The sequence below is a fragment of the Euphorbia lathyris genome, chromosome 2 (genome assembly GCF_963576675.1).
Source record: "Euphorbia lathyris chromosome 2, ddEupLath1.1, whole genome shotgun sequence".
Lineage (NCBI taxonomy): Eukaryota > Viridiplantae > Streptophyta > Magnoliopsida > Malpighiales > Euphorbiaceae > Euphorbia > Euphorbia lathyris.
In genome coordinates, this window is record NC_088911.1 from 90,375,202 (window position 1) to 90,447,290 (window position 72,089).

Genomic DNA, 72,089 nt, shown 5'->3' on the forward strand with positions numbered 1-72,089 from the left:
TATTATTTCTTTTATATTTTATTTAAAATTCCCAACAATTGCTATTAGAGCTTCATTGATCTTTAAGAGATCTATGTGTATTTGAAAGAAAACTCAATCATGACTTTCAGAAAATGAACAAGTGGTTGAGAGAGCTTTCTTTGACAAAATTTCAAAAAGAAATTTGAAAATTCCTCAGTGTGGTCATTGTGAGAAGCATGGTCACGAAGCAAAAGATTGTTGACACAAAGAGAAGTCTCTGTATTTCAAATGCAAAAAGTTTGGGCACATTCAAAGTAATTGCAGAAATAATAAAACAGAAGAAAATGTCAATTTAACATATGTTGTTGATGAAGAATTAACATTTTAATGTTGGAGAGAAGTGCTCCAATAATTGAATGTGGGTGAGAAGTAGCTGAGAAGCCATTTGCCGGGAGAAGTGCTCCGATTACAAGATGATAATGGGAAGTACATCATATGTAAAAAAAAAAACTTTGAATCAGGAGGGAATGTTGAGATTTTGATTTTTTGATTCAAAGTTGTTTTTTTTACTAAGTGTAGTTTACTGGTTCTTTATATTGTTAGCGGGACAGTAATGGCTAACAAATAGGATTTTATTGTTTCTTTTAAAATCTCTTTTCCCTTGTTGCGTTATGATAACTTGTGAAAAACTTTCAACCGGAGCTCTTCCCTGTGAGGCGCTGTTGGGTTCGACCGGGGACACTTAGATGTTAGTTCAGTAATAATTCTAAAAATAAACTATAAGCGTAAAAGTAGGGAATCAGTAAGTGTACATTGAATACCTCGGAGTGGGGGTACTTATACTAGATTCTATAATCATCGAAGTGGTAAATAGACAATCCTTCATTTAATGCCCTTTTAATATATTAATGATATATTCTTTATGTTTGGCCGTTAATGCCTTATGGAACCATTTAATACTATTGATTATAGCGGTTTCTTGGGAAACGACTCAATGGCTCTAAGGGCGAATCTATCTTGGAAGGCGTGTCTATCCCAGTCTGGCAGACGTAGGTCCTTTATAGCGTATGGACTCTACGAGGCGTATCCACATGGCAAAGTCTTTTATGGTGTATGACTTTTCACATACGCCACTGCCTTGACTTTGGGAGATCTTATCTTGCGGCAGTGCTTTGTACCAATTGATCTTTCTATATTTATGAATTCTTATGGATTTGCCCTAAGGATAATATCTGGATGTTATCAAATGGAGATGTAGATGAACATTCATACCATTACTCATCTTAATTTCTATTAATTATGATCAATTCTCCATTAAACCAACTTTCGAGAAAAACATAGAAAGACACATGTCCAAAGAAAGCGAGTTATGATTAAAACAGAGGCAAGCCGAAGGACGAAGGTGCCACTTCACTTCTCCCACATATATTAAACCATGTAAGAGTTCAGAAAAGAATGGGGGACATACGATATTATACAAAATGATTCAAACACGTAGCACCTTCTCACCTTTAGAATCTACCACCACATGTCCGAACTTGGACCTTTGGATCTACTAAAGAAGCTTCCATAGGATGTCTCTTTCCTAAAAAGGAGCCCCCATGAAACTAGATCAAAGACTCCATACCATGGAGGACTTCTCCTAGAGCGGGACTCCTAATAGGAGAAAAATCCTAAAAGATAAAGGATTCCTAAAAGACAAGGGATCCGTCCTAACCCCTATATATAAACAGGTATAACCACATCCTATGGTACGTTAACTTTACAACTCACACTTAGTCCTTACTCTTCAACCCTTTCGAAACACCTCATGACTTGGACATCAAAGTGGGTTCACCGACTCTGGTCCCCTCTGGCATTGGGTTCTGTTTTACAGGTTCATCTAGGAAGATTCGTTAAGACGTTCCGACCATTTGTTCAGAGTTTGTAAACGCGGTTATCAACGAGTAATGAAACTTGGAGCTAAAATTGGCACAATTTCACAAACATTAAGGTGTCCAATTCCGTTATCCAATGCTATAATTGCATAGTTTCACAAACGTGAAAACTAAAATAGTATCATTTTATACTATTTAACTAAATTAACACTTTTTCAAAAATTTTAAAATTATTTTAATACCTTATCCTATAAAATAAATAAATATATATATATATATATATAAAACTATTAGACATATATATGATGACCAATAAATTATAGACCAACAAAATATTACCTAAGGCAAAGGATAATGGAGATGCTGATAGACTACTATTCGAAATGACATTAATATTGAAACTATCTAACAGTTAGATTGGACTGATTTGATAAGCAAAGACACGTATGGAAAGCCATGTGGTGGTGATACGATGTTATGGAAAAGAACACATAAATTAGCTTAAACACAGGGTTGTGTCGGCACACTTTACATACTCTTTTACTCCTAATTGAAATCCACATTCGCAAGTGAAAACACACAACACATGTTATCATTAAATTCTTTCAACGTGAATTAGAATCTTTTCCTTATTTAATTAATGTTTGAATCATAATCTGAGCTTTTTAATTATTACTAATCCATTGTTGTTTTTAGGTTCAAGTGAACAACACTATATTATCATTTCTTTGGAACCCATCGGAATCCAATACTATATACTCATCTGTGATTAACTCATCTCCAATATTGTAACCAAAAAACTCGCTCCAAATATTAAATTGTAACATACTCAAATTTCTAAATTTATTTTATAGAGATATATAGAATTATTTCATTTCATGGAAAATTACATTCTACAAATTTTATTAAAAGAATCATGCTCTTTTTAGCTTTGATGTGGCATTAGTGGAACTAAATGAGTAAATAGTTATCATATACATTACGCCAAAACCCTCTTCAGACGACGGTTTTCTCGCGAGATATAAATTTGTCACAGGGCTCGCTGTCGTCTATTGCACCTTCAGACAACGGACATGTTCTGTCATGTTTCATCATCACACACAGGGGCAGAGCCAGGGGGTAGGGGAGGGTCTCCCGACCCTCCGACCCTCCAGAACACCCTTGACGAATAGTGGTTTAGTCCCGAGCAACCCCCAAAATAGTTAAAATTAGTACTTATAATGTAAAATGTGATTATATGATAAAAAAACTAAGTTTGCATAATTGGTTGTAGTGTTAATTAAAGGAATTTTTACATTCAATTGGTCCTATGTTCGAACCTCACTCTCTTCACTTTTTATCTCATTTTAATTTTTTCCTTTAAGGGTAAAATTGCACCATTTTATACGTTAGGGGTAAAATTGTTCTTAGGTGTAAACATTAGAGTATTTTTGCACCTTATCCTTACTTTATATTGAATCTCAGTTGTTTTGTACCTTAATGTTTCCAATTATGATCAAATTTACCCTTATATTATCAAAAAATTGAAAATTTTGATTTGACTACTATGAATCAAAGCCTTAAGTCGTTATTAAGACAAAAAAAATTTCATGCAATGGAGCCCCTCCGGACCTTGAGCTCTGACTCCGCCACTGATCACACATGACATTAGCCTATTTTCTTACTGTCATCTTACCCTTGTTACGATGCAACTTATTTATTACTGTCGTCACCTTTAATGTCATCACATGACATTCTAATAATTAAAACCGTCAGGTTAACATGTGAGAAATTGACATATTGAATTTGAGATGACAGTTCGTATAATAATTTCTACCGTTATAGCCTGTTTAGATGGCATAGGTCTTAATCAATCATGTCAAATGATTTTTTTTCAGATGACAGATACGTTTATTTAATGTCTTTTTATTGTTGTTTAAATGACATTTTTAAAAATTAAAATGTCACTTTTTGCCTTCTTCGTTTGAATTTATGGTTTTTACCTGAGTACTGAAACATACTAAAATATGAACATGAAATTCTGTATATCAATGGTTTTAATTTTATTGGAGACCAATACTCATAATATGTTTACATTTGTGCACATACATTTCTGAATTAAAACACACAAAAAAAATAACCAATATCTTGAATAACGTCAATCCATATCTTGAAGTAATAATTAGGCCTATAATCCCAAAGGTCTTAGTATCTGCAAAAGCCAAAGCAGGTCATTAATATTACACACAACCCTAAACTCAGTAATTATAGACCCTTCCCCTTTCACGGTCTTTCACTTACCCACCACAATCATATCACTATAAATATATGCATCATACGCGTTCAGAATCCATGCCTTCAACAACCCAGAAAACTTACGCTGTAACAATGGATCCCCTTGTTGAAACTCCACAAGAAATAATTGCTGACTTGGAAAAATTGTACATGGAGAACCCAGAGTGGCTTCTGGCCATTGATGGTACGTATGTCAATCCATAGTTGTTCTGTAACTCTTCCTGGTTTCTTCTGTGTATTTCTAATGATTCTTCTTGGACGATAACGTACAGATCCTCTCAATGGTAACTTCTTCACATGGTCGATCAGAATGAAAGACCTCCAATACACCCCATATGAAAGGGGTGTATTTGAAATCAGAATCAGCTACCCTCCGGATTTCCCAAACAGTCTTGCAAGAGTAATATTAACTCAGATCAGTAAGATATAATCACATACATGACATATAAACATACACTAAGAAATGTCTCCTCTTATTCTCAGTTTCGCTTCAGGAATAGGATATATCATCCTAACGTGGCTCCCCAGGGGTTGATTTATCTTCCCCGTATCCTTAATACCCATCACTTATCCACTGCCACGGTATAATGCAACCATTTATCTATTCCATTTGATAAACACACAACATCATATTTTTGATCTAATTATTCTATGCATTTCGTAGTGTCTGTGGCACCTATATGATCTACTTCTATAGCCCCACATTGAGGAGCCATATCCTGGGCAAGAAGCAGTTGCTGAGCAATACCGAACAGGGAAGAGTATGAGAGGCTCGCCCGGATATGGACTGAGGAGTATGCAAAGTGGATATGAGGGTGTCCAAATCTCCTAAACTATCTTGGCTGAGAGAAAGGAGAATCGAAAGGCAATGTGAGCTCCAAATGTGGTTCTCATTCCAATTCCAAATTTCCTTTCTCTAGTCAAAATAGTTAAGGAGCTTTGGACCTTCAATTACAACCGAAATGCAACACTCATCCCCCCCTTTTGTAATATAACGTAGAGCTTTGCTATTCAGTTTGTATGTATATGCAAGTAGACTAAACTGACCATTTTACAATGTTCATTCCACTTGGGTTGTACTCGTTGTACAATGAACTTGGTAATGAGGTTTATGATGCTGTCACCACAAGGGACTCTGTTTGTGCTGAATGCATCATAAACCTATCACCATGTTGAATGTTGTTGTTACGATATCCAGCCGAGTGAAAAGGAACATAGTAAGAGTATGGCCAATGCACATACATAACCCTTTACGTAGAGCTTGCTATTCAGTTCGTATGTATATATATATTCTATCTAATCAAAATATATCTTATCATTTGCAAGCCATATCAGTACATGCAATTAGCCTACATTTACCCTTTAATAAATGCTTCATACATGCTCAATGACCCTTTTACAATGTTCCTTTAATACTTGATGCATGATCAAGGTATATTGTAAACGAATTGTATTCAGAATCCTTACTTATTAGCATAACTCATGTTCAAATAAAAAGGAGTCAGTTGAGTTCATAATATTTTCAGCTTTAAGAGTATGCCTAACATGCTATAACAAGTAGACAACTTATTCAAGTAGACATATGTATATTCAAGTGAACATGCTATAACAAGTAGATAACTTATTCGTGCATGTCTATTCCTTACTTATTCAAGACAACTTATTCCTTACTTATCAGCATAACTCATGTTCAAATAAAAAGGAGTCAGTTGAGTTCATAACATTTTCAGCTTTAAGAGTATGCCTAACATGCTATACCAAATAGACAACTTATTCAAGTAGACATATGTATATTTAAGTGAACATGTTATAACAAGTAGACAACTTATTCGTACATGTCTATTCCTTATTCAAGACAACTTATTCCTTACTTATTAGCATAACTCATGTTTAAATAAAAAGGAGTCAGTTGAGTTCATAACATTTTCAGCTTTAAGATTATGCCTAACATGCTATAACAAGTAGACATATGTATATTCAAGTGAACATGCTATAGCAAGTAGACAACTTATTCGTGCATGTCTATTCCTTACTTATTCAAGACAACTTATTCCTTACTTATCAGCATAGCTCATGTTCAAATAAAAAGGAGTATGGTGATGAAGTGTATGATATGACTATGCTTCACAAACCATATGTTGTAGGCATGAACATTATTTCACTCAATGAACATTCATAGCATAAGAGTATGGCCAATCGTAACAACATCATACATGTAACTAATCAGCTACATGCCCAAATGAACATTCGTACACATACTCAATCAGTCTAGCTTCCTAAACAGAACATCAAACATAAATATGTTTCATACACATACACATACACATACTCAATCTCATAGGTGTAAGAGTATTGCCAATCATAATGAACATTCAAAGCTTTAGAGTATGCCTAATTAGTCACATGTTTAATGATCATTCATACATAAACTCTATAAGTCCTAGCTTCCTAAACAGTTATATCTAACCAGTCAGGTCATACCAATCATTTCATCATCACCCACAACATCATACATATATGTAATCGTTCAGTTCAAACCCACATAACAATATATACTAAATCAGGCTAGTTTCCTAAATCAATGAGTTATAGGTTCCTAAACAGTACATCAAACATACTCAATCACTTCTAAAGGCATGACCAATCAGTTCAAACCAACATAACATTAATATATATATTCATTAAGTTAAAGAAATCTTCCCATATGCTAAAGGCATGAACCGATTGACAATCTCTTCAGTCAACCTTCCCATGTACTGAAGCATTCTTACTATCCCTGCAAATATTATGTTCAAATAAAACACTACAACAAATCATCACTTGTATCACGAATCATGCCACGGGAATTCAAAATTCGTGGCATATTTTCATTTTGCCACGGAAACAATAAATCCCACTACAAGCTCATGTTCACATGGTATATTTATACCACATGTAAAATTTTTTCGTGGCAAACATGTACTTATGCTACAAATTTCGCCACGAAAAAAATATAGTCGTAGCATAATTATTTTTATTAAACTACATTTAAAATTTATTAATAATTACCAAACACATAAATTTTTTTTAAAAAATTAATAAAATCTCTCTCATGAATTGATATGAATTATTTTAGCTCCAAACAATTCCCTCCAAATCTAATATAGCCCTAATAAATAATACTAAAAGAAATTAAAAATAGAAAGCCCCAAATTTACCATCCTCCCATCCTTGATAATCAAGTCCCATCGTCTTCCTCCACCCTCAAACTCACCATTCACCCCCTTAAATCCAAGTCGTTATCGTTGTCACGCAGCGCTCTCCAGTATAGTTCCCATCTCTCTGTTCTCATTCCTCTCAATTAGCAATGCTCGTCAGATAATGTTAAGGTAATGTTGCAAACCCTAGTCCGCCAATTTCGTTTTACTGAACCTTTTGGTATTTTCTTGTTGTTCTTTTTGCGACTTCTCTTTATCGATGAATATCTACCCTTCTAGTTGTTATTTGTCGAGTTTAAACCCTCTACCAATTTATTCAGTTGCAGGTGAGATCCTCTGCCTTTGGAAGTGTTCCCGATTAATCATCATAGTTGGGTGTCTGTTGCAGATTGTTCTTATTCAAGGTAATTAATTTTCAGTTCAAATTTGATGGCTAAAGTTTGATGAATTAATGATTTAACTTTGTTAGACACATTCCTTTTCACTTTTTTCTTTGCTATGCGGGCGATTAGTTTGCGGTACTTCCTCTCCTGGTTGGTTGCTCGGTGAATATTTGGTGCAGCAGTAGAGAAGCAAACAATAATATATGTTGAAATTTTTAGTCACATAGCTTAGATTTTGGATTTTCTAGCAATATTTGTTCTGAATTAATCTTACTCATGCTCAATAACGAGAATTTTTTAGACAGTATCCAAACGGTGCTTTGGTATTCCGTTCTTGTATTCTAGTATGTTCTTACGTTTTCTTGTTAGTATTTCTAGCAGTTGGGTTTAAGCAGTACTAGTATCAACTTTTTTTTCCTTACTTTTTTGAACTTGGAAAATGATTAGGTTCCATTCATTGTTTAACAAAATTCATTGAAATATGAGGCTAACTTGTAGGAGTATGTTTCTGCCGTTTCAACATTGCTAATGTTGATAAAGTCCCCTTTATGTTGCTTGTTTCCTTTGCAGAACACATGGTATAGTTAATTGATTGATTTTCAAGTATTACAGGACACTAAATTGATTAGACTTTGAACATCAGCACATATATTACTCAACTTTTTAATATATTGGTCCTCTATTAATAACTAACTAGCCACATTTTGCAGATATATAGTATCAACTAGTAATTCTACTTGAAAGTCAATCTCCTTACCCCCTCACTCCTTCAAGAGTTCGTTTTCATATTTGACTCTCTTAAATCCAGTATTTTATCTGTATATGGAATTGCAGATAATGCTATGTGCAGCTATGAATTTTTTTCGAGGAAAAAATGATACTACTATAGGAGAGGTGTGCTCTCTATTTCTACATCGTGAAATGAATTATAACTTGGGTTATTTTCTAAATGGTAGTTGCTCTTGTTATGTGGGTGCAGCTGAATAAATGGTACATAGACATGCAAATCAACAATGATACCTTCAGGTGGGATTTTGGAAGTTTTGAGCATGTGTAGAGTCCTAAATGACCAGGTAAATAGGGTTTTCTGCTTATGTTTAACAGTTTGGATGCAAAAGTCTTCCTCTATCAAATTAAGTATACAACAACAACAACAACAACAAAGCCTTAGTCCCGAAATGATTCGGGGTCGGCTAACATGAACCATCATATAAAACCGTGAAAATCAAGTCGTGTCAGCGACACAGATTCGCTCCCTCCACTCCGTCCTATCCACTACCATATTTTCCTCAATTCCCAATAAACTCATATCACTTTCAAACTCATATCAAATTAAGTATCATCATAAAAAAATACTAAACGCATAATTTGAATTGCAGGGGCTTTTGAAACTCGGTCGATCTCGTGATGATAAAATGAGACAACTGACACTAAATCTCAATGCAGCAAATATCAATTTTGCATTGCAGGTATATATAGTAGTATATTGAAAACAATGTATTGTTGTAGTTGCATTATTTTCCTTAGTTTTTTTTTTTGCTCTGATCACTTGGTTGAATGCTGAATTATATCAGGGGTTCCGTTTCTTTCGGAATTGAAGGCGAGAAAGTTTTCCAAGTTGTTTAGCTCGTCTCAGCAGAACTATTGCAATTCCAATTATCAAATTTGTAAAGTAATTTATACACATAATTATTAAAAAAAATTGTATGATGTATGATAACATTTTTCCTCTGTTCTTCCAGGGTTTCGTGGTTTGGGTTGACACTTCACTTTCAAACTTGTCCATTGATGGCTTAATTCCTAGAATCTTGCTGAACTTGATGACTAGCTTGCATATTGAATCCTCTGTCCAGGGTAGTTGAAAATGCTGCTGTATATGGAGTACCATCACTTGAAAATGCTGCTGTTGAGGAAAAGTTCTAGATTTATAATCTAATTCTTGGTTGTGATCAACATCACAATTTTATTATGGTTGAATCCACTTAGTGCCATAATTGTTTTATTATTCTTTATATGCTTGTGAAAATGTAAATGTTATAGATTATAATTGTAAATAAATTTGGAGATATATGTGTGATGTATGCTTTACTGCTACAAACTTGTATTATGAGAACTTTTACTCTATTTTTTCATTATTCCATTTTGACATTATCCTTTATTTGTATTAATGTTTGTTCTTACGGATTTGAATATAATATAGGTCCTCCAATTCAAAACTTCAAATAATAATAATAATAGCAATTCAAATATTAAATAAAAACAAATTATCAAAATTTTATCAAATTTGTTACAATTATGTTTGCGACTAGGTAAGATTTATAGCCACAAATGTTCTATTTTTGCCACGGTTATGCTCGTGAAAAAGTGAGGTCAATGGCCACGGGCCACTATTTTTTGCCACGAGTATTTTACTCTTGCCACATCTTTACTCATGGCAAAGAGATATGGTTAGCCACGGATTTTTTCGTGGCAGAAAAATGAATTTACGCCACAACCATTATTTTTCCGTGGCAACTATCTAGCCACGCTCACTTGCGCCACGGGAGCATATACATTGAATTTTCGTGGCTAAATAGTATAGCCACTGAAAATATTACACTTGTGCCATGACTTTAACTGTGGCGCAAGTGATGATTTGTTGTAGTGAAAAGGAATCAAATGAGTTCATACCATCTTCAGCATCAGGCACTATATTGCCCTAGGTTAAAAAAGGTAAAGACCCAAGCTTTTCAGCAGTGAATCTGAATACAATAAAATCAGTGTAGCTAAGCGAGAGATCTAAACCTTTCAATGATAGGTCTGAAAATCACTAGATCCTTATTCAAGCTGCTGAAATCGACATACACAAAAGTAAATCGGATGAGGAAAAGATAGAGTAAGGAACAATGAAACTCTAATACATCTAGGAACGAAGAAAATATGGCTTACCAATACCGTGTTTCGAGCTCACTCCCAGTGATTGCATGTTGAAATCAACCATGGAGATAGAGAGGGATGAGAGGAATGAAGCTTGCGTAACCTAAACTGGGGTTTAGGATTAGAGAGAAGGTTTATATATCAGTTGAAATTTCAGTCAAACGTTAGAGCGCTTAAAATTTGGTATATGGCCGCATAAGTGAAATTTCATTTGCCGCTTTTTTGTTTTCGGCATACAATGACATTCATTTATTAGAGGTGTCATCTGTTGAGCGCATCAAATTTAACAAAAACGCGCGTTTTTTTATGACAGTAGTGTATAATCGTAATGTCATATGAGAATCGAGCGCGTTTTTTATTACGCATTCAGATGACATAATGTTAAAATACTGTCACGAAAAATATTCAGACGACACGAAAACAAATGTCTGTCATGTACATTGTGTCATGTGAAAGGGAAAATGGCATAGTGATATCTCTTTGAAACATCATTTGAGAGAAATAATTGACAAAGAACTTCATCCTTCTTTCTTTGGCTTCCTTTTCGCTTTATCAAACACCATAGATGAAGTTTCGATCAACTAATCGAAGTAATTTTGACGTATTCTTTATCCTTATGAAGAGACGAAGAAGGTGATAACTTTTGATTCATATTTGTTAAATTTCGGTTGAGATATGTATTGATTGGAGGGGTTTTATATAGGGTGTTGCTATTTACCGTCCCCTTTTTGCTTTTACCACCCCCTACATACCATTTTTGCCCTTCTCACTTTTTTTTCCAAAAAAACTTGAAATCCTCTCTCTCTCTCTCTTCCGAGCAAATCAGAAATTTAAAGGAAAATGGAAACGATTTCGAAGACGAGGTAACAATCTATCCTTAAACTACTGTCCATAGAATTCTCACTCTATGGAGACATTCGTCTCCCTTCACGAAGGATGTATGCCCAACTCTCCTAATCTCTAGGGTGGATCGCTTAAGCCAGTACCGACTTCTGACCCAGGGGGTGGCGGAGATCCATACGCCAGAGTAGTCCCTGTCCCCTATAGTATTCCTTATACCGACTCCGCCTCTTATATCAGCATACGTCGATATGCCCTGTTCGCCTACTCATGCCAAAGCCTTGTCATAGCTTGCCAATGCTTAGGGTTGAGTTTGCCTATGGCTAAATTCCCCCCTTAGACGGGTCCTAGACCCGCCTGCCTGTGTGCAGGAGTTTCAGACCTGATTTCTAGTTGTTTTTCCGCCGTTTAACATACATTTGCTACAAATATTCATGAATTTCATTTATTTTTCAGGAGCCAGATGGTTTGGATTGGCGACAAGACTGATTAAAGTACATATTTCACGATGAGTACATTTTTTCAGACAAGTATGGAAGCAATTCATTAGGCTAAAGGCATCGCAATTAAAAATTGTTTCGAGATTGTTATTTCTTCGCATAAACACGGAGAAAAACAAAAGTTTTTGAGATGTGGCGAACGGTATAGGAATTGTGAATCCTTTACAAGAGGATTTAAGTAGGACCCTTATTCCTCGTAATATTACGTCAATAATTGTGATGAAAATCCGGATGTGGAAACTAATTGAATGCAAAAGTATTGACTTATTATGAAATAATGAAAATATGTTACTACACCATTTTATTTTCCAAGAATAATAGTGTAATGAAATTTGCATGATTTGATTCTGTTAGTAAGATTGAAATGGAAGTTTCTGGTCCAAAATAATTCAAAGTGTAAGACTTTGCACAAAAAATGACAAAGTTCCAACGAGATGAAATTAAATAAAGCAATATAGGATTGGACCATTTTGTATATAATGGTAGCCCAGGTACGTACCTAACTCATTTATTATTTAATACCAACCTAACATTTGACTTCTAACTTTAACAAAATTCCATGGCGGGGCATCCTGTTTTAAAATATTAATATGATAGTAATTAACGTGGGAATTTGTCAAATCAGATATATTTTTTTGAATTAATTGATCATCACAATTTTTCTATCAAAATTCTGAAAGGTTATGTATAAGTAAAACCGGCATTGGCAATCAGGGGTGGAAAGGGGGGGTTGGGGCTCAAGCCCCGGCCCGCCGCCCGAGAATTAAGAATTTTTTTTTAGCAATGGTGTCTGTCTGGTAATATTTTGGAAAGAATTGTATTGACTCTATATAGTATTATTTCAATGTTTAAATGTAGATGAGATGGTTAATGATGCTTATTTTTATTTGAGAGGTCTCGTGTTCGACTCCCTTCAACCTCATTTACTTTTAAAAAGTTTTTATTTATTTTAATTTTATTTTTCAATAATTATAAAAACTTACTTTTTTATTGATATGTTTGAACCCCCGGGTCTAGGGGTGTTAATGAGCTAGGGTGGCTCGCGAACTATTCGAGCTCGGCTCGGTCAAAGCTCGACCCGACAGGGCTCGACTCGAGCTCGCGACCGGCTCGAGACATTAACGAGCCAATACCAAGCTTAGAGAGGTTCGGCTCGAAAGCTCGCGAGCTGGCTCGAATATTTTTTTTTTTGGTAGGAAAAAGAACGAAAGAAAAAACAAACAAACAAGAAATTAACCCGGGATCAGCATCGGGAAGCTAACCCCCATCACATCTTCCAAAAGGATCGAGGACAGAAAAGCCGGCGGAGAAAAGTAAGTTGTGACTCCCCCATTTCCTTCATGACCAGCAGCCGCCAGCCGATCCGCCACCCTGTTTTGCTCCCTAAATATATGGCAGAAAGAGATAGAACCAAAGGAGTGGCATAGCCTCATGATATCTCTAATCAAATTCTTGCTATTCAAACCAATAGCTTTATTACTAGAGATTAACCTGATAGCTTCCTGATTATCAGATTCAACAACCAAATTAATAATCCCCAAACTCTTAGCCAGGTTGAGGCCAGAGTAAATAGCCCACAACTCAGCCATAAAGGAGGATCCTATGCCCAGATTATGCGAGAAACCCAAAATCCAAGCACCCCCATCATCTCTCAAGACTCCACCTGCAGCAATTCTACCACTAGCAAGACAAGAGCCATCAATATTAAGCTTCATCATACCTTCTCTAGGTCTGCTCCAGGAAAGAAGGTGGATCGTCTTTCTTTTAATATAGCTATCAAGGGAATCTTCCTTAAAACTTTCCATAATATGATAAATATTTTTAGCAAAAAAATCAGTCAAGTTAGGAATATTAACAGTTTCAGCCCCAAAAATCTCCTTATTTCTCCAATCCCAGATTTGATGACAAACTACAGAAAAGAATATATCACCATGATCAAGATTAGATAGCAACTTCCCCCTCACCCCATCCTCAAACCACTCCAAATTGGAATGAGAAAATAACATATCAATCAAATTACTGGGGAGGATTTTCCTCCAAATAGCTTTACTTTTATCACAATCTCTAAGAGCATGACAAACGGTTTCTTCATGCCCTCTACATCTACTACAGTATCCAGAATCCACCAGATGGCGTCTTTTTCTATCTGAATTAGTAAGCAGCCTGTTTTTAACCCCAAGCCACAAGAAACTTCTAACTCTGTAAGGCACTTTCATTGACCATAACAACTTCCAAATATCTGAATGAGGCTATTCATCACTGTTTCTAAAAGTCTCAAAGGCAGACTTGCAAGAATAAACACCATTATTGGTAGAAGCCCAACAATAATTATCCTTATCCTCTTCCATGCTACTAATCTTCACTCCTCTAATTCTAAGGAGAGTATCCAAGTTAAAGAAAGCCTCAAATTTAGACCAAATCCAATCACCTTCAGAATCCACCACATCAGCAATCTTCCAGTTTAGACAATTATCAGGAGGAAGGGAGCTACAAACCTCTAAAAGAGCCTTATCACCAATCCACTTATCATACCAGAAACTGATAGTCTTACCATTTCCCACATCCCAACCAATCCCAGAACAAAATTCTGAGAAAATAGAACTAAGGCCTTTCCAGAGAAAGGAACAATTAACAACTCTTTCTTTAGGCCCTCCAAAAATCTTATCCTTTCTATACTTTCCACAAAGTAGGCGAACCCAAAGCGCCGAAGGATTCTGCCACATTCTCCAAAGAAGCTTCATCAATAGAACTTTATTATTATCTTTAGCTTGTCTAATTCCCAGACCCCCTCCATCTCTAGGCTTACAAATCTCCTTCCAAGGCACAAGATGAATCTTCTTCCTATCTCCTGAATTCCCCCACAGAAAACTGCGATTAATTTTATCCAGATCATTGAGAACCGGCTCAGGCAATATACAGGCCTGCATAATATGGTTAGGTACCGCACAATTGACCGATTTAATAAGAGTAAGACGTCCCGCAAAAGACAGAGTCTTAGCTTTCCAATTAGCACACTTGCTAGAAGTTTTATCCAGAATCTCTTTAAAAGAAGCTTTAGAGACTCTATCGCTATGGAGAGGAACCCCAAGATAATTACCAAAATAATTGGTTAACGGAATACCCGAAATATCACTCAACTTCTTACACATTCCTGTACTCATATTCTTAGAACAAAGCATTATAGACTTCTGAATATTAAGTTTTTGACCAGAGGCTTCACAAAAACAATTAATTATTTTCATAATCTCCCCCATCTGATCCTCATTCCCTTCCACAAAAATCATAACATCATCAGCAAAAAATAAGTGAGTAATAGCAGGACAGAATCTATTAATAGATACAGGATGAAAAGTCCTATTATCAATAGCCTCCTGGATAAGGTGAGATAATCTTTCCATAGCAATAACAAAAAGAAAGGGGCTCATAGGATCACCTTGCCTAATACCCCTGGAAGAGGAGAATTACTCAGACATGTCTCCATTTATCAAAACCTGAAAAGTAGGAGAAGAAATGCAAACCTCAATTAACCTCCTCCAACTCTCTGGGATTCCAGCTCTTTCAAGACTCTGAAGTAAAAAACTCCAGTTAAGGCGATCATAAGCTTTCTCCAAATCCAGTTTTAGAGCCACAATACCTTTCCTACCCTTCTTGATCTTCATAGAATGAATCATCTCCTTCCCAATAACAACATTATCCATCATTTGTCTGCCAGGAACAAAGCTACCTTGGTTCTGACTAATTATATCAGGAAGAATACCACGGATTCTATTAGCCACCATTTTAGTGATTATTTTATAGATAACATTACAAAGGCTAATAGGTCTCATCTGTAAAAAAGAAGATGGTTTTTCAACTTTGGGAATCAGAACAAGCAGGGTCTTATTCACAAGCCTAATATTTTCAGGATTTAAAAAAACTTCTTCAAGAAACTTATAAACACCTTCCTTTACAGTATCCCAATGCTTATGATAGAAACCAGCAGGAATACCATCAATCCCTGGAGCTTTAGTGGCCCCCATGCTAAAGATCGCCTGATCAATCTCCTCCTTCCTAAATGGATGGAAGGCTTTCAGAAACTTATCCTCCTCAATCCGGGGAAAAGTAGTTATAGACTGAGCTTTACTTAGATCAACAGTCTCTTCTTTAAATAAATTTCTGTAAAAGTTAAGAGTAAGATTGCGAATATCTTCATTCTCATAGACCCACTCACCATTACAATCTTTAATAACATCAATCCTGTTTCTCTCCCTTCTAATTATAGTAGACAGATGAAAAAACCTGGTATTACGATCACCATCCTTAATCCAAGTTCTTCTAGACTTCTGAAACCACAGAAGCTCTTCCTGTCTTAAAACAGCTTCGAGCTCCTTCTGAAGGGTTCTGAGAAGACCATCCAACCCATGATCAAATCTAGCCTCCAAACTACAATGAATACCCTCAATTCTTTTCAACAAGTTATTCTTTCTTCTAATAATATGACCAAAAATCTTTTTATTCCAATCAATAACATTCTTCCTAAAACCTTCCGAAGCTTGTAAGACATTCGAATGAGGAATCCAATTATTTTTCACAAAATTTCTAAACTCAGGATGAGATTCCCAAGCAATCTGATATCTAAACGGGGTATTCCCTTTAGACTGCTGGCCTCTACACAGCCTAAATAAGATAGGACAATGATCAGAATGTCTAAATGGTAAATTAAGAACAGAAACCTCAGGAAACCTAATTTGAGCAAAAACATTGGCATAAACTTTATCTAGACGAACATTTTAATTAATATATTTTATTAATATTTAATTTATAATATGTTATATATTTTATTATTAATAAATATGAAAAATTGTAATAAATAACATTTTTTTAAGTAGTACCTAATAATAGTTTTTGGGCCTAAATACATAATACCCAACCCAACCCAAAAACCCACCTGGGCATGTGTGAAGCTCGATTTGAGCCTAAAAATTTCAGGCTCGCGAGATTTTCGAGCTCGAGCCGAGCCTCAAATTTCAAGGCTCGTCGAGTTTCGAGCCGAGCCGAGCTCGAGTAAAAATTTAATCGAGCCGAGCCGAGCCTGGCAGGGTTCGGTCTCGGCTCGGCTCGTTAACACCCCTACCCGGGTCATCCGAGGTCCTGGTTCCGCCACTGTTGGCAAGGCTTGTCAAAGCCAGAAAGAGACATTTATAGATATCATTTCTGTATTATTCCAATAGTTACATTTATAACTTCATACTAGTTTTTGACCCGTGCCATGCACGGATTCATCTTAGCATATAAATATTAAAAAATTATAATTTAATAATTAAAATTAATGACATAAAGATGTTATCTAAACTAAATTTTATTATTTTATTTTTACATTTATTGTAAATAATCCATTTATAGATAAATATAATAATATAATAAAAATTAATATATTATATTATATTTTTTATCAGTAAAAAAGTGGAAGTGACAACTCAGCTCAATCATTACTGTTTATTATATATAGATTGTAGAGAATTAGAGAGATTTTAGCAGAAAATTTAGGGATTAATCTAAATTCTATAGAACTCCTAGATATACAAATAAAATAATCTTTTTATAGATAAATATGATAATATAATTAATATTAATTTTTTATATATTATATTATATTTTTTATCAGTAAAAAAGGAAGAAGTGACATCTCAGTTCCATCATTACTGTTTTATATTATATATAGATTTGCCTTCTAAAATATCTTGGATGTGGATACAAGTTGGGTTATTCGGATTTAGTCCGAGTTTCGGGTAATTTAAAGAGAGATGAATAACGGTGGCGGAATCCTCTCTTCGGCCAGTGGAATGCGATACTCTGTTCTCCACCAAACTCTGGTTCTCAAGCTCCTCTTTTGTCGGCAACAAGAATTGCTAAATGAGTGGAGTTTTTATATTAAGCACCAGGTCTTCCATGTCACTCGGAGGACCTCCAATTCACATTTGGACACGTGTATTGTGACCCCACGTAATAATTAAAATAGTGAGGCTTCTTATAATATGCATGGGTCCATGTTACACGTATCAAAATATGTATGGAAGGTCCTCCATTTGACATGGAGAACCAGATGCTTCTAATAATTTGCCAAATGAGTGATGGAATGAATTGTATTTCCTCATTATGTTCCCTTTACTTGATCGTTGTTTATTTTTTCATAATTTTTTTTAAATGCCATAAAGCAAAACGATTGCTTTAGCCACTATTCAAAATCAAGGCCACATTGGCTGTTTAGGTTTTGTTTAGACATTTAAAATTGAGAATTTGTTCCTCTACGCTTTTTTTTGGCACATAGGCAATTTTTAGCCGTCTGACCAATGTTTAGATGTTGTGGTGCTGCCTAAACGTCGAACAGTAAAAATGTTTTTTTATTGTGATTTTTTTTTTGCTTTATTACAAATAACTTTTGAGTTGTTTCAATGATATGTTGTTGAAATGTTAATGTTTGAACATTTTTAAAAACATGTTATAAATATACATCTTTTTCTATATTAAATGATTTATTATTATTTTTATTTTTAAATAGTATAATACTTACTATAATTGAATTTATATAACAATTTGTTGATTAACAAATAAAATGTATAAAAATACAAATCCGGTTAATCACCAATTAATCCTCAAGGGTCGTATCCATCCGACTAATTTCTAACCTTTTTTTTTTTTTAACAACCTTGGCTTTAGGGAATTAAAAACAAATTGAAGAGTCCCATCTTCTTCTTTGAAGAACAGCGAAACCCACCAAAATGTACTAGTACAATATATATATATATATATAATCAGCAATATATTAAAAAAATTATTTTGATAAATACCAAAATGATAAATTTATATATTTACTATAAATTAGTAGTGTTTCATGATGATCAATAGATCAATATTAATTTGGTGTCTTGATTTTTGTATATAAAATTCCACAATCTTATGATCTCTTAATGCAAAGCCCTGATGAGTCTAAGGTCAGATGTTTTTATCACAGCCTCTCTAGGAATTATTTTCTTAATAGATTATCATGCATATACTGCAAGAATGAAATCCATCAGACCATTTGGAGCCTATAAGATTTGGACCAGACCATTCAGCCCATGCCTCATATGTAGGCCCAACAGATCGCCATGTTATCATAAATATTATATATTTAAAGAAAAAGCCCATGATTAATTAGGTTGAAAAATTAATAATAATATCAATTGCAAAGTAATCATAGAAAGTGACATTGAAATTATGATAATGTGACGGTAGGAAATACATGCTGCGAAATTCAAGGATGAAGATGTTGTACATGATTAATGTATTTTTTTTTTTTTTTTTTTGTTTTTAGAAATAGGAAAGAAAAAACAAACAAACAAAAGAAAACCTAATCTGAGATCAGCCTTGCGAAACTGATCCAAATCCTATCCTCTAAAAGAAGAGAAGAGATAAAGATAGGAGGATCCGAAAGGGTAGTGACACCCAACACCCCCTCATGACCAGCCGCCGTCAAGCGATCAGCAACTTTGTTCTGCTCTCTGAAGATGTGGCTGAACTTTATGAGCTCAAAGGAGGACCAAAGCCTTTTAATAGCTTTGATAAGGTTGCGGCTATTAAGACACATAGCATGATTATCAGAAAACATTTTAATGGCCTCCATGTTATCAGATTCAACAGATAACCTCTTAAAACCCAGGCTTTTGGCAAGCTTGATACCCGAGAGAATTCCCCAAAGCTCTGCTGAAAAGGAAGAGCCCACCCCAGATTCTGGGTGAACCCAGATAGCCAGGCGCCCCCCGCATCTCTAAGCACACCTCCGGCAGCAATCTTCCCATCATTGAGGCAGGAACCATCCGTGTTCAATTTCACCGCCCCCTCTCTCGGCCTGCTCCATCCAAGGAGGTGGACATCTCTCTTCTGGGTAGACCTGACAAGGGAGTCCCCTTTGAAACTCTCAGTAATAATAGAGAGTTTTTCCGAGAAGAACTCAGCTAAGTTAGGAATAACAATAGTTTTATCCCCAAAAATCTCCTCGTTCCTCCATTTCCAAATTTGGTGACAGATGATCGCAAAGAAAATATCACCATGCTCCATGTTAGCCAGTAACTTCCCACAAACACCATCAGAAAACCAGTCACGCTCAGAGTGGGCCAGGAAGGAAGGAAGAATGTGGTGTGAGAGAATTTTCTTCCACACCTCTTTACTCTTTGAGCAGTCCCTAAGAGCATGGAACAAAGTTTCATCATTGCCTACGCATCTACTGCAAGCTCTAGAATCCACCATATGCCGTCTGTGCCTATCCGAATTAGTAAGCAACCTGTCCTTAACCCCCAGCCACAGGAAACTCCTAATACGGTAAGGGATTTTAAGGGCCCAAATGAATTTCCAAGTATCAGAGAGAGGACCAGACCTGTTAAGGGAAAAAGCTTCAAAGGCCGACTTGCAGGAATAAGCTCCATTGTTAGTCAGGGCCCAACAATGCTTATCCTTATCTTCCTCTTGGTTACTTATCTTCACTCCTCTAATTCTAAGGAGAGTATCAAGGCTAAAGAAGGATTCAAACTTAGTCCAAATCCAGTCCCCCTCAGAATCAACCACATCGGCGATCCTCCAATTACGGATATTGCTAGGCGGAGGGGAGCTACACACTTCTAACAACGGTCTATCTCCAATCCAGACATCATACCAGAAACTGATGGAATTGCCATTACCTACCTCCAAGCCAACCCCCGAACAGAACTCTACAAACACATCGCTAAGCCCTTTCGAGAGGAAAGAACAATTGACCACTCTCTCCTTAGGGCCCCCAAAAATTTTATCTTTTCGATATTTACCACAGAGAAGACGAACCCAGAGAAAGAAGGGGCTTTGCCACATTCTCCAGAGAAGCTTCATTAATAAGACTTTGTTATTATCCTTAGCTTGTCTTATCCCAAGACCCCCCATACTTTTCGGCTGGCAGACCTCCTTCCAAGGGACAAGGTGAATCTTTTTCCCTTCTCCAGACTCTCCCCAAAGGAAACGCCTGTTAATTTTGTCAAGCTCATTAAGAACAGGCTCAGGCAGTCTGCAGGCTTGCATGACATGATTGGGGGCAGCGCAATTGAAAAACTGAATTAACGTTAGACGACCTGCCAGGGAAAGAGAATTCGCTTTCCAACTAGCACACAAACCATTAGTTTTATCCAAAGTTTCCTTAAAGGAGGCTTTGGAAACTCTGTCGCTATGGAGGGGGACCCCGAGGTACTTACCCAAAGAGTGAGTAAGAGGAATACCAGATAAATCACTTAGCCTTTGACAAACGCCTTTATCCATGTTTTTAGAGCAAAGCATTCGAGATTTTTGGATATTGATCTTCTGGCCAGAAGCAGCGCAGAAACAATTAAGGATATCCATAACCACACCAACTTGCTCCTCATTCCCTTCCACAAAGATCATCACATCGTCAGCGAAGAATAAATGGGTAATAGGAGGACAGAACTTATTGATGGACACAGGATGGAAACTCCCAATGTTCACAACCTCTTGGATCAGGTGCGACAACCTCTCCATAGCAATAACAAAAAGGAAAGGGCTCATAGGATCCCCTTGACGGATCCCCCTGGAGGGAGAAAACTCATCAGACATATCTCCATTGATTAAAACCTGAAAAACATGAGAAGAAATGCAATCCTCAATCAATCTCCTCCAGCTTTCCGGGATACCAGCTCTCTTTAAGCTATCCAGAAGAAAACTCCAGTTTAACCGGTCATAAGCTTTCTCCAGATCCAGTTTGAGAGCCACAATCCCTTTCTTACCCTTCTTCATCTTCATGGAGTGAACCATCTCCTGGGCAATAACCACATTATCCATCATTTTCCTACTGGGAACAAAACTGCCCTGGTTCTGGCTGACAATCTCAGGAAGAATACGCCGGAGTCTATTTGCCACAATTTTAGTGATAGCTTTGTACAACACACTGCAAAGACTAATCGGCCTCATTTGTAAAAAGGAGGAAGGTTTTTCAACTTTTGGGATCAGGACCAGGAGGGTTATATTCACCAGCCTAATATCATTGGATCCGCCGAAAATACCTTTAACAAAACTGTAAATGCCTTCCTTCACAGTTTCCCAGTATTTATGGTAGAAACCAGCAGGAATACCATCGATCCCCGGAGCCTTAGTAGCTCCAATACTAGAGAAAGCCAGATCAATCTCTTTCTGGTCAATAGGATGGAACGCTTCCTTAATAGCATCCTCCTCCAACCTAGGAAACGAAATCCCAGAAAGGGCTTTATCCAGATCCACCTCATCCTCTTTAAATAAGTCTTTATAGAAGTTAAGGGCCAGGCGACGAATATCTTCATCCTTATAGACCCAATCACCATTGGAGTCTTTGATAGCATCGATTCGATTCCTCTGCCTCCTAATAATAGTAGACAAGTGGAAGAACCTGGTATTCGGGTCTCCGTCCTTAATCCAAGCCTTTCTAGATTTCTGAAACCAAAGAAGCTCTTCCTGTCTAAGAACAGCTTCCAACTCGTTCTGGAGAGATCTAAGATGACAATTAAGACTGTGATCAAAACGGATCTCCAAACAGCGTTGAATGCCTTCAATTCTTCTTAAAAGTTTATTATTTCTTCTGATAATGTGGCCAAAGATGTTTTTATTCCATCCCACCACATTCCTTCTAAACCCCTCAGTGGCAAGGAGGACATTTGAATGAGGCTGCTAATTGTCCTTGACAAACTCTTTAAACTCAGGATGGGACTCCCAGGCTACCAGGTACCTAAAAGGTCTATTCCCTTTAATCCGATGACATTTAACCAGATTAACGAGGATAGGACAATGGTCAAAGTAGCGGAAAGGGATATTCATCACGTTAACTTCGGGAAATCTATAAATTGCAGCAACATTCGCATAGACTTTGTCCAACCGAACAAACACACTATTCCTTTTCCAAGTAAACTTGTGACCAGCGGCTCCCAAATCCGACAGCCCACATAAATCCATATGCTGCTTGTGATTGAGGCACCGGTTCACATAATGATTACCCCCCCCCTTTCTGATCACTCATAAGGGCAATATCATTAAAGTCCCCAGCCACGATCCAAGCATCCACCATGCTAGTACTTATAGAATACAGGATCTCCCACATCCTTTTGCGGTTAGCCAACACGGGATCGACATAAACAAAGGTGAAAAAGAAGGGTTTATTACCAGGGTAACAAACCTTGCTATGAATAAACTGTTTATCCATACTGATAATATCAATATTAATCCGACTTGGCTTCCAGAAAAGCCAAATCCCCCCTGCCCGACCAGTAGCCTTAGATCTGACACAACTCTAATTCTTAAACTTTCTAACCACCTTATCTGCTTTGTAACCACTAATCTTGGTCTCAAGCAAAGCAAAACAAGAAGGATTAAATTGTTTAATTAAATCTTTAACATGGATGCGGGTAGCCTTACTAGCCGCACCTCTAACATTCCAAACAAGAAAGTCCATCAGAACGGAAGACTACTGACCACAGGCCCAAACCCTAGACAAGGTATTTATTCGGGGCTCCTGCGAGCCTTGAGGAGGTGCCAGCAGGCCCCCTTTTATCCCAAGAGTCCAAAGAACTATGGTTCTTTTTAGGATTAGCCTTAGGTTTCTTCATATTTATCTTGTTCACTCCCATAGTTTTACCAATCGAGACATCAACATAAGCTTTCGAAATACTAACCTCATTGGTCTTCAGTTTTCCAGTTGAGCCAATTTTCAGAGAGCTCCCCTTGGCAACAACTTTGGAATCGAATAGAGGATTAATAGAGTCATCTAAGATAGAAGTTGGCTCAGCAGACTCTAGGCCTGACATGCTCAACTCCATGTGCTCATTAGAAAGATCCGAATCCTGGCCATCCTCAGTAGACAAGACCCCAAATCTTGACCCTGAGTCGGATGTTGAGTCAACACCAGCACCAATCTTGATATCGGGGGGCCTGACCTTACTCTCAGGAGCAATTTGTAGAGACATCATTTCCTTGCTGATATCAGGGGGTTGGTTTCGGACAACATTAGCCCGTGGCTTCCTTCTAACTGATCTTTTCGCCAACATCCAGGGCCCAAAATTCCTCCCTTCTCCTTGACTCTCCTCAGTTCTAACTTTATTAGTCACTGTCACCTCCTCAACCACCTTCCTTCTCCTAGGACAGCCATCATAAGTATGGCCAAACATGCCACACTTGTAGCAAATATTGTGAATGCCTTCGTATTCAATGTGATAAACCGAACCCTGAACACTGAATTTGGACAGAAGAGGCTTAGCAAGATCAATGTCAATACAAACCCTGGCAAACTTGCCTCTCACTGCCCCAACGGTAGTTTTATCCACATGGTGAACTTTCCCAACAAGGCCTCCAATTTTATTCAGAAATCTTTCGTTATAGTATTCAATGGGTAAGCCTGGAAATCTAACCCAAGTAAGGATCCTATTCACAGAGCAATCATGAGGATTAAAATTTGGGACCCATGGTCTCAGCTGTTGGTCCCTTATAACGTAACAAGTTAGTTCCAAGGGGGGGATAGGAACTATTTTAAAAATTAAGTACGTTAAGGCTGACTTCTTTTTCTTTGAAAAAGGATTACATAGCGCGCTGAGTAAGTAAGACACTAGCTTAGTCAACTGGTGACTAAGTCAGCTTCTTTCATTGAGTCAGGGGATAGCACTTTGAGTCTATTCCTGAACTCAGACACTCAATACACACAACTCAGCTTGACCTCTTTACTTGGTCAGTTTTGGTTAAGCAAACAATATATATATTAAGGAGTTTAAGGTTAGAAAGATGTTACTCAGCAGATTTATCCAGGTTCGGCCTTTGAGCCTACGTCCTGTCCCCGGAACACGTTCCGAGCTTTCGAATTCTCTACTGAGCTCTTTAACGGTAGAGCATCAAACCTTTTACAACTTAGAAGCTGAGTATAACAAGAGTACCTTCCTCTATACCTCTACTCACTCCTAATCTCTCGCTGAGTACTATAACCGATTTGTCCTAAACAACAATTGCTAAGACACTTTAGATGATTGAATAATCACTCTAGACTTTTACACGAAAGATATAGAATTTGGTGTAAGAATTTGCTTTGCTTTTTCTTGCAGAACTTTGAGTAGAATTTTGGTCAGCGTAATGGCTTGATAAAGTTCTGTGTTGAATGAAGCAACTGAAGGGCTCTATTTATAGAGACGTCTGAGACATCGGTCATTTCGAATTTCGAAATAACCGTTGGAGGGAAACGGCTTCCTATCGTTGTCACTCAGTCTTGCTTAGAGCTCTCGGCCAATCAGATTTGAGTATCTTCTGTCCTCGGTCAGTGTTGAGCAGCTTTTAGTCAGCTCGACAGAATGTCTCTCCATTTATGGTAAGGTCAACTAGACAGCATTCTGTGTCTTCTGAACTTTACCCAAAGTGGAAACACTTTGTCTGGAAGTTGTTCTTGCTCAGCTGCTGTCTTGTACTCTTTGTCGATTCAACTCAGCAGCTTCATTCCGAAGTTATTCAAAGAAGGTCTTCTCGATCCTTCTTCCGCTGAGCTGCGTTTTGTACATAACGACAGCGTTTTTCATACATGGGCCGAGTTGTCTTGATCTGTTTGACTTGGGCTTTGACTTCCGTATTGGGCTTTAAGCCTTTTAGTCTTTATGTCTTATAAACAATTTTAACTCAACATTGAACAAACACATTAGTATAATAAATCAAAGCATTTAAAATTAGTGTGTTTAGAATATATTTAATTTTACTTAAATAATTTTGTCAAATCAAAATCATGTGGAAAGGTGTTTCAACAAACTTCCCCATTTTGATGTTGGCAAAACTATTCAGCGAGGAACTCAGTGTTGAGCTCCCTCATGATAGTTGACCTATTATTACTTAGCAAACTCCCCCGTCAGGGTTGAGCTACTGACTTAGTTTTAACTCTAAGCATTTTAAGGTTTGATCGAGTAAGTCTAAGGTCAGTTTTCAGATATAGGTCAGCTCATGGAACATATTCTATTTTACTCAGTCTTAAGCGGAAGGTGTAAGATTCAGAGAGCACTGAGTAATCATTTTTGTTCAATGGGTCTTATGAGACAGTGTTTTATAAACATACAAGACAGTATCAAACATATTATCAGCATTGGATACAATCAACAAGTATTACAAGAATTAAACATAGTTGATGTATTTGAAGATACATAATAGCATAATACTCAGCATCGTATGAAATAACTCAAGTTAGGATAAAAGATGCAAGTATTGTATTAAAGTAAAGTAGTCAGCATACATAGCAAAAGATGAGCATAAAAGAACATAGAGCTACAGACTAAGTCGGTTAAGACCGCGACAGTCAGCACGGCGGACAGCTCCTTAAGTTTGTCGGCACTTTCATTAATGCCGTCAAAGACAATAACGCCTTCATTCAAGACCTCCTTTGGTATGCCGATTTCAGCGGCGCTGAGCAGGCTCAGTATGTAAGCTTGAGACTTACCTACCCAGGTAATTGAATCTGTCAGTGCAGCAAAAACTTGATGAAAGGTCTTCAGCAAGGCTGAGTCATAATATTGACGCTGGAGATTGTTATGACGAACATGTGTGAATATCCTTTGGGAGTTGACCAAGATCTCATTTTACTTCATTTGGTCAGTGTCCATTTCTTGCTTATTCAAGTTCAGCAGACGAACTGCTTCGCTGATTTGCTCCACCGAGCATTGAGAGTAGGAAGCCAGTTGATGGTTGGTCTTGGTTTGCTCAGTGTGAAGCTGGGCAAAGAGCATCTTAACTTCATCAGAAGTTGCATACTGAGTGTTCGCAGATGACAAGGTCTGGAATTGGCCTTGAAGGGTGTTAAGATGTTGAACCGTTGTCAGTTGGAGCTCAGCCAGCTTTGATATTGAGTCCTGTCTGGGCTGATGTGATTGGATTGTGATCATATCACTTAGCAAATCCTTCAGTCCCTTAACTTCATTTAGAAGCAGAGTGACTTGAGACAGCTGAGCTGATGTAGTATTCATAGACCCAGCAGAAGGTTCAGCGTGTTGATGAAAATCCTTGATCAATGACTGCACCGAGTTGATTAGTTGTCTACCAGACTCGATGGCATACAGATAGTTGAGTGGTCCTTCATCATGTTGCCTAGTTTCCTCAGTTTGACCAATTGGTGGAGGAGTCGGAGTGATGACATGGTCAGTGACTAGAAGAGGGTTATCAATCTGCACTTGATTTTCTGGAAGAGATGATTGATCGGCAGTAGTGATGATTGGTGAAGTACTAATCCTAATGATGTCAGTGCTGACTGGGGCAGGAATGTTCTGAGTCAGCACTGTGCTTGGAGCAACAGCATTGATGAAAACTTGCTCAATTTGGCTTGTTGAGTTAGCGGAAGCATTCAAGTCGGCTTGTTCCTTTTGTGAAGAAACAGAGGCTTGCTTTTCAAGAGAAGGTTATTGAGAAGAGGGGGTTTGCTTACTGAAAAACTTCAGCTTAAGAGAAGAAGGATCTTTAGTCGGCTTTTGAATCGGTAGGTCAATGACAATTTTCTGACTTGCCTTGACTAATCTTCTTCTTCGAGGAGGAGTGTCAGCTTGGATAGACTCTCCTGAGTGAGAAGGAGAAGTCTCTTCTTGATCAGCATTAAGCTGGTCAGCTTGTTCTTGTTCTTTATCTGCAGCCAACTCAGTATTAGTTGGGTCAGCAGCTTCCTCTTCATAGGCTGTCTCCTCAGTGTCATCCTGACCACTGTCTTCTTCTTCTTCTTCCCCAGCATACTGATCTTCGTTATCTAGTTCTTCTTCCACCTGAGTGATGAAATGATCATCCAGTTCCACATCATCTTCTTGATACTCAGCTTTAGTTCCCTGACACTGTGTGAAGTGAGAATCACCTGGAACAATGATGTCAGTAGGGATAACATCAATAAGGGTCAGCTCTGAAGACTTCTTCTTCTTTTGAGGTTGCTCATCAGCATCTGTTCTTTCCTCTATTTCAGGCTCATCTTGCCTGCTTCTCTTTTCAGCCGACTTAGGTCTCTCCTGACCTTTTTGAGCAGCTGACTTTAGCTTCTTGGCCTGAGGCTCAGCCTTCTTTGAAGGAGTCCCAACAACTTTCCTTTTTCGAGCAGCTGGAGCCTTTGTCCCTTTGCCCTTCTTTAGGACAGTTGTCTCCTCATCAGCCTCATCAGCATTTTTGCCTTTCTTAATCGGTTGGTCATACTTCAGGGCACGCAACGCAGCAGCTGTGATCTCAGAGCCTTGGGCCTCAGTTTCCTCGAACAGATCAACCTGATGGTCTTTGAGGATTCTGGTTATGAGTGAGCCCAGCCTAAAAGTTCCAGTGCTCCTCTGGAAGCCAGCAATTAAGAAAACTGGCATGTTGATGGGTTTGAAGGTTTTAAGCCTTTTAGTCTTTATGTCTTATAAACAATTTTAACTCAACATTGAACAAACACATTAGTATAATAAATCAAAGCATTTAAACTTAGTGTGTTTAGAATATATTTAATTTTACTTAAATAATTTTGTCAAATCAAAATCATGTGGAAAGGTGTTTCAACATCAGCGCCAAAACATGATTGGATATGATATAAGGTCCACCATTAACAACTGCCTTAAAATCCTATGCCCTTGTAAACTTAATGACATAATAGTCATTTTCCAGGTCCGTAATGGTAACCTTCCCTTTCTTCTCCCATTGTGCCTGGATCCTCTAAGCAAAGTAACTAAAGCCAATCCTTTTCCCAAGCACAGTGACAATTAAGGCTAATTTCCATTTTGGTCTGAGGACGCGTTTATTCTCAGATGAGAGACGGATCACAGGACACAGCGGGTCCTCTTGTTCCCCATCCTCAACATCAGAGTCGGAAAAGATCTCCTCAGACTCATCCTCGATAAAAACATCCTCCATCATGGGTTCCTCCTCGACCACCCCTAACACCTTATCTCTCCAGGATGAATTCCCCAGTCTTTTCTCCAAGGTAAAATTATCAATCTTGTCCACAGTTTTCCACGAGCCTGGATTAGCAATAGAATAAGTGACATTTTGCCCCGCAGCCCCCTGGGCAAACGACTCGCCCATAGGGTCTTCCTCAACCTTCCTCGTTGCCCTAGGACCCGGGGACACAGCCGGATCCCGCGCCTGTCCCTCAACCACAACTGCCGGCACTCCCTCGGTAGGATTACCCTTCTCCGCACAAGGATCAGGGATCCGCTTACCAACAGCCCCATCCGGACCCCTGCCTTACGAGCCGCGGTGCAGATCCGCGCCCGAGTCAGGGCACTGCACGCCCGCACCAGCGCCAGATCCCCTTGCCTGCCCTCCCTCATCACCCTCCGTCACCCCCGTCTGCTACATACTTCCCGCCCCGTCCACCCCAAAATCCGCGGACAAATCCCACCATTCTTTTGCCGGCTCTGATCTCATATCCCCTGCGCCATCCCCACCAGACTCCGGATCCGGCGCCTCACCCCCCCTGCGATCCGACCGAACCCGCTCCCTAGAGCTTTCCCTAACCCTCTCCCCGCTCACCCGTCTCACACCAAAGGTAGCCGCCGATCTCCCGTCACCCCCCTCCAACATCCCATCCGGCGCCAGATCCGCGACCGTCTCCTTCCCCGCCGTGCGATCCCCCACTCCCAGCGCCGACCGGCCGCCCGCACCGCCCCTAGCCCTAGCTTTCTCTCGTTCTCTCTCTCGCTCTTTCTCTTGTTCTTTCGCCATATTAATGTACTTTTCTAGGGTGGTTTTCATTTTGGAAATTAAAAAGTGAATACTTTATTAAAATCATCAAATTAAAATCATTCTAAAGTTTAAATTTAATAGGTCTAGATCTAACATTGATTGGATAAATTCATCGGTAGTACCACGTGAAAACCACCGTTTCTAAATATTTAGTGTTAATTTTAAATAAATACCTTATAGTTTCACGTTTTTTGTAAATTGGTACCTGTGATTTTTTTTGTTACAAACCGAACTATGTGGTTTGCAAAAAATTTATTTTTTTGTTGACTTTGTCAAATTTGACCGATAATGACCTCAAAATGAAAATTTTCAAAAATGAAATGATATTTTAAGCAATTTTGATTTTTAAACCTTTTTTTTAGATTTGAGGTCATTTATGTGATGTTTTTTTATGATAGAAAAAATTAATGTTTAGAGAGAGAAAACTCCAAAAATGATGATTTTGAAAAATTAAAAATACCGTTCCATAGTAAATCTGATACTAAACAACTTTAATTCTTAAGTTTTTTATTTTATTTTATTTTGAGTAGTTATCGGTCAAACTTGGCAAAGTCAATAAAAAATAAAACATTTACAAATCAAATGGTTTGATTTCTAACAAAAAAAAAAAAAAAAAAAAAATCAGAAGTACCAATCTGTAAAAATATAAAACCACATGCATTTATTTGAAATTAAACCAATTTTTTTTTATAAAAAAAAAGAACCCAAATATTTATTCAGAAAGTATATTGTATGTAATTTTGTCCATTATTGATCTGTTCACCGCAAGATTCATAGCAAGCCCAAATATGAAGAAGCCCAGCCTATGATTGGAAAGTGAGAAGCTCGGTAACAATGGTTGTCCATGTCATGGACTTGCTTTTGCTTCTAGCCAGGCCTTTTCCCGTTCCTCCCTCTCCTGGATTTCGTCTTCAAGAATCTATTCTCATCTTATTCTTCTCTTCACCTAACAGGTTAGTGATCTTATTTCACGTCCTGTGGTTTCATTATTATGATTTTCTTCGCTCTGTTACTTTTTTTCTGTTTTTAGTTGTCTACCATAAATTTGCTGAAGGGAAAGCATATGTAATTGACTATACTACCTTGCTGTTGATCACCAGTATTTATTTAAATCAATCTAAATGAAAAATCCAACTGATCCAATTATATGTTTACCGCTATTCTTTTCTCTTCCATATCAATTTTCCCCGAAAATTTGTGTTTCTGGCTATTGCTTGCTAGATAGTTACTTGCATATGTTTGTAGTTTGAGAGTTTAAGCAGTATGTGTTATAGGCATGGAGACATTGGAAAAAGCCATGGAAATAGCCGGATTTAACATTGAGGAAAAGAAGAAAGTTCTTAGGAGAAAATTGGAACAATTGGAAAGTGTGGAAGCTGACATAAATACACAAGTAGAAAGTGCAGAGTTGCTATCCGGTAAGAAACGGAAGAAAGAAGTTTCAAATTGGTTGAACAATGTAGCAAGGGTGCGAGAAGAAGCAGAAAGCATAGAACGAGAAGCAGAAATCAGATGGAGCATAACGTTACAGAAGCGTATACAGAACAAGATAGAAGAGGTACAACAACTTGTTGAAAGAGGTGGATTTCACAAAGGGTTTGTCCTTGATGCACCTGATGATAGTATAAACCCATTGCTAGCCCCTGAATTAGTGGGGCATGAATTTCAAGTATGCAAGGATAGGATATGGGAATGTTTAGTTGAGGATGAAGTCTTCAGCATTGGCATTTATGGCATGGGAGGAGTTGGTAAAACTACATTGATCATTCACATTCATAATGAGATACTTGAAAGACAGAATCTTTTTCATTGTGTGTATTGGATTACTCTGTCACAAGATTGTAGCATTTCTAAGTTGCAAAGCTGTATTGCAAAAGCTATTGGTTTTGATCTTTCTGGTGAAGATGATGAGAAAAAGAGAGCTGCAAAATTGTCAAAAGCATTGATTCAAAGACAAAAATTTGTTCTCATTTTAGATGATTTGTGGAGTCCTTTTTCTCTGGAGAAAGTGGGTATACCTGATAAAATGAAACAGTGCAAGTTGATTCTTGCAACTCGATCATTAGATGTTTGCCTGAGGATGGGTTGCCAGAGAAACTTCAAAATTAAGCCTCTTTCTGATAAAGAATCGTGGGACTTGTTTAAGGAGAAACTAGGTGAAACCCTTGTTCCAGAATTTAAATCAATTGCAAAATCTATTGTTAGGGAATGTGCTGGTTTGCCACTTGGAATTGTTACCATTGCCGGATGCATGAGAGGGGTCGATGATATTTTTGAGTGGAGGAATGCATTGAGGGAACTGCAAGACCCAAAAGTTAATGAAAGTGAGATGCAATATGAGATATTCCAAGTGTTGAAATTCAGTTATAGTCGGTTGACTGATTTATCACTCCAACAATGCTTCTTATACTGTGCATTATATCCAGAAGATTATAAGATCAAAAGGGAGGATTTGATAGAGTATATGATTGTTGAGGGAGTGATAAAAGGAAAAAGCAGGGAAGCAGAATATGACAAGGGTCATACTATGCTAAACAGACTTGAAAAATTATGTCTGTTGGAAAGTGTTATGGAACGGGGACACAAATGCGTCAAGATGCATGACTTGATTAGGGACATGGCCATTCATATAATGAAACTTGATTCAAAAGCTATAGTTAAAGCTGATATGCAGTTATCTGAAATGCCAGATTGTGGGATTTGGACGGAAGATCTTGTGAGAATTTCACTAATGTACAACAACATACTGGAAATTCATGCTTGCCACTCACCAAAGTGTCCTAATCTTTCAACACTATTGCTTCGAGGAAATCACAGATTGAGATCAATTGCAGATTCTTTTTTTAATCGGTTACATGGCCTAGTTGTTCTTGATCTTTCTAATTCAGATATTGATGAGTTGCCAGGTTCTATCTCTCACTTGGTGAATCTAAATGCATTGCTGCTTTCAGAATGCAAGGCGCTAAAGCGTATGCCATCATTAGCTAATCTTAGGGAAATGAAGAAACTGGATCTCAGTTATTCTGGAATTGAGGAAGTCCCTCAAGGAATAGTATTGCTTTCTAATTTCAAGTATCTGAATCTTCATGGAACAAGGATAAAGGAATTACCATCTGGGGTGTTGCCTAACTTTTCCAATCTGCAAGTCCTCATTGTTGACCGAGTTAAAGCAGAGGAAGTGGCATCCTTAAAAAACCTGGAAACTTTGTGGTGCCGTTTCTATGATGTTAGTGCGTTTAATATGTTCACATCATCAACAAGTGTATCCAATCTAAACCAATATTATCTTATCATAGCACATCATAAACCCCCAGGTGATGTGTTACCGCGAGGTTCAAAACTTGTACATTTTGAAGATTGCAGTATCGGCCAAGGGGAAGATGCCTTGCTTCTGCCCAAAGATGTGCAGTGTCTGGACCTCTATCGTTGCAACATCAAAACAAGCAGTTTGTGCTTGAAAAAGGCAACCAAACTGAAATCCTTGACGATTGCATCTTGTGATAGGATACAGTGCCTGCTTTCTGTTTCCTCCTCCCCTTATGTATTTGAAAGCCTTGAGGACATTTATATTAGTGATATGAAGGACTTGCATTTCCTTTTCAGTAGAGACAGAGATACTGCGTATCCTCCAATATTACTGCCTCATGGTACCTTTTCCAATCTCAAAAAGTTTAACATGTGGGGATGTCCAAGTGTGAAGAAGTTATTCCATCCTAGCTTGGCATCAAACCTTCAAAATTTGGAAGAGATGTCTGTTCATTATTGTAGAAATCTGGAGGAGCTGATAGCAGATGAAGAACAAGAAGGAAGCCATAACAAGAAAACCAGAAACCAATTCACTTTCCCCAAATTACATTCTTTCAATCTAGGTAATTTACCAAAACTGAACAACATTTGTGGAGAAATGGTCTGCAGTTGTCTCCGTACAGTTTATGTGGACAATTGTATGCAGTTGAGGAGGTTACCGCTCTCACTTGTGGATGACCGGTCATCTCCTCTCCCTTGTCTCGAAAAGATCAAAGTATTTCCTGAAGCATGGTGGACGGCGGTGGAGTTGGACCATCCCAATGCCAAAAATGTGCTTTTGCCTCTTTGCCAGTTCAGTCCTTTCTGAAGCATTGAACTGCATTTCATTTCCTCATTTCTTGAAATCAATGTAGTTTATAGTGTATTGAACACTTGTGATTCTGTACCTACACTTGTGATTCTAACAAGTTGTATGTTCTGAGGTTAATAGCATTTTGAACTTTGTAAAATTCTTCAACCATCAAAGCAGGAGCTATCATTTTAGGAAAGGCCAGCATGACAAAGTGGACGGCTTTCAGGTCTCTTCTTTTGCTTAATGGTTTTAGTCCTAGAGGAGGCCAAGGAAAGGTAATTTAAAAGCTTGTCAATTTATCAAATAGAGTTAGTAGTGCCTGCTGATTCAGCTTTTTTAAACAGTAAGAACTGTTCGATTGTTGCTCGTATCAGAAAGAAAATCAGCTAACAGTAAACAATAGATATAGACATAGACCCTTAGCTTCTTTCATTATATTATACGGTTTGCTAAATATTTCTGCAGAATCCTTATGTTATATCTGCTTATCCTTGTGGTTCGAGCAGCGGCCCTGCAATATTAGTAGCAGCATATCTCGTAGCAGTATCATTGGGAACGCAGACGGATAGCTCCATCTTATGTCCATCAAATGCTTATTCACTAGTTTGTATTAAACCAACAGTTGGTCTCACTAGGCGGGCTAGAGTTGTGGTCCTAGACGATTCATGACCACCACAACCTAGTTTTTTCTTTGATTATCAATTCAATGTCAAAAGAAATTTCAGATGCTTTCCTTTATGCTTCATCTGCTCAAGCACTGTATAAGGAGCTTCAACATAGATTTTGTGAATCTATCTTTAACGATCTGAAAATGAAAATTTTCAAGAATTAAAGTTGTTCAATGTCATATTTTCTATGGAACTACATTTTCGATTTTAGAAAATCATCTTTTTTGGAACTTTCTCTCTCTAAACATTAACTTTCTCTCTCTTTACCAAACATCTTCTAAATAATCTCGAAATAAAAAAGTTGAAGAATTAAAGTTGCTTAGAATATTAGTAGTTCTTAAAATATGTCATTTTTGAAGTTGTTAAGAGTGATTTTAATAGTATCAATCGAAAAAGTCCTTATTTTGCTAAAGTTGAAAACCTTAGTCCTCGTTTTGTCAAAAAGTAAACCACAGTCCTTTATCTGAAAATTAGTGAAACCACATGGGTTTTATTTAAACTTTACCTTGAATATAATTGCATATGCGATGATAGGTGTTGTTTTCATCAGGAATATATGCAAAAATAAATAGGGAAAATTACAAAAATATTGATTTGTAAAAACAATCTATATGGTTTACAAATTTATAAATAAGGGTCTATATTTTTGCATTTTACAAATTTATGTATTCCTTTGAAATTTAAAGTGTAACTTTGCAAATTAGCTAAACCACGAGTATTTTTTGTAAACTTTTAAATCATGAGGACTGTTTTTACAAATCGGTCAAATTTTTCTAATAAATATATACAAATATATATTTTAAAATTTTTGAAAATACAACAATTATTTTTTTGACAAAATTACCCGTATACAACGTCAATGAACTGATGATGCCAGCCGAAAATCCTAAAAAATGTAACGACGACAACCTCAGTCCTCGTTGTTAACAAAAGAAATATCTTAAGGACTGAATTGTGAATCAGGCAAAACCACAATGGTTTTTTTTAAGGTGTAAAAATACCCATAACGTTTTGGATCAGAAGCAATTTTACCGCTAACATTAACAATTTGAGAAATAATTCATCAAATTGTCTTCTCAGTCATGAATCTTGTTATCTACACTTCACAGATGCGTCATTTTATCAGTAACAAATCACAAACATATATTGGGATGTGAAAAAAAAAAATATGATGTCTTTTGTACGAATTAGACAAAAAAAATTCACTGAATTCATAAATATTAATCTCAAGTTCTATTATTAAATTACAAAAAACATGAAATCATTTTTTTAAAACGAATTGTTATGCAATTTATGTAAAATAAAGAACAAAAATGTATGTATTTTATAAGTGTTTGAACTTGACCCATATTATCAACGTTAGAGGTAAAATTGCTCTTGGCTACAAACGTTAGGGGTAAAATTACACCATTTTAGATGTTAGGAATAAAATTGCTCATGATCTAAAACGTTAGGGGGGTATTTTTGCACCTTAACGCTTAAAAAAATCATTGTGGTTTTATCTGATTCACAATTCAGTCCTTAAGATATTTCTTTTGTTACACGAGGACTGAGGTTGTTGTCTTTACATCTTTTAGGATTTTCGGCTGGCATTATCAGCTCATTGATGTTGTAGAAGGGTAATTTTGTCAAAAAAAAAATAATTGTTGTATTTTGACTTTTCAAAAATTTTAAAATATATATTTATATATATTTATTGTAACAAGTTCACATTCAATGGATCGGATTTGGATGAGGAAAAAATGATTTTAGGCCAATCTACCCTAGACCCACTTGTATCTAAGACGAGATTGAATTTTACAAAAATAGCACCGCCGGACTAAGCTTGATTTTCTATATTAATATTAATTATTAAATTGATATATCTATATTAATTAAAAACCATATATATAACTTAGTTGGACTGGCTTGGAATTTGATTTTAAGCCAAAGCCCAGGCCCACGCCATACATGGCATTGCCCAAATATGAAAGTACCAACGACTTTCAGTCATTGACTTGCTTTTACTTCTACCCAACCCAGGCTTTGTCCCCTTCCTCTGGATTTCTTCAACACACCATTCTTCTCTTTACCTAACAGGTTCTGTCACCTGCTGTGCTTTCATTATTATGATTTTTTAGCCTAACTACTTTTCTGTATTTGCTGAAAGGATAAACATATGCATCATTCTAATTTCTAATTCAGTATGTTTAATTCACTACTTCTGTTATTTTTGTAGTTAGTATTGTGGTACCAAGATTTATAGACAAATGGAATTCTTTGCATTTATTGGTAATTTCATGGAGAGCATATTGGGAAAAGTGGAGCTCTTTAACAACGTATGTTCATTCATCAGCTATCACAACCGTATTGGTGAAAATCGGCAAACTCTCAAGAGAAAATTGGATGCATTGTGCAGTGTAGAGGATGACATATACAGAACACTAGAAGTATCTGAGTTTCATTCTGGAATGAAGCGCAGGAGAGAAGTCGGAAATTGGTTGAGCAGTGTTCAACGAAAGAAAGATGATGTACAAGGTCTGGATAAGCAAATCAGAGACAGGAAATATTCACTAGGACCATGGTGGGAAACTCGTCTCGAGAAAAGCATCTATGAAGTTGAAGATCTTCATCAGCAGGGAATGTTCGACAGTCTTTTGCTTGATGTGAATGAAAATAAAGGGAATAAATTATTGACAACAGCTTTGGTAGGTCAAAATTCAAATGGAGGAGTTCTGGAGAGGATATGGACTTGCTTGAAGGATGATGAGATGCAAAAAATCGGTGTTTACGGAGTTGAAGGGATTGGGAAAACAGCCATAATGATGCAAATCCATAATCAAATCCTAGAAAATGCTGCTTTTGATCATGTTTACTGGATCACTGTGTCTGATGATTTCAGCATTCACAAATTACAAAGTGATATTGCCAAAGAAGTTGGAGTTGATCTATTTCATGAGGAAGATACAAGAAAAAGGGCAGCCAGGCTACATAAAGTACTCTTAAGAAGAAAGAAATATGTGCTCATCTTAGATGGACTGCTGAGTTACTTTGATGAGCATGAGGTTGGTATTCCAACTCAGGAGAATGGATGCAAGCTAGTTATAACCACTCGAACACGGAAGTTGTGTCGAAGGATGGATTGCCAAGAAGACATTGAAATTGAGGCTCTTCCTGCTAGAGAGGCAGAACAATTATTCCGGCAAAAGATAGGACATAAAGACTTGAATGATCCAGAGATTGAAGAATTTCTGTATCGAATTGTCAAAGAATGTGGAGGCTTACCAATGAAAATCATCGGTATTGCTGAGAGTTTGAGAGGAGTCGACGACATCAATGAATGGAGAGACATGTTGAATGAACTTACACAATAATGTCTTTTATTTGTAGACCAAAGTGATGTAAAGGCATCTGGTCTTAAAAAAATGTTGCTGGAAAACAGACAATAAGAAAGCAATCAAAAGGGGAACTTCATCAAAATTATTCACTGTAGTATAGAGATTCCAGCTAATATTTGAGTTTATACATTGAATAATACAATCTAAGGCGTAACTTATTCATTGTACAAAACCTTTAAAAGAAAACTGTCTACAAATGTAGGGACGGATTCTAATTTGCTGGTCTATAACAAGATCTGTCTGTAAAAACCAGCAGTCTTTTCAGCTATCCAGCACAGCCATTTTTTTGGTAAAAAACAACTAGCATAATTTAGATTCTGTACGGATTTCTACTCAAGAAAGAGAACTATATCGACATGGAATTGGATAGTTGGAGTCAAAAGTAACTCGAGACCAGGGACTTGACACAATCAGTGGGTATTTTTTCAGCAAAAGCCGTTTTCAGCTCCTGTACTTGTCTAAATTTTTGTAATAAGTCCTTCCACTTTGAAATTGTCCTTAGTTAGTCACTGTACTTGTAAGTTTTAGATAATCTTGCCCCTAACTAACAAATCCTTCAGGTATAATTTCCAGCCTTAGTTAATTGGCTTAACAAAAACTAACAAGATTACATCTGACCTGAATGACAGGCGTGCCAATTAACAAAAAATGGGTGATATGCCTAACAGATTTGTTAGTCAATAGCTAGATTATCAAAAAACTACAAAGTACAGGAGCTACCTATAAGGACAAATCAAAGTACAAGAGCTTATGAACGAAATTTAGGCAAGTACACAAGCCAAAATTAGATTATGCCGGATTTCTTCAAACTCAAATCAAGAACCAATCACACCAAAACTCTACTTTAGAATTTAAGACGCCTTTTTTAGCTCTATGATTGCTATGATGCACCAGTGTGTCAAGTATGCCAAAGCAAAAAGAAAAAAGTCTTCATCAACACAAATCCTCATCTGCATGATGACTTACCTAACCGTGAACATGGAACTTATGTTCATATGTCCATGAAGATTTAGAAGACTTCAAAGGTTAGAAGAATCCCAGCTAGCATAAACAGCTTCAACAAGTTTCTCATGCAATGAAGCACTAGAGCAAGCAATTATGCCTCGATCAAGACCTTGCAAGTATACTCCCCTTGAGAAGTCTAGAGGCCTTCCTCCAGCATCGGTTACCACACCACCGGCCTCTTCTACTATGACCACACCAGCAGCATGATCCCATATCTTCTCCTTGTACCCACATGATGCAAATTTCATCAAAATTTCAGCATCTCCTCGAGCTATGGCTGCATATTTCACCATGCTATGTACACGCAAGGGTTGTGTTCTGCCATTAGAGAGTGAAGATGGAGATAAGACAATAAAAATAGAACACAGCAAGGTAATGCATATCTATCATTGCACCAAGGGGGAAAAGGGATGAAACAGAAAAGTAGAGATACACAAGAGTATCTACTTTTACCAATTATTAATGCTTTTGCAAGAGAGAGCATATAATTCAAAAATGAATTTATAAATCAAGCTAGAAACTTGCAGAAAACTTAGCAAGGTAGCTTCCATTAATTTCTATCTAAGACAGTATTTCATTGGTAACATCGAAGTCTGGGTTCTTTCCTCAACTTATGATCACATCATTAACTTAAATTGGGTCTGGAATGTCAGTTACCAGGAATTCTAATTCATGCCTTCAAGTAGTAAGAATGCTTTGGAGATTTAGTCATATCATATCATTCCTACAGAGATGAGGGTGTCATAATTCTTCTTTTAAAGCACCTTCAAAGTAGACAATATGGAGAAAATCCTCTCCTTTTCTTTCCCATATTTCACAATACATGTTTCAAGCAGTCATATCAACTATCCACATGAATTTTAAAAAACGTTCCATTAAGCAGGGATAACAACAGGAAACAAAAAAAAATAACATACCTTAGCCCCATGCTGTAAGCAACTCCAGCTGACAAGACATGGTTTGAATTGGACTTCTCTACAGGTTCACAGAAGGTGGCTTGCTCTGGATCATCAATGGAAGAAACTTGTATCTGTTGTGCAGAATTTGGCCATTCAAAGTTCTTATTTTCATGGATCAATGGCTGCATCCATGCCTTACCACTCCCTCTCCGTGCATACATCACACATCCTTTTTGCCAAGTATCAGAAGTAGGTGAAGACAAATTTGACATGCTCTGGTGATATTTATGGTGATGATTCAGCAACTCTTTCTTCATAGGGTAATTTGGACACCCAAGAATTCCAAACACCACTTTTCCTTCATCAATTAAGGCTAAAGCGATAGCATACTGATCTCCACGCACAAATCCCAATGTTCCATCAACAGGATCAAGTACCCAATGCTTTCCAGTGGATCCCCCAGTTGAGTTGCATCGATTGATGGCTTCAAGAATTTGTTCACTTCCAAGTGCCTCTGTTGGACCCGGAAGACCATATTTTGATGATTTAGCTAAGATCTCATTTACAGTGTTTGTGACAGCCATCAGTAAGCCTGCTGAGCTAGCTTCAGAGAGAGTTTGAACATCTTCTTCGGCAACAATGGATACATTTTGACCCCTGAAAGACTCTGACAATATCCAGCTAACAGTAGCTTGAACACTCCAATCTGTTCAGCCATTGAGAGTCAGATAAATAATACAACATAATATAATTGCAAATTGATTATAACAGTAAAGCAGTAGTTTGATCATGTTATAGGAGCTCTAGCCTATATCAGCCTATCCTACTATTTTGCAAGTTTATACTTCAAATTATTGTGAGCATAACCAGAGAATAAAGCCTTTTGAAACTTAAATAGAGAAACAGAGTTTGAGAAGATGGTATTTTGGCCTTTTAAATGCATTCTTCCAATTACCAGGCATATTGATTATCAACATTCACTTTTAAGGTAATCTTACACATACCATACCAGCATAAATATTACATACAATCACCAGACCTTGATACAAGAAAAGAGAATTCTATATCCTTATTGCACAGCCCAAATTACTGATGATTTAATTTACGACTGCAACGGCAGAAAAATCAAACGTTAGTGAAACAACATTCAGAACTTCTTATTGTGATGCAATGATATGAGAGCTCAATTTTAGAGCCGGATTTAAGTTGTTCACACAATATTGGAACCTGGAATTACTTTATTGTAATTATAACAACAATGACAACCAAGCCTTAGACTGCACTAGTTGGGGTTAGCTATATGATTACATTTACTCTGGTTCATTGTAAAACCATCTGAAAATCTAATAATCAGAGATCAATTTCAATATCCTTCATCAAGTTAATCTGGATCTTCTTCTTTCTTTTCTAACTATATTGAATCATATTATCTCATATTTTAATATTTATGCACAGAAACATCCATAGGCTGATGTTGAACATGTCCAACGTCCAAACCACCTCAAAGGTCCTTCCACACACAACTTTTCTTGAATACAGTCATTATAAATCTTATTCATCTGTCTGAGCCCACTGATTTATCTGAACATCCTTACATCTACTACACTCATTTTCTCTGATTAATATGGTTGTAAATGATTATATATGGTGTAAATGAAGAGATTAATATAAAATCTATTATTGGACCTTAACTATCAGCTTATGCTTTTGGTTCAATTGCTTCCATGACAATGCCAAAACTTGAAGATGTATGTCTCATACTTCCAATAGTATATCTAACTTACTGATTGTGAATTCTGGCTGCTCCTAGCACCATGTCATTTTTTATAACCATTTAGTTCATCAACAGTCTCGTTTCTGTCATCTTATGATAAAATAACCACTTCCTAATCAACAACAACAACAACAACAACAACAAAGCCTTAGTCCCGAAATGATTCGGGGTCGGCTAACATGAACCATCATATAAAACCGTGAAAATCAAGTCGTGTCAGCGACACAGATTCGCTCCCTCCACTCCGTCCTATCCACTACCATATTTTCCTCAATTCCCAATAAACTCATATCACTCTCGATCACCCTCCTCCAAGTTTGCTTAGGTCTTCCCCTACCCCTCACCACTACATCCCTTTGCCACTCTTCGGTTCTCCTAACCGGCGCATCAAGCGCTCTACGTCTCACATGGCCAAACCACCTTAGTCGGTTTTCTCTCATTTTATTCTCAATAGATGTAACCACTTCCTAATCATGCTAAAAAAATCAATTTCACATGCTGAAAAGCAACATAATGCTCGGAAGTAATTGTTTGATATTCGCAGTATCCTGCATTGCCTAAGAATATAATGACAGTTTCTATACTCTATGATCCAGAAATATAGGAAAATATAGTCGTACATGCCTATTATTTGTGTCGGGGTGGCTAGCATTTAGTAGCCCTGCAAAATATTTAGTACCACTTACGTGCTCAAAAGAATTAACAAGATGATAGCTAATTGTAAATTGTAATAGAAGAATTTTAGAAGCAATTATATGGATTAGTATACATTTGTCTACTTCCTATCTTAATTCTTGTATATAAACTCTTTATCTTTCAATATATAAAATGGAGTATGTTTCTCCCAAATTAATATGGTATCACAGCCTTCTTGAGCTTCTGGGTTTCGAGTATTCCCTAGAGAGAGTCACTCTAGCTCCACTTCCTCTGGAGTTTTGTTTTATTTGACCACCACCCTCAGAAGATGACCAGATTCTCGGTGCGTGGTCACATAGTGACATGTCCAACATCTTCTTGGATTCCAATCACTTTCTCTAGCCTAACCTCCATTTTCGACGATTATCTTAAGTAGGTATTTTTCTTGGGTTGCTAACTTTATACTCCTGCTTTGTGTGGGTTGTTGTACTCCTGCGCCTTTGCTGATTTCTTCTTGGATACTTGCTTCCCTCTCTTTCTTTGGTAAAGACTAAGTTTCTTTTCAGTGGTTGGCTGAGTCTTTGCAGAAGATCACACTATTTCTTCGTGTTTGGATTTCTTTTACCTTAAACTATTTCTTAGTGAGCAGGTTTTTGGGTAAAGTTCATTTCTGGATTTTATGATTACTGCTTCAGTGATAGATTGTTTAAGTTTGGAAGGTCATCCTCACTGTTGTCTTGGGCCAATATAAATAGTTACGTTCTTATTCTTCAGCAGTCACTTCCTCTAGTCTCTGATTATTTCTATGGTCTCATCTCATCTAACAACTAGTTGATGTCTTTACTAGAGCTTCACCAAAGCTGGGTTAGATTTCTATCTTCGCTCCAGCTTGAGGGGGAATGTTATAGTACGAACAAATGTGAACATAGCTAGTTGTAATAGAAGAATTTTAGGAGCAATTAGGATTAGTATATATTTATCCACTTCCTATCCTCATTCTTGTAAATAAACTATTTATCTTTCAATATATAAAATGGAGTATTTTTCTCTAAAAGTAATACATCTCAAAGTCCTTATGCGTCCATTAAATCTCAGTTTTCAAGTATTAGCCCAAACCTTATAGACCATAAATGATTCTACTCTCAAGCATAAGGTGATGCTTGATAATTCAAAGTATCCAGCAATAAAGAAAAAGGTTTTGTTTCATGGTCTAAATTCTTCAGAGATGCCAAGAGATAAAATTAGTTTATGTCAATTCTCTCATCAATGTTGTACCATCTAATAATTCTCCAAAAAGTGTATTAATAATTAAAGACAAAATAATTACAAATAATCTTCTCCAATTGACAAGCAAACTAACCCACTTTGTATAGATTGGTAATGAAAAGTAAAAGAAGAGATCTACATAAAGCTTCTTTCCTTTATATCTATTTTAAAGTGCAGGCTGCAACCCCATGCTATTGTAACAAAATGCAACAATTTGAACTGTATTTTTCTTAACTGAGCTTGATGTATCAACAAAAAAATAAAATAAACTAAGGAATTTCCCCTGCTTCTTAGATCATATTAGTAATAGTAGTCCATTGCATTCTGGATAAACCACCAATACATATGCATGATCAATCATTAAAATTTAAGAAGAAAAGTCTAAACAAGGTTTTCTAAAGAGCCACAAAAGCAACATTCTCAATGGAACTTATATATGCTGCAATTGGAACATTATTATAAATTGCAGAACCATAGTCGACATGGTCACAAGTTATAAAGCACAGAAAAGTGAAGCCGAAATTTGATTATAAACAATAAGCATTATTTCTTTTCCTCAATTCTAACAATTTCTTTTGAAAGTGGTAGAAACAGATTCTGGACGTCCATATATTTTTCAATTCTTGAGAAATGAAGACACAAGAATAAAATGCCAAATGACTATGCGCAATAGCATACTACGTAAAAGTTTATAATCATTCAAAACGGAACAACTAATTCAAGATCCTAATACCTTCAGACAGCAGACCAAAAACAAAAAATCAGCACTAAATGGAAAGACCTAAATCGAAAAGTGAAATTACCTGCAACAGTGACGGGAGAATCATCATCCTTAGATGTAACCTGATCGATGCTCTTAGAAACCAGCCCTTCTTGCACTCTTTGGCAAAGAGAGCAAGCCATGTGTACAACTTTGACAGCGATATCAAATTCTTTAGCGTAGTTCCCCGCATTCTCCATGATTTTGATAACGCTAAAAGCTTGTATTAGAGTAAAGGAGATACAAAAACCAAGCCTTTAGCAAATAGGAAGCTGAGGATATCAGCCAGAAACAATGATTGAAGGCGCCACCAAGTGGTTATTATTTGAGGCAAGATCGTTTCCTGTCAACGTTACTGAAACAAAATGAGATGTTGATAGGTAAGAATTGTGGCAGAGTAGTTTGTTTGGTTGGAGAGAAAATAATGAAAGGGGAGGCGTAATGTTGCGATGCATCTCTTTAGATTTTTTTAGTGCACTTTTTGGGGCTTTTCAGCGTTGAACTTCTACCAAATTAAAGGTCGTAGATTTTCTCACCTATGCTCTTTTGTCAAATCAGCTGCTTCTTTTTTTTTTTTTTCTTTTTTTCTTTTCTCCCTCTCCCTCTCTCTCTGTACATTAGCATTCTAAATGGAGCTGAATTAGACTTTTCATGGCTGGGCCGGGGCCCGGGCCTAACCGGGCTTAATACTAAAGATCTAATTTCTAAGCACAACCCAACCTCGCTTGGACAACTATTATATTTTTATTAGAAAATTAAATTAAAAACTAAAATGTAGTTGATAAATCACATAGATGTATAACTATTTCCTTTACACTAATCAATAATTAAACATTTGTATCCAACGGTTTGATTTTATGACAATCACATTTTGAAGATACAATTATTTCAACAAACTCGTAGTGTTTATCGTAGCCATTCAAATGAGCATGTAAAAAAATCGCACGAATTGCATCACAATTAATCTTGATCACCTCAGGTTGAGGAGGAACCCATTTGCCAATACTAGTATCTGCTCTTAGCCCTGGAAAGAGCATTGTGCACTTCCCGAATAAATGTCACATCGTTGAGTGCGTCTTTGCCACACATGACTTTATTATGGACAAACCAAAGCATCCATAACATTGCACAGAACCGTCTGACCTCATCCTTGGAAATCAATTTGAAAACCCAGCCCAACCAATGGAAACAAGACTCACCATCTACCTCATAGACTTTGACCGCAATCCCACAACATTTCCATATATGCTTGATCCAAATGTAATGTTTGAAGATATGGATGGGAGAACCATTTGGACATCTTCAATATGTCGACCAGTTAGATTTGTTAGACAGGGGATGGAATCACAACAGAATGATCAAAGGAAATGAATGATCTTAGGTGGTAAGGTTAATCTCCCCAAACACTTTCATAATCCACTAGGCCCCTTTGACAAGCTCGGGATATTATCGAGAATACTGTTAACTAGACTGCTACTTGATATCTTGTCTTCACTTCATAGTCTCCATTTTTAGGAAGTAGTCAAAATAGATTGTTATTGCCAGCATTCTTTCTGAGCGGGATTCTGAGTATCATTTTCGTGTCTTCCTCATTGAAACAATTAGAAGAACGTCCACCTTTCAGCTTGCATCTTCTCTATTAATAAGAGACCTGGCCAACTCGGACGGAGGATCCATTTTAAGAACTAGTGGCCTGAGACGGGGGAGTCTGAGGATCCATCTGAGGGACTAAATATGAATGCTACACCCATCCCTGATTCGCCACAAATCACCCTCAAACAACACAGATTTGACACTCAATCAACTTCTCTAGACAAAGCTATCTTTGGCTCTGCCAGTCGCATCAATTAATATTGTATAAACACAAAATGATTGAACTGTCTTATCCTACTATGGTGTTTATCACGTGATTCATAGGTAAGGTCGTAACTAACTCTAAGGGTTCAAACCAACAGTCAATATTTGGGCTTATGAATCATTCAATCAGACATGCAAATACAATATAAAAAAGAATCATAAACATGGAAATGAAACCAAACTGAAACTTATATTAAAGATGATGGAAAATTATCACAATATTACAACCAATTCGAAATTCAGAGAGATCTTCTAAAGTTAACAAGATTAAAAAGGAAAGAGGTCACCTTTATGAAACTTGTTCACTCGAGCGGTCATCATTCTGAATTGGAGGTTGTACTTTGGAAACTTGTGGTTGGATGGTAGATGAAGCTTTTGCAGATGAACAATGGCAGGATGAATGAATTTCAGATATGTCTCAATGGGATACAAAATTTACAATAGCAACTCTGGATAAAAGAATGGATACAGTTATAAAGAAAAATGGAAAACGAGCTAACAATGGATGAAAAGAATTATATAGGACACTAACAATGGCTAACTCCTTTTGTAGATAAATAACCCAAGTATTTAAATGCAAAATAAAAGCTGAAGATAATCTTAAATATCTGCCAAAATATTTGTGCATGATTTTTCATATTCAAATTGAATAATAAGACTGAGTCCAATGAATCTGGTCAGGAACTACTCTGATTTTGAATCCCCTTAAATATTGCACAATTTCACAAAATCCTATAAGATAATTACCTAAAATCAATTAATTATGTTACCAAAAAAACTTTTTAATTGCCAAGTCAAAATTGATTTATTTTTAATAAGTTAATTTCATAATTTTGGATATAAATTAAGCTCAAAATCAAATATGAAAAATCAACCTATTAAAAGTAGAAAAATACTTACAAAATTTAAGAATGTTAACAAAATACTTAAAATTGACAAAACAAAGATACATCAATTTTAAAGTAAATAAAAAGACAATAAAATGCACGAAATAATCCCTAAAATTGTACTAAAAGATAAGGGTAAAATACCGCTTTCACTGCTCATCCCAAAACCGAAAGTCAAGCAGAAGTTGTAAAATCAGACCTTGGGTGACCTTTTAAAAAGCATTTGTAAGAAAAAACTTAAGACATGGGATTTTCCAGTGGCACAAGCAGAGTTCTCAAATAATAGAGCCACACATTCATGTATCGAGAAGTCCCCATTTAAGCTTATATATACCAAATTTCCTAACCACATGCTTCATTTGGTGAACGTTCCAAAGGAAAACGAGTATAATGTGACTGTTGAAATGTTCATCAAAGAGATTCACAAGTGTATAAGGAGGTTAGAGTTAGAATTAAAGAGAATAATGCCAAATTGAAGGCCAAAGTGGATGAGCACCAAAGAGAGGTACAATTTGAGGTTGGGGATAAAGTGACGGTGTATTTGAATAAAGAGATGCTAGCAAGTGCACCAAGTAGTAAGATCCGACCCCGGAATATATGGCTCGTTCAATTTTATGAAGAAGTTGAATCTGAATGCAAATCATGTTACACTTCTGAATTGGTTGGGAAAGACTTCTCATTCGTTTAATGTGAAAGATTTGAGCCCAATGAAGTCGGATGCCTCTCTTGACTATCCTACACAGATTTAGGTGTCTGATACTTTTCAAGAAAATGAGAATGGCGAGGACATAAATCCAACTCAAGAGAACCAAGTGAACATTTAAGACGTTTCAGAGGAGTCGGGAGTACAAACGTAAATTCTTATTTCTCTCATCGTAAGACTATTCTTATGAATTTACTTCAGAAATTACGCCACTGGAGGCTAGGATTCTTCATCCAAATTGAGATTTTTTTTTTAATTTCTTCAAATTTTAGCTTGTAAACTTTCTTTATTGAGTTAGAGTTAAAATCAACACATTTCCTCTCTCAATTCCTCTTTACATCACAGTGACATAGCCCACAAACTCACAATATTGTCAAATATGAGTAAGCAAAATAACCGATAAACAATTACCAAACCGATAATCGAATCGAAATTTTAGTTTGGTTTGGTTATTTTAACATATTGGTTCGATTCAATTTTAATTTTGGTTTAGTTTGATAATCGATTACTAGAAAAAAAATATATCAACGTAATCGATAACCGAACCGAATTTAATATATAAATATAAATAGTATAACTTTATTTTTACATATGTAAGTAACATATGAAATATAAAGACCAATCCTAAAAAATTATACTCAAATATAGCCTCAATACGTGTTACAGTTGTATTTGGATCAAAACATCAACCGTCACTTAAACTTTTAAAAGTTCGAAATGATTTCATATTTTTGTCAAATTTCATTCAATAACTCTTATATCTTAATATAATTTTTTGGATGCAGAAAATACGAGACATCTCCGTCATGTATCAAATAGAAAATGGATAAGGTATAAAAATACCCCTAACGTTTAGGGTCAGGAGTAATTTTATCTCTAACATCTAAAATGGTGCAATTTTACCCCTAACATAGGCAGTCAAGACCAATTTTACTCCTAACGTTGTTAAATTAGATCAATTCCTACGACTTTCTCTAGTAACAGCTTCTTCAAAAGCTTCAACCTTCAAACTCCAAATCAATAAATACACTTTACAACACTCTTAATTTGTTCCTAATACCTTCACTTGCCACCAAAATTCCCAAAATACTTTCTGCTTCGTGGTTCAGGCACAGGCCGACTTAATATAACGATCATGTTACAGTTTTTTCGGCAAATTGTACGTCTTCTTCAGGAACTTCACAACTGTTTCATCGCTCTGATAACATAAATTTCTGAAATTGTTTCAATTTTGACAACCTAGGGTAAAATTGCACTTGACTGCCTACGTTAGGGGTAAAGTTGCACAATTTTAGATGTTAGGGGTAAAATTGCTCCTGACTGTAAATGTTACGGGTATTTTTGCACTTTATCCCAATAGAAAATATTAAATAGACAAATAATTAGGAACTTAAGGTTGGTGAAATTTTAGAATTATTGAATGTAATTTGATTAATAATATGAGGTTATTGAATGCAATGGAAGAACATCGTATAAAAGTTATAGATATAATTAAATAAGAATATGTGTTCACTGAATGTTATTTGACCAGAATAATCAATCGGTGGAAATTGGAGATTGGGTAGGTGGTAAGATTAGTGAGTTATAAACTGTAAGAGAGCTACTAAAAGAAAGGGCAATTTACATAACCACCAACTGTATAATTTCCACCCACCCACACCAACACCATGAAAGTAATTAAGGCAGGTTACTGTCAACAAAAGCATGAGATGAAACCACAAAAACTAAATATCCAACTTATCTTTCATAAACTGGCCCCCACACTTTTCCATTATTTTCATATTCCTGGCCATGATTTATGCCAACCATGCCTTTTTAATTGCTCGACCTTTAACCTTAATACTCTCTAATACACATATATAATAGTATAACCAGTGGCCAGCTCATCCCATTACTTTTGAAAGATACACACTTGTTGTGTTTGAAAATGGTTTGTATGTGTTTCTTAGTTGACCAACACAGGAGAATCAGGAGCAGTAAGCCGGTGGCCGGAGCATGTTCCAGGTGCGGCTGCAGTGCTAGCGTTGCTGACATGAGAACCTCCACAAGGTTTTGCTATGTTCCCTTTTATTGGAAGTCATGGAAGGCTGTTATGTGTACTTTTTGCGGAGCTATACTCAAGTCTTACAGATAGACTTTCTTCTACACCTTTCTGCTTTTTTCTTCTCATGTATAACTATAATTATTTAACTTCATAATATATATATATATAAATATATGTAGGAATTAGGATCAACAAACTCTGGATTTCCACGAAATGACCATATATAGGAGAAAGGTCATATATACTGTAACATTTTTATCTTACAGATCACTTTCTCACTGGTGGATTTAGTAAGAGCATACTTTCTTCAATTTCTATGATAAATTAATAAATTCATTTTCAAATGTTTTCAATTTCATTCATTAGTTAAGCTTCTTGTTGTTGTATGCTAATTTCAAGGTTAATGACCTGCAATTGATGACGATAACATATGCTATGGCTGAGAAAATGGCTTAAGATAAATAGAGTCATTATGTAATTGGGTGAAATTAAATTACTAGGAACTAAATTTTTTTAATCCAGAATTGCAAAATACAATTCTCTCTCATTTGTTCAAAATCTTCAAGACACTCTTTTATTGGATTCACAAGTTAAAGTTTAAGGAGATTGCGTCAAAATCCAATTCTAAATTTTTTTTATTTATTTCTCAAATCACTAAAGTTACATTAATTTGATGGAAAATATTTTCTTGATTTTTTTTTATATTTCTTTGGTTAGAAAAAATAAGTCAATGTAAAATTTAGGTTAGTAAATGGAAAAATATATAGAAAAATAAAAATGTTTTATCTTTTTAAAAAAAAATTTAAATGTAAAACATTTTGTAAGCATTTTAAAGCTCTATCCTATTAAAAAAGGGCAGACATACAAAAATGGCGAAAGAACGGGAGAAAGCTAGGGCAAGGACGTTGGCGACGCTGGGCAGTGCAGGCGGTGCAGGCGGCCGTTCGACGCTGGGAGGGGTGGATCAGGCGGCTGGGAAGGAGCTGGCGTCGGATCTTACGTCGGAGGGAGAGGGGGAAGAGAGAGCGGTCGGGTTTCCTAGGGAAAGGCGGGGGAGTGGCGAGCGGTTGAGAGATCGCTCAAGGGAGAGGGGACGGACGGCTCGCCAGGGGGGTGAGCGGATGGATCCGGCAGGTAACAACGAAGGAGAAGGGGACTGGGGGTCGGGAGTGATTAGGGATCGAATAGATCCGGTTGCGGCACAGAGTTCTGGTGAGGGCGGTGTGTATAGCGTAGATCTGTCTAGGGCGCAAGCGCCGCTTCAGGCCGCGCAGGCCGAGCAGGCTGCGGAGGCCGCGCTTGCCACGGGAGGGATGGCTTGGGGCCCTGCTTCAGGGGAGTTGGGTAATCTGTGCCCTGGTGATGGTGCGGATGAGGGAATTGCTGCCACAGGTATGCCGGTAGTGGTGATGGAAGGCCGAGCGAGGGATCAGGCTATGGCCCCTAGTTCTAGTGCTATTCTGGGCCCGGAACAAATTGTGGATACAATTGATAATCGTATTTTTAAGAATGACTGGGGGAACTCTTCCTGGAGAGATAAGGTGTTGGGGGTGGTTGAGGAGGAACCCATGATGGAGGAAAACATTATCGAGGATGAGTCTGAGGAATTCTTTTCCGACTCTGATATTAAGGATGGAGAACAAGAGGACTCACTGTGTCCTGTGATCCGTCTTTCCTCTGAAGACAAGCGTGTCCTAAGATCCAAGTGGAAATTAGCCTTAATTGTCACTGTTCTTGGGAAAAGGATAAGCTTTAATTACTTTGCCCAGAGGATCCAGGCACAATGGACGAAGAAAGGGAAGGTTACCATTATGGACCTGGAGAATGACTATTATGTCATTAAATTTACAAGAGCAGAGGACTTCAATACAGTTGTTAATGGTGGCCATGGGTTCCAAATTTTAACCCTCATGACTGCTCGGTGAATAGGATCCTTACTTGGGTTAGATTCCTAGGATTGCCTATTGAATACTATAACGAGAGATTCCTTAATAAAATTGGAGACCTTGTTGGGAAAGTTCACCACGTAGACAAAATTACCGTTGGGGCAGTGAGAGGCAAGTTTGCCAGGGTTTGTATCGATATTGATCTTGCTAAACCTCTTCTGTCTAAATTCTGCATTCAGAATAAGGTCTTTCATATTGAATACGAAGGTATCCACAATATCTGTTATGAGTGTGGCATGTTTGGCCATACTTATGATGGCTGTCCTAAGAGAAGGAAGATGGTTGAGGAGGTGGTGGTGCCTAACATAGGTAGAGCTGAGGAGAATCAAGGTGAAGGGAAGAATTTTGGCCCATGGATACTGGCCAAAAGGTCGGTCAGAAGGAAGCCACGAGCAAATGCTGCTCGGAATCAATCTCCAGACATCAGTAAGGAGATGAATTCTCTACAAATTGCTCCTGAGATCAAGGTTAAGCCCCCTGACATCAAGAATGGTGCTGGTGTTGAGTCAGCTTCCGGTTCAGGGTCAAGGTTTGGAGTCCTATCTCTTGAGGATGGACAGGATCCAGAGGTATCTAATGAGCATATGGAGTTAAGCATGCCTGGCCTGGAATCTGCCGAGCCTGCTACCATCCTAGGCGACTCGATTAATCCTCTTTTCGACTCCAAAGCTGTTGCCAATGGGAGATCCCTGAACATTGGCTCAACAGGAAGAGTGATGACTAATGAGGTTAGTAATTTGAAAACTCTTGTTGATATCCCAGTAGGAAAGACTATAGGAGTCAATAAGTTGAATATGAAGAAACCTAAATCTAACCCTAAAAAGAACCATAGTTCTTTGGACTCTTGGGATAAAAGGGGGCCTGCTGGCACCTCTTCTAGGCTCTCAGAAGCCCCGAATAAGTACCTGGTCTAGGATAGGGGCCTGTGATCAGTAGTTTTCTTTTCTGATGGACTTTTTTGTTTGGAATATTAGAGGTGCGGCTAGCAAGGCTACCCGCATCCATGTTAAAGATCTAATTAAGCAATTTAATCATTCTTGTTTTGCTCTTCTTGAAACCAAGGTTAGTGGTTCAAAAGCAGATGAGGTGGTTAGAAAGTTTAAGAATTGGAGTTGTGTCATATCTGAGGCTACTGGTCGGGTAGGGGGGATTTGGCTTTTTTGGAAGCCAGATCGTGTTAATATTGATATTATCAGTATGGATAATCAATTCATTCATAGTAAGGTCTGTTACCCTGGTAATAAACCTTTCTTTGTTACCATTGTTTATGCCGATTCGGTTTCGACTAACCGAAAAAGGCTGTGGGAGATCCTCTATTCTATAAGTACAAGCATGGTGGAGGCTTGGATGGTGGTTGGGGACTTTAATGATATTGCCCTTATGAGTGACCAGAGAGGGGGTGGGGTAATCATTATGTGAACCGGTGCCTTAATCACAAGCAGAATATGGATTTATGCGGGCTGTCTGACCTGGGAGCCGCTGGTCACAAGTTTACTTGGAAAATGAATAGCGTGTTTGTTCGGTTGGACAAAGTTTACTCGAATGTTGCTGCGATTTATAGATTTCCCGAAGTAAACGTGCTTAACCTTCCTTTTCGCCATTCTGACCACTATCCTATCCTCGTTAAGCTGGTTAAATGTAATCGGCTTAAAGGGAATAGACCTTTTAGGTACATTGTTGCTTGGGATTCCCATCCTAAGTTTAAAAATTTTGTTAAAGATAATTGGCAACCTCATTCTAATGTTCTCCTTGCCGCGGAGGGGTTTAGAAGGAATGTGGTGGGATGGAATAAAAACATCTTTGGCCACATTATCAGAAGAAAAAATAAACTTTTAAGAAGAATTGAAGGCATTCAACGTTGTTTGGAGACTAGATTCGATCATAGTCTGAATTGTCAGCTTAGATCTCTCCAGAATGAGTTGGAAGCTGTGCTTAGACAGGAAGAGCTTCTTTGGTTCCAGAAATCTAGAAAGGCTTGGATTAAGGACGGAGACCGGAATACTAGATTTTTCCACCTTTCTACTATTATTAGGAGACAGAGGAATCAAATCGATGCTATTAAAGACTCCAATGGTGATTGGGTCTATGAGGATGAAGATATTCGTCGTCTGGCCCTTGAATTCTATAAAGACCTTTTTAAAGAGGATGAGGTGGATTTGGATAAAGCCCTCTCTGGGGTTTCCTTTCCTAGGTTGGAGGAGGATGCTATTATGGAAGCTTTCCATCCTATTGACCAGAAAGAAATTGATCTGGCTTTCACCAGTATTGGAGCTACTAAGGCTCCGGGGATCGATGGTATTCCTGCTATTTTTTACCATAAACACTGGGAAACTGTGAAGGAAGGCATTTACAGTTTTGTTAGAGGTGTTTTTGGCGGATCCAACGATATTAGGTTGGTAAATAAAACCCTCCTGGTTCTGATCCCTAAAGTTGAAAAACCTTCCTCCTTTTTACAAATGAGGCCGATTAGTCTTTGCAACGTGCTTTATAAAGCTATCACTAAAATTGTGGCTAATAGACTCCGGCGCATTCTTCCAGAGATTATAAGCCAGAATCAAGGTAGTTTTGTTCCTGGCAGGCAAATGATGGACAATGTGGTGATTGCCCAGGAGGTGGTCCATTCCATGAAGATGAGGAAAGGTAAGAAAGGGATTGTGGCGCTCAAGCTGGATCTGGAGAAAGCTTATGATCGTTTAAACTGGAGTTTTCTTCTGGATAGTTTAAAGAGAGCTGGTATCCCGGATAGCTGGAGGAGTTTGATTGAGGATTGCATTTCTTCTCCTGTTTTCCAGGTTTTGATCAATGGAGATATGTCTGATGAGTTCTCTCCCTCCAGGGGTATCCATCAAGGGGATCCTATGAGCCCCTTCTTTTTTGCTATTGCTATGGAGAGGTTGTCTCACCTGATCCAAGAGGCCGTGAACAAGGGGATTTGCCATCCTATGTCCATCAACAAGTTTTGCCCTCCTATTACCCATTTGTTCTTCGCTGACGATGTGATGATTTTTGTGGAAGGGAATGAGGAGCAAGTTGGTGTGGTTATGGAGATCCTTAATTGTTTATGCGCAGCTTCTAGCCAGAAGATCAATATCCATAAATCTCGGATGCTTTGCTCTAAGAACATGGATAAAGGGGTTTGTAAAAGGCTAAGTGATTTATCTGGCATTCCTCTTACGCACTCTTTGGGTAAGTATTTTGGGGTCCCCCTCCACAGCGACAGAGTATCCAAAGCCTCATTTAAAGAGACGATGGATAAAACGAATGGGTTGTGTGCTAGTTGGAAAGCCAATTCTCTTTCACTGGCAGGCCGCCTAACTTTAGTTCAGTCTGTCAATTGCACAGCTCCTAATCATATCATGCAAGCCTGCAGGTTGCCTGAGCCAGTTCTCAATGAGCTTGACAAAGTTAACCGGCGTTTCCTTTGGGGAGAGTCTGGAGAGGGGAAGAAGATTCACCTTGTCCCTTCGAAGGAGGTCTGTCAGCCGAAAAGCATGGGGGGTCTTGGCATAAGACAAGCTAAGGACAACAACAAAGTCTTATTAATGAAGCTTCTCTGGAGAATGTGGCAATGCCCCTCCTCTCTTTGGGCGCGCCTTCTCTATGGTAAGTATCGGAAAGACAAAATCTTTGGGGGATCTAAGGAGAGAGTTGTCAATTGTTCCTTCCTCTAGAAAGGGCTTAGCGCTGTGTTTGTAGAGTTCTGCTTGGGGGTTGGTCTGGAGGTGGGTAATGGTAAGACCATCAGTTTCTGGTATGATACCTGGATTGGTGATAAACCATTATTAGATGTGTGTAGCTCCCCCCCCCCCCCCCCCCCCCCCCGCCTAGTGATATCCGTAACTGGAGGATTGCCGATGTGGTGGACTCTGAGGGGGACTGGATCTGGTCAAAGTTTGATACCTTCTTTAGCCTGGAGACTCTCCTTAGAATTCGGGGAGTGAAGGTTAGTAATCAAGAGGAAGACATAGATAGGCATTGTTGGGCCCTGACTAATAATGGAGTTTATTCTTGCAAATCTGCCTTTGAAGCTTTTACCCTCAACAGGTCTGATCCTCCCTCGGATACTTGGAAATCCATTTGGGCCCTCAAAGTCCCTTACCGTATTAGGAGTTTCCTGTGGCTGGGAGTTAAGGACATGTTGCTTACTAATTCGGATAGGCACAGACGGCATTTGGCGAACTCAGGAGCTTGCAGTAGATGCAGAGGCCATGATGAAACTTTGTGCCATGCTCTTAGGGATTGCTCTAAGAGTAAAGAGGTTTGGAAGAAAATTCTCCCACACCACATTCTCTCTTCCTTCCTGGCCCACTCTGAGAATGACTGGTTCTCTGATGGTATTAGTGGGAAAGTACTGACTAACATGGAGCATGGTGACATTTTCTTTGCTATCATCTGTCACCAAATTTGGAAGTGGAGAAACGATGAGATTTTTGGTAATAAAATTGTTTTTATTCCTAACTTAGCTGAGTTCTTCTCGAAAAAACTATTTATTATTATTGAGAGTTTCAAAGGGGATTCCCTTGCCAGGTCTACCCAGAAAAGAGATGTCAATCTCGTGGGATGGAGCAGGCCGAGAGATGGGGTTGTGAAGTTGAATACGGATGGCTCCTGCCTTATCAATGGTAAGATTGCTGCCGGAGGTGTTCTTAGAGATGCAGGGGGCGCCTGGCTTTCTGGGTTCACCCAGAATCTGGGGTTGGGCTCTTCCTTTTCTATGGAGCTTTGGGGTATTCTCTCTGGTATCAAGCTTGCTAAAAGCCTGGGTGTTAAGAGGCTATCTGTGGAGTCTGATAACATGGAGGCCATCAAAATGATTTCTAATAATAATGTTATTTGTCTTAATAGCCGCAACCTTATCAAAGCTATTAAAAGGCTTTGCTCTTCTTTTGATTTCTTAAAGTTCAGTCACATTTTCAGAGAGCAGAACTGAGTTGCGGATCGCTTGGCTGCGGCTGGCCATGAGGGGATGTTAGGTGTTACTACCCTTTCTGATCCCCCTATCTTTCTCTCTTCTCTTCTTTTAGAGGATAAGATTGGGGTTAGCTTTCCTAGGCTAATCTCAGGATAGTTGTTCTTTGTTTATTTGTTTTCCTTTCCTGTTTCTACAAAAAAAAAAAAAAACTCTATCCTATTTTTATTACCTTTTTTAAAACAATAATCACCTACCACTTCTTTTTGTTAGTCAGACATCGGAAAGTATTTTATTTTTCAACAAAGTTTTTTTACCTAATATTTTCCAACAGACAAACAGAACCTAAAAGTCTTATTTTTCTCATTCTTATTGAGATGTCTGTCTTATCTTCCTATTTCATTTTTTATTAATAATTTATTGTTGATAAGCTCTGCTCCCCTCCTTTTATTCTCTATTGATAAATATGATAAAAGGCATTTTAGTAATAAAATAAATAAATAAAAAGTGACTATAAAAAGTTTTATTAGAAATAATACATATTTCAATATTTTAAATGGATAAAAGTAAATTATATGTATTATTTTTAGATAGGATATTAAGAGAGTTTTGGGATGTTTTTAGTTAATTAAAAATAAGGTCAAATATGTTCCTAATATTATAAGGGAAATTTAGTGTTTTTAACTTAAAAAATTTATAGTTTAAAAAAAAAGAAAAATAAATAATTTAAAATATTTGTAAGACCCATCATTTTGGTCATATTTTTTGAGTTTTTTTTAAGGAAATTACATATCACATGCCACGAAAAATTTATGGTTATATCAAATTTTATTTTGAATTTTTTCAAGTTATCAATAACTAATTATTGAAAAAGGTTAAAAGATGATGGTTTACATTTCTAAAATAAAAATGAACATATTTAATATAATACAAATAAAAATTATCAATTTGATTAAAGTTAAAATATTCTTATCATTTATGATATTTATATAAAAATCACACTTCAAAATAAATAAATAAACCGACTCAGTTAATATTTGGTTCCCACCATATTAGAAACACATACGATAAAATTTTATCATTACTTTTCAAAAATGTATCTACGTACTTTCCAACGAAACATTAAAGCTATAAGTATAAATATCAAACTTTTAAAAAAATATATAAATATTAAATTTAACCTTAATATTTTAATGAAAGTGTAGATTTAAAATGGTATAAATTTAATGCTAATGTTTCTAAATAAAATCAATTTTAGCCACACATTATAGAAATTTAGAGAAAAATTACTTAACTGACTGTCACTTTAATCCTTCCAAATATCAATTATGTCTAAGATATTTAGTGTATTAGTAAAAAAATTACAAAAATTTGTCAAAATGTTAAAAACTAAGGGTCTGTTTGTTTTACCTACTGTTTGTTGTTGAAAAAGATTGTTGTTCCAAAGAGCAGAGATTCTATGCTTTTATCGATAAACTTGTTTGTAAGATCAAACCAATATTTTCAAAATTTTGATAGTATAAAACTAAAAATGATTTTGTTTAAAAATATTATGATTAAATTTATAACATTTAATACATTAGGATTAAATTTATACTTCACTTAAAATGTTAAGATTAAATTTAGTTGTTAAAATTATCCTATTAATTAATTATTGATAGGTCTGCTCTTAATTTATGGTAAGTCAATAAGTTCGATTTGTACCCTACCTACTGTAAATCAAAATGAATAAAATAAAAAACAAATTATGTGAATTGATAAAATGGAAGGGGGGCACTTCAGTACATTTAGTTGGTGCTAGACATAAATTAACCAAGTTGTACCGCACATCTGTGAGCATAGTACGTCGGTCTAGACCTAGGATTGAAAGCCCCATAAACAATTAAATTAAAATATTAAATATTTATTTAATCTAAGTACGTTTGATAATGGTTGTTTTTTTAACACTTAAATTAATTAATTAAGTTAAAAATTATTTATTTTTTTAATTAAAACATCATTTATTTTAATAAATAAAAAAATTTAACTTAACATTTTAAATTAAACATAATCAATTAATATTTTTATAAATTTACATTATTCAATACTTTCAGCACTTATAATATTCAGCCTTTAAAATTAAGTACTTATTTTTTCAGCACTTAATTTTCAGTTTTATCAAACATCAGACTTGTTTTTTTTTCTATTTATTAGAATATATTTAAATGTTTACGTACTTTTTAATTATTAAAAAATTATTACTTATTATTTTATTTAATGTCCATAAATTGTCAGGACCGGCTATAATATCGTACTCGTACATCTCTTTTTTCAATTCTCTGAACTGCTTTGAGAAGAATAATGAAGGAAGTTCCTTTCGTCCATTTGTTTTCTTTCATATTTTAAGTATATTTTTTTATTGATAATTTCATGAATCATTTTATTCATTTGAATTACCTATGTTCTCTATAATTTTTTATTTATACATTTTTCAAATTTAACAAGAACGGTATTGTTTTATCTTATCCGCAGGACCGTCTTAAATATTTTTGGGACCCTGTGCTAAATGAAAAAAAAATGGTTCTATTCATTAAAAAAAAATTAATACTATCATATAATAATAATGTTTCCACAAAATGAAACACCAAAATACTTTTAACTTGATTTTTAGCATTATAAATATAAAAAAAATAATTAAATTAGATATTTATATAATAATAATAAAAAAATTGGGCCCCTTAAAACTCTTAGGGTACGTTTGGTAAGACGTAATGGGCTTTGTAATGGAATGCTCATTACATTAAAAGTCCATTACTATGTTTAGATGCTCTTTATAGTTTTATTGGAATGTAATGGGAATTACATGACTTCAATTTACTTCAATAAGTTTTGTAATGAGGGTTACCAAAGAAATCAATAGGAATTCCCATTACATTCCAATATTCCAATATGTATTCCTAATTTCTTCAATTTAACCTTTTCATTTCCTCCATTTTTACATCACATTATTATTAATTTTTTTATTTTACTATTGTTATATATATTTATAAGAGTAAATGGAAATTTATAATTATACATAGCAAAACAAACATGATAATTAGGGGTGTGTATCGGTTCGGTTTAAACCGCATACCGAACCGAGTGAATTCGGTTTTTCGGTTCGTTTTTTTTTAACAATTCGGTTCGGCATCGGTTTTAATTTTAAGTTTATTTCGATATTCGGTTTGGTTCGTTTCGGTTTGACAGAAAATGTAAAAAAAAACTGAACCGCACCGAATTACACATATTTTACATTTTTATATATATATATACACATATATTTGATTATACAAGTTTAATTTTTTTTTTATTATTGTTGAGATAATAACCCAATATAGATATATTTTGGAAATATTTCAATTTTTATTGTTGTTGAGGTAAATTTAATGAGAAAATATAGTGATTTTTATTTGTTATTTGTTATTTTTAACTTAATTCGGCTTGTTCGGTTTAAACCGAACCGAACTGCATATTTCGATTCGGTTTTAATTCGGTTTTACCTATTATTCGGTTCGGTATCGGTATAAATTATTTTGATTATTTTGGTATTCGGTTTTTTCGATTCGGTTCGGTTTTGCACCGATGCACACCCCTAATAATAATGTAATGGTATTACATCAATTGTAAAATTTTACTAACCAAACATGGTAATGTAATGGTTATTCCATTCCATTACATTACAACCTTGATTACATTACAATCTTGATTACATTACATTGCATTACAGCGTACCAAACGCACCCTTAGAGCGTTAATTTTCTGGATAAATTAACATTCATTTAATTTTCCACATAATAATTAATAACAAAACTTTATTTAGATTTGTATAATAAAAAAATTGTACCCCCTTAAATTTGGGACCCTGTGCGGGATTTTTATACACCCTTCTCCTACTCACCTGCTTATCCGTAGATCACTAGATTTATGTGGTTTGCAGTAAAAATAACTAAGATCCAAATGTCTGGAATGTTTTAAATGATGAAAATTGGATTGAAGTTTTTTTTTTTTATTGTAGAAGTGGATGTACGAAAGTATGTAATTTGTAGTTTTTTATTTTATTTTAAGTCATTTTTTATGATTTTATAGTTTTTTTTTTATGAATTTTATACTGACTTTGACTTTAGCTTATATTTAGGTAAGGTTTTATTGTTTTGATGTTGTATTTTCTTTAATGGAATGATATTTTTTTTTTACAACTTGTTGATTGTTATTTTCTAGTACTTTTTTTTTTTTGATAAAGTTATTTTCTAGTACTTTGAATTTTATTTTTTGCGTGGACAGAATTTCTCCGAGGTAGGCCAAAGAATAATCTCTACTTATTCTCTGTTCATATATGACCACCAACTTAAATCAATAGTAATAAACACATTGATATATACAAATGGTGGTGTGATGTTGTACTCATTTTTAAAACTGCTCCAAACCATTTACTATACCTTGTAGAGGGGCATTGGAAAGTTATTAAATTTTATATTTTATTTTAATAAAATCATTAAAATCAATTCAGACAAAAAAAAAAAATTACTATATGAAAATCACGTTTCAAAAGAATTATGATATATATATATAGGGGAGGGATCAAGTGAGAACCTCCTCTTAGGTGAGGACACTTTCTTAGGTGAGAACCACTAAAACTACGTAGTTTTGAGTCTAAAAATTAAACAAAAAATAACACTGCTATGGAGGTTCGAACCTTGAACCATTTGTTTACACTCCAAATTACTTACCACTGAGCTAATTACTTTCCTCGCATAATATGTGCCGCGCTGATTAATATACCATCGCACTGTAGCTTTCATTGTTTAATATTTGACGCATGCACTTATTAATATTGATTAAATATGCATAATAATGAATTATTAATAGAAAAAAAAGAAATGTGCATAATAATGAATTATTAATAGAAAAAAATGTGCATAATAATGAATTATTAATAGAAAAAATTCAAGAACATGCTCCAATTTCTTATTTATTTAATTCCTTTATATTTTGTAATTTATGTTATATAAGAAAATATATTTTTTTAAACATACGTTATAACATATAATTTAACTTTTTTTTTTGAAACAACATATATTTTAACTTTTAAAACGCGAACTATGAAGTTTAGAACGTACGACATATTTTTTAGAACATACGTTATGTTTTTTAGAACATGTGTTATGTTTTTTCGAACATGAGTTATAAATTATATTTTTGAAAAAAATGAAAAAACGATCCAAATATCTACTGATTTTTTTAGAACATTATACTTAATTTTTGGAACACAAACTACAAACTTTAGAACATACGTTATGTTTTTTAGAACATGTGTTATGTTTTTTCGAACATGAGTTATAAATTATATTCTTGGAACAAATGAAAAAACAATCCAGATATCTACTGATTTTTTTAGAACATTATACTTAATTTTTGGAGCACAAACTATAAACTTTAGAACATACGTTATGTTATTTAGAATATGAGTTATAAATTATATTATAGAACAAATGCAAAAATGGTCCATATATTTACTGTTTTTTTAAACAACAATTGTTTTCCTTATCCATTATGGAGCGCGCTGATTAATATACCATTATCCATGTAGCTTCTATTGTTTAATATTAGACATATGCACTTATTAAATATCGATTAAATGTGCATAATAATAAATTATTAATAGAAAAAAAAAAGAAATGTGCATAATAACGTATTATTAATAGAACAAAAAAATCCAAAAACATGCTCTAATTTTTTATTTATTTAATTCCTCTATATTTTTTGTAATTTATCTTTTTAAATGTTAAGGACGATGTTCTAAATAATGTTACATAATTCTAAACTTTATAATTTATGTTCTCCAAATTAAGTATAATGTTTAAAAAAATCAGTAAATATCTCGATCATTTTTGCATTTGTTCTATAATATAATTTATAACTCATGTTCGAAAAAACGTAACGCATGTTCTAAAAAACATAACACATGTTCTAAAGTTTATAGTTTATGTTCCAAAAATTAAGTATAATGTTTTAAAAAAATCAGTAGATATCTGGATCGTTTTTTCATTTGTTTTATAATATAATTTATAACTCATGTTCGAAAAAACATAACACATGTTCTAAAAAAATATGACGTATGTTCTAAAAAATATATCGTACGTTCTAAACTTTATAGTTCGTGTTTGTTCTATAATATAATTTATAACTCATGTTCGAAAAAACATAACGTATATTTTCTTATATAACATAAATTACAAAAATATAGAGGAATTAAATAAAAAATTAGAGCATGTTCTTGTATTTTTTTCTATTAATAATTCATTATTATGCATATTTCTTTTTTTTCCTATTAATAATTCATTATTATGCATATTTCTTTTTTTTTCTATTAATAATTCATTATTATGCATATTTAATCGATATTAATAAGTGCATGCGTCAAATATTAAACAATATTTAGAACATCGTCCTTAACATTTTAAAACATAAATTATAAAAATATGGAGGAATTAAATAAATAAGAAATTAGAGCATGTTCTTGGATTTTTTTCTATTAATAATTAATTATTATGCACGTTTCTTTTTTTTCTATTAATAATTCATTATAATGCACATTTAATCGATATTAATAAGTGCATGCGTCAAATATTAAACAATAGAAGCTAGAAGTGCAGTGGTATATTAATCAGTGCGCGACATAACACACAAGAAAAGTAATTAACTCAGTGGTAAGTAATAAGGAGTGTAAACAAAAGGTCCAAGGTTCAAACCCCCATGGCAGCAGCATTTTTTTTTAATTTTTAGACTCAAAACTACGTAGTTTTAGGTGGTTCTCACCTAAGCAAGTGTCCTCACCTAAGAAAGGGTTCTCACAAGAGCTCTCCTCTATATATATATATCATGGGTATACCATATGACAACTAGAAAAAATTGTACTGACACATGACTATTTTAAACATTGACTATTTTAAACATTTGAATTAAGTAAATAATAAGTATAATTTTTATTTTATTTTTTCTATCATTTGATTGTCCGATCATAGGTAAAAGTCAATTATTTTGAACGTAACTGTCATGTCACTATCCAGATGATTTTTTCTATTTGAAATAATCAGAATGATTTTATTGAAATAAAAATAAAATTCTAATAACTTTATTGAAACAAAATAAAGTTTAGTGACCCTTTTAAAATTAACTATAAACTTCATGAATTATTAGTATAACTAACCCCCTTTTCACGGGCTTGAAAGATACAAAGGAAATTCGAATTTTAATTATTTTTTTAAGAGAATGAGTTTAGAATCCACAACTTCTCATCCATAAAATTAAAAATATCCTAATTAAACTATTTTCATCTGATTTAATTAAGTTTGTTTTATCATTCTTTGACACACACATATATATATAAATAAATAAATAAATAAAGAGAGAATGACATTATTGTAAATAATTTGTTATTTTTAAAATACAACCGTGGGTTACCAGGGTCACTCATGTGCATTTAGTTATTCGTCGTCGTCGTTCAACATCTTTGATATTTCCTTCATCTCTGATCAATCTCATACTTTAAGAATATAAGACATTAGTTTTAGAGCATAAGAAATTAATTGTAGAACATAAAACATTAGTTTTAGAACATATGCCGAAGTATATATTATATATTTTATAGCATGTGTTCTAAAATGTTAAGTAAAATATTCTAAATAATTAGTTTAAAATATAAGAGATTAGTTGTAGAACATATGTTGAAGTAGATGTTCTATATTTTATAGCATGCCTTCTAAAACGTTAGGTAAAATATTCTAAATAGAACATACGTTAAAGTATATGTTTAATATTTTATAGTTTGTGTTCTAAAAAGTTAAGTAAAATGTTCTAAATGATCTTATATATGTTCTACGTTTTTTTTTATGAAAGTGTTCTCACATAAAAATAATGTTCTCACATAAAAGATGTGTTTTCACTTGATCCTTCCCCTATATATATAGTGCGCCTCTAACAAAGTAACTACAAATATATTAGTTAAGTTCGATAAAAAAAAAATATGCAGACTCATTTCACATTAGGATCTGTAAAAGCTTAATAGGACAAATTAGAAAGCATAAGGATCAATTTGATAATCAATCAAACGGAATAATAAAAAAAAAAGCTATAAATACTTTGTTTGTTAGTTATCAAACAAACCTTTATACTAGTAGTATTATAGATGTATTGTTGGATATGGTGCTTGGGAGCATTCATTAATTACAAGTCTAATTACATATAGTTAGATGTTGAACAATTTTACTTGAAATGCCTCACATTACAATGTCAAAAATAGAAAGCAGATAGTATTAAATTTGTGGCCCACTTATGAAAAACGAACGAGTAAAATGCATACCTAGAAAGTGACATTTCGGAATTATTGCGAGCAATTGGAAAACTTAGCATACTAAACAATGGAAGAGGACCACTTCTCTTCTCTTATTAATGCTCACTTCAATTTATATCAACTCTGTGTTGTACAACTTTTATGTATTTTCTTATTTAATATATAGGGTTGTTGAATTCTTAGTAAAAAATAAAATAAAATACTATTAATTTTATGAACTTAAAGTTTTAAATGTATAATAGATATACTGTATCTAAAAGAGATAGAGAGAGAAGTATAGAGATATAATGAATTCTATTAATTAGGGTTAGGCATAAAGTCTTCTATTTATAGTGGTACATACAGGAGTTGGTGTAGGATTAGGATACAAAATAAATGTTATGGATAATTAAACACTAATTAGATAAGAATCTAATTAAGAGATAATGTGCAAACATTATCTCTAACACCCCCCAAGCCGATAGCGAGCACGAATAAAAAGGTGAGAGCAGAGCATAGCGAAGCGAGCAATAGCTAACGACTTGGTGAGAATATCCGCAACTTGATCATCATGTTGGAATGAAACGAACGCTGAGGAATCCACTTTGAACTTGTTCATGAACAAAATGATAATCAAGTGTTTTGTTCGAGCATAAAACACTGGATTTGAAGTGAGATGGATTGCCCCAACATTATCAAACCAAAGCTGAACAGGTGTAAGGAGTGGAAAATCCAAGCTCGGGAGCAATGATTTAAACCATAGAAGCTCAGTTGTGGCATTAGCAAGACCTTTATATTCACTTTCAGTGAAGGTTCGAGCAATCGTTTGGTTGTTTGCGAGTCTGCCAGGAGATAACGCTTGAGCCAACATAGACACAAAATGCACTCATTGATCTTCAGTCAGTAGGGCACACACACCAATCACTGTCAGAGTAGTAATGAATGTGATCTATTGGTTTAGTGGACATGATTATCCCAAAATCAGATGTTCTTTGACTGTAGCGAAGAATCCTTTTGGCACTTCTCCAATGCTCATCAGTGGGACAGTGAAGAAATTGACATAGCTTGTTGACTGCAAATGTAATATCAGGACGAGTGAACATTAAATAATGAAGTGCTCCCGTGATGCTTTTGTATTCATCTCCGCAAGACAAGCTGGTGCCAAGATCTTTAGATAGAGTTGGTGTAGTAGCCATATGTGTTAATATGGGTTTAGAGTCAATCATCTTAACCCTGTCAAGAATGTCAACCACATATTTGGCCTGACACATATGAATACTGTCATTCTCATACCGAGTCTCAATGCCAAAAAAATATCCTACCTTACCGAGGTTACAAATGGAGAATTCTCGTTCAATGGCTGCAATAGTGCTGGTAATATGTGTAGGAATATTGCCTATGATGATGATATCATCCACATAGCACAGAACATAGGCCTTCTCAGTTTCCGTACGTCTAATGAATAGAGAGTTGTCAGCTTGTGACATCGTGAAACCAATTGAGAGTAAGAACATTCAGAGACAAGTGAACCATTCATGTGGTGCCTGTTTTAATCCATACATACTCTTTTTTTAAAAGACAAACATGTTTCGATTTGTCATGATCCTTGAACCCCTATGGTGTTCTTCCATAAAAATAGTATCGGACAAATTTCCATGAAGAAACACATTTAAGACATCAAGTTGATTAATGAAGCATTCATGAGCTGCTGCAATGGAAAAAAAATCGATCTAATTGTTGTAGCTTTGACCAGGGGACTAAATGTTTCCTTGTAGTTGATCCCTGCTTGCTGAGTGAATCCTCGTGCCACTAGACGAGCCTTATGTCTATCAATGGTTCCATCAGACTTCTTCTTTGTGCGAAATAACCATCGGGAAGTAATGACATGTTGATGTATGGGACGAGGAACTAGTTGCCAGGTGTTATTGTCAAGAAATGCTTGAATCTCTTCAGACATTGCCTTGCACCATTCGGGTAGCTTGTTGGCCTTGCTAAAATAGGTGGGATAACTATGCCACTGGGATCAGTGGCAAGAAGAGCCTCAAAGCGCCCTCTAGAATGTACCATGGAATTATGAAGCTGCATGTTATGCTGCCAAACTAGACCAATCAATGCTATGGAATGAGACTGTGTACCAAATGTACGGAGGTGAGTGGATGATGATGTTGGCTTAGCTTCATGCACTGTAGATTGTATCGTGATGGGTGTCATATGGGTTGTTGAAGTATTCACTCTAGATGGAGCAGATGAGTCAATTTGTAGCTGATGAGGAGTGGTCTAGAGAATCGACATGCATGATAGGTTTGCTATCAGACCTAGAGATTGACACAGGCGTGGATGACATGAAAGGTGAAGTTCGTTTTCGAACCAGAGGATTAGTGTCCGTTTTTTCAAAATCTAAAGGAACATTCCGAGTGGCAAAACCCAAAGTGGAGTCCCCATGTGTGTTGGGATATGAAGAATTAGAAGAATTAGAAGAAGAGGGTGTAGGATTAGGAATGGAGAGATTACCTAGATACATGCCAAGTATAGATGAAAGTTGACATGATGTGCTTTCCACCAGGATTCTAGTAGATGTTGATAAAGCAACTAACGAAGCAGGAAGCACATCTTCATTGTATTGGACAAATTTGTAGATATATACTCTACCAGTAGCAAAATTAAGACAGTTATCCCAAGAGGGATTTGCAGAAGGACCCAAATAGACACACAACCTAGATCTAAAATCATACCTAATCTGGGAATGCGGAACAGTGATCTGGGTCTTCGTCGGGAATGTTCGGCTTCTTCGGGGGTCGTCACTACGCGGGGAACGGTCCCTGTGGACACTCCGAAGATTAAGACAGTTAGTGGTTCAAGAGAGTATTCTAATCAAATGTGAGTGAGGTAGGAAATTAGTTACCCGATCCCCTCTTCTTCCTTCATTGGTATATTTATAGTGGATTGACTTGGGCCTACGGGCCCTCTGTTGTCTTGGCCCATTCGCTGGTCGGGCATCGTTGGGCCTAAGTGATATTCTGAATCAAGTAGTCCCCCCCCCACCCGGCTAGGCTAACCGAGTATTGCATGCGAGGAGACGAGAATTTTAGTTGATTATTCTCCCCTTAACAAGTGATTTACAGCTGTATGCAAGCCGCCCGATTTCCTCATAGAGACCCTTCAAATTTGATGCATGCGCTTGTGGGTTTTAGCGCACGGTTTATTGGCTTGCATTAAATACTCCTGCACGCGCCGTAAAAAAGACTTTGAATGTCGTGCTTTGCCGGCGCCTCCAATTTCGGTTTAGATATAAAATGCAAGGGGAGGCCCTATTTCTGTCTTATTTCGCCAAATTCTTCTCCCAATGCGATTTGGCCATCTCGATTTCCCTTTGGAGCCGCTGTTTTCTATCGATCGTTTCGTCGCTGCTCAGTCGTTTGCTCGCGCTTGCTGGGCACCGGGTATAAGGATTGGCGGTGCTCTTCTGAAGATTCTCTACGACGCTCGTCGTAACCTTTTCGAGGTCAGTCGAAATGCTTCTCTCCTGTCTTTAGTTCTTTTGTTTAGTTGTTTTTTCTGGGGAGGGGGAGTATGTCAGAGGGTTCTTCGCAGGGAGCCCTAAAACGACTGCCGCTAGTGACACCGGGCGACTTTACACTTCATGACGCTTCTCGAAAACGATCTGTAAAGCGAAAAAGGCGAGTAGGGGCGGCGGAGGAGGGAGGTGCTGCCGCTGGAAAGAAAAGGAAAACCGCCGTGGTACGCGCGTCGCCCAGCGCTGAACGCCCGCCCGGAGGGCCCGCCATTGGTGTCCTTGAAGTAGTTGTGGTTGTACCAGAGGGAGTGATTATCGAAGAGTGACCTTTGGCTTTGATCTACGAACAGATGCGGGAAAAGGTATGGACAAGGTCGCCAGGTGTGATGAGTGTGGACGGCAAACGCTTTGAGGGGAGGCACCACCCGAAGAGGCTGGAATCCTTTACGGTGGACGATGCCTATAGTAGTATTGTGTCCGCAGACTTGGCTGCCATTTCTGCCGTGTATCGACTAGGGCAGCCTTATGAGTTGGTGGCGTTGGAGGAAGATGATCGTGCTCATCATGTGGGCGGGTGTTAGACAAGGTGCCGAACGGCCTCGCCCGGGCGGACCGGGGAGTGGACACCTCATGGCGACGTAAGCGGTGATTGGCGCCGAAAGCAACCAATCGTGGAATCAAGCTGCTCGGCAGGGCCGGAGCTCGGAGTATGGAAGTGTCGCCACCCACGAATGGGAAAATGAACACCGATCCCTTGCGGGAGACCGGTGAAGGTTCGAGAAACTTAGGTACGAGCCGAGAAGGCTAGCTCCTTTTCGGAGAAAGGCTACTAGGCACCCCGACATCGCCCGGTTATGAACCACCGGCCTCCTACTCAGCGTGTTAGGCGATAACGGACTAATCGCATATTTCTTTAAGTTTAAAATTCATTTGAAACCTTTTCTTTCTCGCTTTGAAAACCGTTTTGAGCATGTCATTAAAAACCATTTTAGTAAAGAATCACCTATTTTGCATAAATTAAAAATACACGGGAGAGAGAGGGGGAGAAGAAAGAATTGATTTATTCACAGTGTGATTTTATGCTTTAGACTATACACTAATTCTAAGCTAATCTCATTTTCCAACAACGAGTTAATTTACATGATTCGTACCTTAATCGCCGTTGGAACGATTTAGGTACGTTTCAAAACCCCGTTAATTTATATGACATCGACTCGAATCGCCGTTGGAACGACTCGAGCGTTTGAAAACGTGAGATAAGAAGTTTTAACAAAAAACGTGGTTAAGCATACAAGTCCATTTATTTTTGTACAAAATCATTTAGACAAGAAAACGATTCAAAACTCTATTATTTACAAATGGAAAACGATTTTAGTTACAAGGTTCGCTCAATCCGCCGTTGAAACGAATTAAGGTTTCAACACGTGATATTTTGGAAACGGTTCAAAAATGACGAAAAAAGTTATTTACACTTTGGGAATATCTAGAAAAGCTTTTAATTTAAACAAACAACTTGAAATCTCTTTTTGTCTTTTATTTTCCCCTTTTCACTCAATTAGCCCTTACTTGAACATTATTACGATAATTAACAAATCAAAGCCAAGTTTACCCAATCAAATATATTTTAAAATATATACATATATACAAAAATAAAATAGAGATACATATATATACATAGTTTTATCTAAAAATAAGGATATATGTTAAAAAAGTAAGTAAAAGATACTAATTATATGCATGATAATAAGGATGAAAAATACTAAGTATAATACATTTTTATCCTACAAAAAAACATATGAGAATAATAAGCAAAAGTCATAAATAGAAAATAACTTTTATCTCAAAATAGTTTTACATAATAAATATGTAGAAAATAACTTCCACTCTAAATAATGGCCCTGTTTGGGAATTAACTGTTAGCTGATTACATTAGTTGTTAGCTGTTAGCTGATTACATTAGCTGATTTGACTAGATGTTTGTGTAGACCTGTTTGGTAAAAATTAGCTGATTGATAATAGCGGTTTGTGCAAAAAGACGAATAAGGGCATTTCTTTTTTTAATTTTAGGACGTGCAAACTAAAAGTAGGGTTAACAAAGTCCATTAATTTTAATAATGCAAAACGCTAATTGAAAAAGCTCCTAAAAGGAGCTTTTTCTAAACTAGCGTTTTCATCCCAAAACTCTCTCCCAAACCTCTCTCCACCAAACACTTCAATCAGCGGTTTCAGTGGTCAAACCGCTAAAGTTGGTCAAAACCGTTCTTTTTATCCCAAAACGCTCTTTACCAAACAGGGCCAATAGCTAATATAACTTAAATGAGCCAAAAACCATATATATATACAAATATAATGCTTTACAAAACCAAATCAAAACGGATTAAATTCCAAATGTGAAATATAAGCTATATAATACGTATTTAATAGTTAGAGGACTCAAAAATGATTTTTATAATTATGTTACATAATTAAATATATATATATACAAGCACAAATATCAAAAAGTTGAGAAAAGAGGGTTAAAAGGGTAATTTTCGGATTCCAGCAGATTACCGACAGAAAATCCGTCGCTAATCTGCTGTTAGTGACAAAAAAGACAGAATATCAACAACAGTCCCTATACTTTCCAGATTTGTTCAAACACCTTAGATTAGATCTATTCTATCGTTTTGGACCTCCGAACTACCCAAATTGGATCATAGTCTATAACGGAGACTCCTAAAACGATGTTTTCTTTTAAAACGTTATTTAGAAATATTTTCCAAAACTTATAATTACAACGTTTTTCAATCCCGAACTACCTTTGAATCGGATCACGGTTCGTATTGGGACGTTGAAACGAGGTTTTTTATTTCAAAACAAAACCAAACGTTTATTTAATACGAGACAAAAATTAAATAAATACGGAAGATTAAATAAAACGTGATAAATAAATAATTAACTAAATAAATAAAATTATAACATAAAAATAAATAAATAAAGAAAATAAATTAAATAAAATAAAACGAGTCTAGTCCTCGGATAATATCTCAAAGTCGGTATTGACAGTTGAGGTCGGTTGATTCCACGAATCGTGATTTTTCGGTGTTTTTTGTGTTTTTGGTAAAATTTTAACTTTTAGGAAATTCAGATTTTTTAGGGAAAAAAATGTTTTTTTCCCAAAAAAATAACTTTCTCTCTCTAAAAAATGTTTTAGAGTGAGAAGCTCCCAAAAATCCCTCTCCCCCACAATGCATGGGGATCCGTGCCTTTTATAGGCACGGATCCCAAAATGTTTTGGGCCTACGCCCAAAATGTTGGGCGTCCGCCCAACGGCTCTCGGGCATGCGCGCCCAGCGGCCGTCGGACATGCGCCCCGCGCTGTCGGGCGCGCGCCGACTGCCGCTAGGCGCTCGCACCACGTCGCTGAGCATTCGCGAGCCGTCCACTCGACGACCGCAACTCTTACTGACCTCTCATTTTTTTATTATATTTTTTTGCTTTAAAACTCCCGGAACCAACCGCTTCAACCGTCTTGTTACAGGTTTTCATCACAGGTCCTCCGACTCGGTGTCTACAGCGGGGCGAACGAGCTGGTTGTATATGAGGAGTAGTTAGAGTCGGGATGCGGCTACCTCTGCTTCCCTTCTTTGTGGAGGTATTAAAAGAGTATGACTTGTGTCCTGGTCAAATTCATCCGAACGGGTGGAGGATGATGGTGGCTTTTTATGCTTTGTGCCGGTCAGCTGGATACCGATC

The 72,089-nt window shown here is 36.3% G+C and overlaps 4 protein-coding genes and 1 long non-coding RNA gene across 11 annotated transcripts; 4 read left to right on the plus strand and 1 right to left on the minus strand.

Moving 5' to 3' along the window:
- The first annotated feature begins 7,304 nt into the window (after nucleotides 1-7,304).
- On the plus strand, nucleotides 7,305-9,760 carry LOC136218910 (uncharacterized). Of its 4 annotated transcripts, none has more exons than XR_010683970.1 (7): nucleotides 7,305-7,480; nucleotides 7,630-7,713; nucleotides 8,527-8,586; nucleotides 8,672-8,765; nucleotides 9,072-9,161; nucleotides 9,267-9,364; nucleotides 9,435-9,760. It is a non-coding gene; the product is annotated as an uncharacterized lncRNA (long non-coding RNA). The 4 variants fall into 4 exon arrangements; XR_010683972.1 differs by having other exon boundaries at nucleotides 9,267-9,359; XR_010683971.1 differs by having other exon boundaries at nucleotides 8,403-8,586; nucleotides 9,267-9,760.
- A 20,702-nt stretch (nucleotides 9,761-30,462) lies between these two features.
- Nucleotides 30,463-34,500, plus strand: LOC136218911 (probable disease resistance protein At4g27220). Of its 3 annotated transcripts, none has more exons than XR_010683973.1 (3): nucleotides 30,463-30,616; nucleotides 30,938-34,037; nucleotides 34,228-34,500. XR_010683973.1 is itself a non-coding variant. In XM_066006083.1 (2 exons), exon 2 carries the CDS (start codon nucleotides 30,940-30,942, stop codon nucleotides 33,775-33,777), a length of 2,838 nt encoding a protein of 945 aa, XP_065862155.1. In that variant the 5' UTR covers nucleotides 30,463-30,616; nucleotides 30,938-30,939; the 3' UTR covers nucleotides 33,778-34,500. The 3 variants fall into 3 exon arrangements, 1 of the variants encoding a protein (XP_065862155.1); XR_010683974.1 differs by having other exon boundaries at nucleotides 34,269-34,500; XM_066006083.1 differs by having other exon boundaries at nucleotides 30,938-34,500.
- A 1,873-nt stretch (nucleotides 34,501-36,373) lies between these two features.
- On the plus strand, nucleotides 36,374-37,783 carry LOC136218913 (disease resistance protein RFL1-like). Its single transcript, XM_066006085.1, has 2 exons — nucleotides 36,374-36,509; nucleotides 36,649-37,783. The coding sequence occupies exon 2, from the start codon at nucleotides 36,680-36,682 to the stop codon at nucleotides 37,781-37,783; it is 1,104 nt and encodes a 367-aa protein (XP_065862157.1). The 5' UTR covers nucleotides 36,374-36,509; nucleotides 36,649-36,679.
- LOC136218912 (3',5'-bisphosphate nucleotidase AHL) lies at nucleotides 37,770-44,652 on the minus strand. Of its 2 annotated transcripts, XR_010683975.1 has the most exons (4): nucleotides 44,191-44,652; nucleotides 39,730-40,417; nucleotides 38,774-39,130; nucleotides 37,770-37,840 (listed from the first exon to the last, which is right to left on the minus strand). XR_010683975.1 is itself a non-coding variant. In XM_066006084.1 (3 exons), exons 1-3 carry the CDS (start codon nucleotides 44,345-44,347, stop codon nucleotides 38,827-38,829), a joined length of 1,149 nt encoding a protein of 382 aa, XP_065862156.1. In that variant the 5' UTR covers nucleotides 44,348-44,651; the 3' UTR covers nucleotides 37,880-38,826. The 2 variants fall into 2 exon arrangements, 1 of the variants encoding a protein (XP_065862156.1); XM_066006084.1 differs by lacking the exon at nucleotides 37,770-37,840 and having other exon boundaries at nucleotides 37,880-39,130; nucleotides 44,191-44,651.
- A 4,733-nt stretch (nucleotides 44,653-49,385) lies between these two features.
- On the plus strand, nucleotides 49,386-49,955 carry LOC136220684 (uncharacterized). Its single transcript, XM_066008477.1, has one exon. The coding sequence runs from the start codon at nucleotides 49,522-49,524 to the stop codon at nucleotides 49,726-49,728; it is 207 nt and encodes a 68-aa protein (XP_065864549.1). The 5' UTR covers nucleotides 49,386-49,521; the 3' UTR covers nucleotides 49,729-49,955.
- The last annotated feature ends 22,134 nt before the right edge of the window (nucleotides 49,956-72,089 follow it).

What these genes read in the sequence shown, in the direction of transcription:
- LOC136218911 (XM_066006083.1), top strand. Translation starts at nt 30,940, where the DNA reads ATGGAGACATTGGAAAAAGCCATGGAAATAGCCGGATTTAACATTGAG.
- LOC136218913 (XM_066006085.1), top strand. Translation starts at nt 36,680, where the DNA reads ATGGAATTCTTTGCATTTATTGGTAATTTCATGGAGAGCATATTGGGA.
- LOC136218912 (XM_066006084.1), bottom strand. Translation starts at nt 44,347, where the DNA reads ATGGAGAATGCGGGGAACTACGCTAAAGAATTTGATATCGCTGTCAAA. An exon ending in TTCTCCCGTCACTGTTGCAG is followed by an intron (nt 40,418 to 44,190) that starts GTAATTTCACTT and finishes ATGGCTGAACAG; the next exon opens with ATTGGAGTGTTCAAGCTACT. An exon ending in GCTTACAGCATGGGGCTAAG is followed by an intron (nt 39,131 to 39,729) that starts GTATGTTATTTT and finishes CTCTAATGGCAG; the next exon opens with AACACAACCCTTGCGTGTAC.
- LOC136220684 (XM_066008477.1), top strand. Translation starts at nt 49,522, where the DNA reads ATGGTTTGTATGTGTTTCTTAGTTGACCAACACAGGAGAATCAGGAGC.